At 52.5% G+C, this 69,846-nt stretch overlaps 1 protein-coding gene across 3 annotated transcripts; it reads left to right on the forward strand.

The window, feature by feature from the left end:
* Positions 1-333: 333 nt before the first annotated feature.
* On the forward strand, positions 334-49,745 carry SLC9A1 (solute carrier family 9 member A1). Of its 3 annotated transcripts, XM_027109554.1 has the most exons (12): positions 338-1,478; positions 36,475-36,935; positions 39,987-40,237; positions 41,144-41,361; positions 42,252-42,454; positions 44,363-44,452; positions 44,927-44,997; positions 45,115-45,288; positions 45,525-45,639; positions 45,792-45,893; positions 47,208-47,280; positions 47,898-49,745. In XM_027109554.1, exons 1-12 carry the CDS (start codon positions 1,127-1,129, stop codon positions 48,233-48,235), a joined length of 2,448 nt encoding a protein of 815 aa, XP_026965355.1. In that variant the 5' UTR covers positions 338-1,126; the 3' UTR covers positions 48,236-49,745. The 3 variants fall into 3 exon arrangements, with proteins under 3 accessions (XP_026965356.1, XP_026965354.1, XP_026965355.1); XM_027109553.1 differs by lacking the exon at positions 47,898-49,745 and having other exon boundaries at positions 335-1,478; positions 47,208-47,891; XM_027109555.1 differs by lacking the exons at positions 42,252-42,454; positions 47,898-49,745 and having other exon boundaries at positions 334-1,478; positions 44,949-44,997; positions 47,208-47,891.
* The last annotated feature ends 20,101 nt before the right edge of the window (positions 49,746-69,846 follow it).

Below are 69,846 nucleotides of genomic sequence, written 5' to 3' on the forward strand. Positions count from 1 at the left end.
TTTGCTCAAGATCACATGGTAACTAAATGTATAAGATAATAATACATCCTTCACAAGATTATTGGGGAGTCTCCAAGAGACTGTGGATGTGGATGTGGATGTGGATATGAAGGCTTTTTGTAAATAGTAGAGCATTTTACTCATGTTAGTCAGAATCTCTGTAGATTCCAGACTTTTTTTTTTGCCATCCCTGACTCTCCCTCCTCTTTCGACGCGATACTTCCTTTCCTCGGAGACAGGGGTCGCTGCGTTGAGCGGGCGCTGACAGGTCCTTCTAGCCCGCTGCACCGGCTGCTCGCTGGTGCCTATAAGTGGCAGCGCCGGGCGCGGAGAAGCAGCAGTCCGCTGCCGCCGGGGCTGGGGCCGGGGCTGCAACTGGAAGTGGAGCTGGACGCGGAGGACCAGAAGCTGGGCCAGGGCGCAGCGCAGCACCGCGCCGGGGCCGCAACCCGGGGCGTTTCGCTGCTGGCCCACCGCGAGCCGCCCTCAGCGCGCGCCAAGGCGCCCTCTCGCCAGGCCGCCTGCCTCCGCCTTCCGCCTCCCTCCATTTCCCCGGAATCTCAGCCCGGCGCGCCTGCACCCGGTCCTTCTTTGGGTGGGGAAACTCCCTGCCGCTTTCTGGCTTCACTTCCTTGCAGCCTGGGCTCTCAGCCCCCTCTCTTCTTCTCCTGGACTGGGTCTCACCCCCTTCGATCCCCTTCCTTTAGCTCAGGCTCCCTGCCCCTTACCTTAGCCGAGTCCCAGCTCATCAGTCACTTTCCGCAGCCGAGGGTCCCCACCCTCCCTTTTCCTTTTCCTTGCCTGGGATCCAACCCATCCTGTCCTTTCCTCTGTCCCTAGGGTGCAGTCTCTCCCCTCCCCCACCCCCTTTCCCAGGCCTGGAGTTCCAGACCTTTTTGGTCTTCTCTTACGGTCCTGAGTCCTTGTCCCTCTTCCCCAGTTTGGAGTTCTAGATCGTGAACCCAGCCTTCCTCCACTTCCAGAGGACTGCTTCCACAAAAACACATCTCTAAAACATGAACTTTGCTTAGAGACTCCCCCAGTCTCTCTTCCCCGCTGCTGACCCCCTGCCACCTATGTCCCAGGTCTTATTCTCACTCTGCTAAGGGTCGAGGGTGGCAGCAGGATGCTTCTCTGGTCTGGTGTCTGTGGCCTCTCTCCGCCTCGAATCTTCCCTTCGCTGCTTGTGGCAGTAGCCTTGGTGGGGCTGCTACCCGTTCTTAGAAGCCATGGCCTCCAGCCCAGCCCTACTGCCAGCACCATCAGAGGCTCAGAGCCGCCACGGGAACGCTCCATTGGGGAGGTCACCACCGCCCCGCCGGAGCTCGCCCCCGAGAGCCGCCCTGTTAACCATTCCTTCACTGAACACAGCCTGAAATCTCGAAAGGTCTTTCCAGTCCTGGGCATCGACTACACACACGTGCGCACACCCTTCGAAATCTCCCTCTGGATCCTGCTGGCCTGCCTTATGAAGATAGGTAAGTGCAGTTCGCCCCCGACGCTTCCGCTGCCACCAAACTAATGAGCTTCTTGAACCATCCTTACCACTTGAGGCTGCCCAGGAATAAAGGTCTGGACTACTGCTGTAAAGTAGGCAGCCTACTATCCCATCATCGTGGTCCTTCTCAAACTGGAGCTCCGTGGCCTCTGTGGTCTGAGGCCTCCTAAGATTGGAGCCAGCGTTGTTCATGGGAGAGAGCAGGACCAGAGGATGGGATGCTTCAGGTACTAGGTACCTTCAGCGAGGCTTCCAGGCCTGGCAAGTCTCCTCTGGCTGGGACAGACCCCGAGGGGAGCCAGGCACCCAGCTGTGTGAGACAGGAGTGTCTTCAGCAAGTGGCACAGTCCACTCTGTCCACAGCGACCAGTGTAATTACATGCTTCATGGGAGGGTGTTCCAGGATGGAGGCTGTTTCTACTTGGTTTGTCTAAGGAGTTTGAGTGTAGTGGGGGACCTGTGTGCTGGAGACTTACAGGTGTGGGGGAAGATGAGGCATCCCCATATCCTCACCTTCCTTCATCCCCAGAGTGTTATCTGACAGCTTTGCCTGCCCAGGCTGGTCAGGAGCCCCTGAGTCAGTTTCCTGCCTGGAAATGCCATTCCTTATACAGTTTATGGGACGGGGGCCTTGGGAATTCCTAAAGTCTGGTTTGGGGGTGGAGGGAGAGTGGAGGAGGGTCAGGCTTGGTTTGGCCCCAGCTCATCTCCAGGTTGCACCCAGCTGTGTCTCAAGGTGCTGTCATGTTGGCCTGCCTGCTGCTCATCCAAGAGAGAGAGGGACAGGTGGAGGAGCTCAGCATGTTCTGATCTGAAGAGACTTTGAAACGTGCTTTTTGGGAGAAGGAAGCAGAAAAGTTGTTCCCTTCCGGAGGATTATCACCCTGCTAGGCCCGAGCACTCTGTTCTGCTGGCTGATTGATGGAGCTCACCAGAGCCTGCATAGCCTAGAAGCCCCTTGAGGTGGTGTCCGGGGGGCAGGGGGTAGGGGGGTTTGAAAGCTGCCTTTGCTTTTCTAGCCCCCAGCTAGCTGTGGAAGGCACGGGGGCCTGGAACTCTGCTGGTTTGGGTTTGGAGAGTTTGTGACTCTTGGCAGGAAGCCTTGCAGCTTTCCCAAGGACATGCAGGAGCTCAGTGGCGATGCCAGGCTGGTATGAGGCAGGCTCTGGGACATGCTGCAGGAGGGCACTCGTGCTTCTGTTTTGATCCAGGAGCTGGCTTCCTGATACGGGGCTTTGGTGCTGTGACGGTAGCAGGCCTGCACATGGAGCTGGGCCACCAGCACCTATCCCCTGATGGCAGCCAGCTTCCCGGAAAAAAAATCGAGGCCTGGGCAAGGGGAGCCATGTGTACTGATTCTGACAAATACATGACCTTGAACAAGCTGGGGCCTTTTTCTGCAGGTCTCGCCCACCTGTGAAACTGGCAAGTGTCTCAATTGAATCGTGAAACCCTGTGTCTTAATTTGTTGGTAAGAAGCTGAAGTGACTGATGTGTCATTTGCCTGTGTGAGACCAGGAAGAGGCCTCATAAGCACTATTTATACATTGCCCTTCTCTCTCCAACCCCCTCACCTGGCGTTGTGTTAGGGCGTTCGAGGCTAGTGCACACACTGTGGGTCTCAGTGCCTTCTGGTGGGTCGACAGCATGACCACGAAGACCCTGCTCTGGAGAGTCAGGAGTGTGTCTCTGCAGGCCTGATTACCTCTAATCCTGATGGGGTCAGGCTTGGCCTGCTTCGTCCCCGCCAGAACTGTGCCCGGGACCCTGGGCAGCTGGCAGAGGTGGTACCATGACAAGGGTATCAGTCTAGAAGTTAGGAAACTTGGCCTCTTATACCACCTCCCTCTGTGACCTTGGGCCAGTCATGCCTCTCCACTTGTCAGTTGATCTTTGTGGCCTCTTGCAGGTCTGACATTTCTGCCATTCCACTGACTTGGGTAACCCTGGCAAGTCACTCACCCTTGGGCCACAGTTTTCTCATCGTAAAGTGAGGAGGCTGGATATGATCTCCGAGGGCATTTGTAGTTCCAAGAGACTGTGTCTCTGGCTTGATAGGGCAATTTTCTGCCTCTGAAAACAGGAGTGCCCTAGCATCTGGCCATCCTGGGAAGAGGGTAGAGAGAAAGATGGCCAAAAGATCTTAAGGGTCCCAGTTCAGGTGGCAAAAAGTGAAAGCCCATTTTTCCCTTTACCTTGCAGTGTTTTTGTTTTGTTTTGTTTTTTTGTTTTGGCTACGCCGCCTGCGGGACCTCAGTTCCCCAACCAGGGATTGAACCTGGGCTGTGGCAGTTGAAAGCCCCGAATCCTAACCACTAGGCCACCGGGGAGCTTCCCCTTTGCAGTGTTGGATTGAGGTTGGCACCACTCTGCCACACACCCTCTCTGAGCCTCAGTTTCCTCAAATATAAAAAGGGGGAAACAATAGTATCTAGCTATAATGCTGCTGGCGTGATGATGACATAAATCAACGCATGTAAAGCTGGCTTTGTACCTATAGGAAGCGCTCAGTGAGTTGCAGCTGCTCCTGTTGGTATTTTAACCACCTAAGGTAAATGCATCCCTGCCTCAGCGCCTCCTACAGTCTTCCTCTGAGGCTGGAGGATTACAAATCTCTCAACCTAGGCTGCCACCAGCAGTCCCTCCCTAAGGTTTCAGGAAGGACTGAAAGTCAGTCCTACTGACTTTGTTCTTCCTTCCCTTAAGCTGCCTCCAGAGCAGGTCCTGTGGGGAGGGGACATGGCACCAACAGACTTGGGGGATGGGGTGTGTGCCGAGGCCATGCTCCCTCTGTACTATCAGTTACCCAGGAGCCTAGGAGTTCATTTTGGGGTCTTATCTATTCTCTCAGACCCCAGCATGGGTAGGAGCCATGTTGGAGGCCTCATTCTGTCATCTGGGGCAGCTGCTTCCCTTGCAAGTTACCCCTCCTTTAAAAATAGAAGGTGCTGTGCGCAGTTCTCACTCCTGTCCTAATCGTTGAGCAGAGCCTCAGGTAGATACTGTCGGAGATGCCTGTGGGAAGGGTGGGGTTAGAGCTGAAGTTCTAGAGTAGATGCTAATGGATTCTTTTCTAAGTGACTCAGTGGGTCACATTAGACAAGTCACTTCCCATCTCTGGGCCTTTTTTCTCTCTCTGACAGCCAGGGATTCTTGCCTTTTCCTTGGTGAGGAGGGGCTCGTGAGTTGGGGTTAGACTATTGGGAGAACTCTGAGAATGACTCCAAGCCTTAGGTAGGCCCATTCCCCTCCCCCACCTCCGCCTCCCATTGTGGTTTGGACCTGGCATGAATTCCGCGTTGTCCCTGTTTACCTGGCTCCCAGTCCAGTGCCTGTTTCAAGGGAGAACCTCACTGTAACCCAGCTCACCACTGGCACCCCGTGCGTTTGTTTACCCATATCCCGGACCCGGAACTCCTGGCAGCCTATGAAGCAGGTATTCATCAGAGACCAAAAAACCTTCCTTTGCCCCTTCACATCTTATAGCTTTTTCTGGTTTTGGTGTTTGCAAGGAGTGTTCTGCCAATTCCTCCTTAGAGCAAGCCCGTAAGGAGGGGAGATGGGGATCGTTATTGCCCACTTCACGTGCGTGGATATCAGTCCCAGCAACTGGTTTCCTGTGTAAGACTAGAACTTCCCTCTCTCCCTTCTCAGAAGGAGAGAGGAACAACTTAAAGGTCACCTTGAAACTGTCTCTAGAAGCCCAGATGGAACTCTCCAAAAAGAAAAAGGTGACCTTTTCCTCTTTGGGAAAACAGCTGAGTGACTTCAGGATAGTGGGAGGGGAGGTCATCTGGGGACTGGGAAGAAGCTTCAGGTAGGACATGTGTGTCCTGAGGCTCCAGGACACTTAGAGGGCCTCTGTTGGTCATATCGCCTGGACTTCCTTCAGCTGAACACCCATGAGGTGCACCCTGCCTCTCCTTCCCGCCCCACCTAGCCCCTCCAGCTCTGGTGGGAAGGACACATGTTGTCACAAAAGCCTGGGCTCTGCCCCTGCCCCTCGGTACCTGTGTGACCAGGCCCCTGGTTTCTCTGAACCTGACTTGCCTCATCGGGAAGGTAAGGATGCCATCTCTGCCTTCCAGGATCGATGTAGAGACCAGACGTGGGAATGCTAGCGCAGAGCCCAACGTGCTGTGGCAGCTTTCGGGGCCTGTTCAGATTCCTCCACTTTGGGCGGTCTTCCCAGCCCACTCCAGCCCACAGCCGTTGCTTTCATTTCTCCCCTAAAACCATATCCCTTATTGTTTATCCACAACTTTGGCATTAGGCCTAGCCTGCCCTGTGACATCTCTTCTGTTGGGGGGGGGGTTGTGTGTTTTAGTAAGAATTACCATTTATTGAGTATCTACAGAGTGGTGTCAGGCACTTTATAAAAGTAATCTCATTTGATTCCTACTATCATCCTATGAGATAAAGGCTCTCTGTCTCACGGATGAGGAAACAGCCCAAAGGGGTTATCTGCTGTGGTGCTGCATTGCCATTTATCTTCTGTTTGCGCCTTGGCACAGTCTCCTCTCAGGGTGCAGCTGCATCTCCTGCCCCTCACGTCCTCCTCAGCAGATGCCCTTGCCCCTGCACGGGGTGGGTGCCCAGCTCACTGCACCTGCCTTCCGGGATTTTAGGACTCCCTCTGGGGGCTGACACTTGTTGATGGTGGAAGCCCTCTCCCTGCCCTGAGAAAGCTGTAGGGGTTCTGTGCCGGCTTTGGGCCCATCCTCTGTCCCTGTGAGTCCATATATGTGTACCTGAATCCCGCAGCCAGGCTGGGCCTATCCCTTATCCTCTGCTAGTGACCCTGCCTGCTGTCTCTTTGCTCTCTCAGTGGTCTGACTGAGCTTGTTTCTTCCCTGCTTGGGCAGGGGAATGCCACTTAAAGAGTAGTTTCCTTTGCCCAGCAGGGGATGGCTAACCTTGTGATTACCATCTCCTGCTTCTGGGCTGGAAGGGTACTGGGCTGCTTTTGGTTACCCTTGGGGCCCAGCAGGATCCCCTGAGAGGCAGCCTCTGTGCTGGAAGCAGATGGCACAACTCTCTTTAGCCCTGTAAGGCAAGTGGAGTTTAGTAGTAATTCTCATTAGTATTGTAACTTGTTTCCAAAGCACTTGCGTGTACAGTATTTAATTCCGATCTTCTCAATGGTCCTGTGGGTTAGAATAGCAGGTGGTATTGATGTAACCATTTTACATCTAAGGAAACCGAGCCCCAGGTTGTGACCTGCCTGAGGTCACTTAGCAAGTAAGTGGCAAAGGACACAATCCCTGGTTTTCTAACCCAAGGCCGTGTCCTCTTTCCTGCCTGGCCAGGTCGTTGTGAAGATCAAGGGCGACCAGAGGTTCCAAGGGTCTTTAACTAGAGTAAATGACCAGGCACATCCACGTTGGTAACTTGAGTGGTTGACAGGAGAGACACTGTTTCCTCCTGGAGGAGCAAGGGGCTAAAGGAGCATGGTGGTTTGGGCTGGTCTGGAGCCCAGGCCAGCTTAACTCCAAGTTCTTAACCCCTCAAGCATGCCTGTATTTGTATGAAGAAAGTGTGTGAGAGTGTGAAGGCTGACTCAGCCTTGGGACCTGTCATTCTCACAGTCTGTGGAGCAGCAGACTTTTGAAATGGAAACTTTTCCTTTCCCTTGATGTGTTGTAGATCCTCTGGGAGGAGAAAGGAGAGGCAGAGAAGTGAATTACAACAGAACACATGCTGAATGGGGCAGGAGAGGGAAGGGGTCAAGAGACCCTGAGATATGGTATGGTGCTAGGTTTTTGCTGCCTAGCTGTGTGACCTTAGGCAAGGCACTACTTCTCTGAGCCCTCGTTTCCTAATTTGTAATATTTATGTTAAATATTTGTTAACTATATTAGCTGTCACTTATTCAGCTCCTGTTTCAGAGGCTGTGTCAGGTACTCGCACAGCTAGAAAACAGTGGGGTTGCAGCCCAGATCTGTCTGACTTTGGAGCTCTTGTTCTTTTCATCATCATGCCCTGATTCCCTTTCGGTTCAAAAGTTTTATTTTTCCCAAGATCATTTTGAACAGGGAAGGATTAAAGGCATTTCAAGTCTTGGCTGCTCTCTGTGGATCATTTCTTGGGTTGGGGGGGAAACCAGTGACCCAGCCCCCCCACTCCAAGTCTTACTGTGAAGCAAATAGCCCTTCTCAGAGGTGGTGGCATTCAGAAACACAGGAGGGACAGGGCATTGGAGCTCAGTAGCCCTGGGCTCCCTTCGGGAATGCCAGCCTGTCCACAGCTGGCGGGCCTGCCTCCCTCCCTCCCTCCCTCCCTCCTGCTGTCACCCTCCCCCACCTGCCCCCCCTTTCCTTCCGTGGTGGGGAGAGAAGGCTCACTAAGCAAACCCAGGACCTGGGTTATTCCTGAGTCATGCATTGCCTGTGTGGACCTCCTGCTGCAGCACTCGCTCCCCCTGTAAACGTCTGAGTCAGACACGTCTCCCCAAGATTGTCTGCACACACTGTGCTGGGGCCCAACCATCTCTTTAGATGCCAACAAACATCAACTGATACTTAAGGCAGGCCGTGATTATATGTGGGTTTTTTTTTTTTTCGGTACGCGGGCCTCTCACTGTCGTGGCCTCTCCCGTTGTGGAGCACAGGCTCCGGACGCGCAGGCTCAGTGGCCATGGCTCACGGGCCCAGCCGCTCCGCGGCATGTGGGATCTTCCCGGACCGGGGCACGAACCCGTGTCCCCTGCATCGGCAGGCGGACTGTCAACCACTGCGCTACCAGGGAAGCCCTATGTGGGTATTTTTAATCTTACAGGCTAATCTAATTTTAACTGAACTAAGTTTTGAGTTGGGCCGGGATCAGTGGGCTGCCCCCCTTCCCTGGAATCGTGCTGACTTCATTTCCTTCCCCTGAAAGCTCTTTCAACATGCGGGGCCAGTTTTGGGGTCTGTTAGGTCATACATGACCCCTGAGTTCTGACACTGACTTGCTGAGAACCTGGAGTTTCCCCAAATTACCCAGGCAAGTTCTTTCCTGAAAACATATAGCCTTAAGCAGCTCTGAGTGAGATTCAGGATGAGAATTCCTATTCCTTCCCAAGTCCCCTTCCCGGTCCCTTGGGGGACACTTACCCCTAAGCCCAGACTGGCCCTTCCACAGCGCTGGGCCTATCTGAGACCAGGCCACTGAAAAGCGGAGAGGTGACATCACAGCTGTGTCAGGCAGAATCTATGAGCTCACCAAAATAATAAGTAGCTAACACTTACGTAGCACTTGCTGTGTGCCAGGCAGACTCACAGAGGCTCTGGCTTTGGGCTGGCCAGCCAGGACTGAGAGCAGCTAATCAATTCATCTGTCCGAGGTGGGGTCGTAGAGGCAGGTCAGCTGAAACCAGCCAGCGGGCTCTGAGCTTGTGGCACATCGGGGAACCAAGAAGAGTGAGACCCAGGCCTGGCTCACCAGGAGCTTCCAGTCTGTTTGGAGAAAATGGTCCATCTGTGCTGAGGTCTCGGCAGACTCCTGGCAGAGGCAGAGTTCGGAGGGAACAAGCAGTCCCCGAGGGCACAGGTGGTTAGGGAAGGCTTCTCGGAAGAGGTGGAATTTGAGCCAGTCTTGAAGATGGAGAGGAATTAGGCAAGCAGGCAGGACAGGGAGAGCTGTTCTTAGGACAGGACTCCTACAAGAATGGAAGCCCCTTGAGTGCAGAGCCTTTGTTTGCTTTCTTCTCTGTGCCTGGCACAGGGGGAGGGCTCCTAAATACTTGGGGGACAAATAAGTGCATGACTGACTTCCGTGTAGAGATAGTGTCCACGTGAAGCCTTTGAGGAAGACAAGAAACCAGCTTGACACAGAGTGATGCTCTCGGCGTCAGCCAGCACCTGTGTAAGTGCTGCTGCCACAGCCGCCTTCCTCCCCCTCTGCCTCCCTCGGCCTGGCTCTAATGGAAGGTCTTCTAGGGCATCCTCTCTGGGCTGGCTGGGGTCTCTCTGGGAAAGTCTGCATCTGTTTGGTTTACCCTCAATTTGTATAAGTAAAAGCAAGATACCAGAGCTTCGTCAGGGAACTGCCGAGAGCCCTAATTGAATTAAGCTTTCCCTAGGAAGATTCATCGAGTCATCAACCGCACTGTGACTGTGAATTAATGAGACCAGTGCCGTAAACCATGCAAAAAGGCAGTCTTGCAAATTTATAGTTGTACCTAGACACGTTGACTTATGTCTTCTCTTTGTTTTTGTGTGTGTGTTGGGAGTGGGCTGGGGCCAGAATCTCCTTTCTGTGGCAGGTTTATTTTTATAATATGAATAAATAAAACATGTTCAACAGTAGAGAGGGGTATTAAGGTAAAAAGTAAAAGTTTTCCTCCTCACTTCTCTGACTACCTCCACTGTCGTACTCCCCAGAGGTTACCACTGTTAACTTTCTCCTGCATCTTTTCTGTGCATATATGAGTGTGAGAGTGTGAGGGCAGATTTTAGTTTTTAATCTTTTTTTTTTTTTTTTTGTGGCTGCGAGGCTTGCAGGATCTTAGTTCCCTGACCAGGGATTGAACCCATGCCCTCAGCAGTGAAGGCGTGGAGTCCTAACCACTGGATCGCCAGGGAATTCCGGATTTTGTTGTTTTTTAATCTTAACATCTTTATTGGAGTATAATTTACAATGGTGTGTTAGTTTCTGCTTCATAACAAAGTGAATCAGCTATACATATACATATATCCCCATATCCCCTCCCTCTGTGTCTCCCTCCCACCCTCCCTATCCCACCCCTCTAGGTGATCACAAAGCACTGAGCTGATCTCCTTGTGCTATGTGGCTTCTTCCCATTAGCTATCTGTTTTACGTTTGGTAGTGTATGTAGTCCATGCCACTCTCTCACTTCGTCCCAGCTTACCCCTCCCCCTCTCCGTGTCCTCAAGTCCATTCTCTACGTCTGCGTCTTTATTGCTGTCCTGCCCCTAGGTTCGTGAGAACCATATTTTTTTTTTTTAGATTTCATATATATGTGTTAGCATATGGTATTTTTCTCTTTCTGACTTACTTCAGGCTGTATGACAGACTCTAGGTCCATCCACCTCCCTACAAATAACTCAATTTCGTTTCTTTTTATGGCTGAGTAATATTCCATTGTATATATGTACCACATCTTCTTTATCCATTCATCAGTTGATGGACACTTAGGTTGCTTCCATGTTCTGGCTATTGTAACCGGATTTAGTTTTTATAAAGCCACCTGTGTAAGGAAAAGAGCTCCAGGCTGGGAATCAGGGACCTGGATCCTAGTCCTAGCTCTGCCTCTTTCTTGAATATTGTCATTTTGCCTCCCCGGGTCTTGGTTTCCCTGTCTGTTGATTTCAGTTGTTGAAAGGCTCTCCGGGACTTTCCAGCAGGAAAGGCAGTGGTCCCAGAGGAGCCCCTCCTCTGGTGAGGCCTGGGCAGCCTGAGACCCTCGGAAGGAGATCTCCACAGCCCCATCCTTTGGGGGAATGGGCCACTGCTATCATGAGCACTGGCTTCAAAGCACAGAATTCTCAAGTTCATGGTAATGGTCATCTCCAACTCTAGCTCAGGGTTATGGGGTTAAATGAATGGGTCGGCAGAGAGCCAGCTCACTTGCAGGGGAAATAAGACAACACACAGGGGAGAAAGCACAGGTGGGAAGTTGTGTGGCTCTGGCTAGGATGCAGAGGGGCTCAGAGAGGAGGGGGAGAGACAAGGGAAGGCTCCCTGAAGGAGGTGATCTTGAGCAGTGGGCCAGGTGGAGAAGAGGAACATCTCTCAGGGGGACTTGCTGTTAGAAGGGATCCTGGCTTAGGTGGGAGAATGGACTTGGGGACCTGCTGTTCTTCTAGGATCTAGATCTAGGTTTCTGAGATTCTTTCTGAGTTCTTGATGGAGTTCAGGGGACCCATGGACCATCCTCCTCCAAATATCTGCAGACATTTGTGTGTTTGTATCAGAGGAAGAAAGCCCATAGTAGCCATAGATTCTCAGCAGGATTTGTGCCCCCACCCCCCGGCCAAAGGTTAAGAGCTTTGGCCCTTGTCCTGTGGGAATCTGAAGAAGGGTAAAGGGCTTTCCTTGGACGAAGTGGTACTTACCTCTGGGATGAGAGGGGTTTGCCCGGGGAACTGCAGAACTCCTTCTAGGCAAGCGGAATGAATCCAGTCAGAATGAACAAGCTGTGTCCCAGGAGAAGAGGAGGGAAGATGATTCTGTAAAGCAGAGAAAAACTTTTCCGGATTGGGGATCAAAGCAGATGAAGCAGGCTTCCCCTGCCCAGTGTAGACAGGGCAAGTACTGGGTTCATTCTGCCCCCTGGTTCTGGTGGGTTTCCAAGGTGAGCTCAGCTGACACCCTGGGAGGTAACTCAGTCCTCCTGCCCTTTTTCCTAAAGTGGCCAGGGCCCAGACCGTCCTCTGAGACTCTGTTACGGGAAGCAGCTACCTTGGAGGCAGCAGAAACAAGGCATTGCCTTTTAAGGGGACAGGCTTTGAGGGCACAATACTAGGCAGCCCCGATTGGCCTCTGCTGTTTCTTGGATAGAGGACCCCCATCTCCTGCTCTGACTCTGTTTCCAGGAGTGAAAGTAGACAATATTATTCTACCTGTAGAATATTAGAGGTAGAAAGAACCTTATCATAGCCTGTGGCCCCAGGGCCCAAAGGAGAGACGGAGATGTTTTGATCCAGTCCTCTCATCTCCCCATTAAGGCTGAGAGAGGATGTGCCCATATTCACAAGTGAATTAACGGCAGGGCAGGGAGGGCTTTCCCTGCTCTGTTAACTAACTCAGGGGTCTCTAGGCAGTAAGAGCTGGACCAAGAGGAGGGACTGTGGTCTTTGGCCTTGATGTAGGTATCTAAGCATTGGTACCTCTCTAGCGGGCCCTAAAAGCCTAAGGGACGGCAGCTTCGTGCTGGACTGTGCATCAGAAGAGCTGTTCCTGGCCGAGAAGCCACTTGGCTTTGGTCATACAGGTCTTTGCAGGAGAACCAAGTGCAAGCCTTGGGACCCAGAAGCTTCTGCCCTCACCCATCAAATTCTTCAGGCTTTTGTACTCCTTCACAAGCCAATATTGAGCCTGGGTTCTCTGCTTTGTATAGCATCTTTGCCCTCAAACCAGGGAATGAGATCTTATCTCCTGGGGCCAGGGCCCACAGGAATCTGGATGCCGTACCAGGTAGGCAGGATGCCAGTGTGGAGGCAGGGCCAGCTCACCTCACTGAGCCCAGCCCAAGACTCAGATTACAGCTCAGTGGGGGAGGGGAGCTGGCACCCTACCACACCCTTCTGGGCCTGCCTGGCTGGTGGAACAAACAAAGATGCCCAAGAACTGCTTCTCTCAAGGAGCTCAAGGACTGGTCTGAGAAGTTCAGTATAGTTGCAGGGGAGTCAGGCAGTAGAAAGTGGGTGCGAGTCGAGGTGAAGATGGAAGTTTTTGAGGGTTTAGAGAAGGCAGAAAGACCTTCCTGCTTGGGAGGATCAGGGAGGCTTTATGGAGGTGACTGGTGAACTAGGTCTTAAAGAATAGGTAGGATTTAGATGAGATGCTCGAGTGAAACAGGGCTCACTGGGCACAGCCAGAAGCTTCTACTTGAGGCAGGACCTTTGGATTGCAGAGGAGTGTCCCAGAGCAGTTTCCTTTGGAAACATGGTGGTTAGGAACACAGGCTTTGCAACTTGACAGACCTGGGTTCAAATCTAAGCTCTACCACTGTAGCACCTTGACTATGGGCAAGTCATTTTACCCTGTTTGTGTCTCATTTTGATCATCCCCAGCATGGGGTAACACCTGGCAGGGATGTTGGGAGGACTCAGGGAGAGCACCCTTGTAAGATACATGGCACAGGCTTGACACATTCTGAACATATGATAAATGGTGGCACTTAGGAGTCCTTCTAGGATCAGGAGGAGAAATACCAGCTTGTTTTCTGTGAGTCTTGAATCTCCCAGCAACTGAAAAATCACTCAGCAAGATTTACTGATGCCCTGCTGGGCATCCAGTGCTGTGCTAAACACAGGGGGCAGGTGGCTCCAGGTAAATAAAATTTATTATTATTTTTAAAATAAATTTATTTTATTTATTTATTTTGGCTGTGTTGGGTCTTCGTTGCTGCGTGTGGGCTTTTCTCTAGTTGCGGCGAGCGGGGGCTACTCTTCGTGGTGGTTCGCGGGCTTCTCATTGCGGTGGCTTCTCTTGTTGCAGAGCACGGGCTCTAGGCGTGTGGGCTTCAGTAGTTGTGGCATGCGGGCTCAGTAGTTGTGGCTCATGGGCTCTAGAGCACAGGCTCAGTAGTTGTGGCGCACAGGCTTAGTTGCTCCGCGGCATGTGGGATCTTCCCGGACCAGGGCTTGAACCTGTGTCCTCTGCACTGGCAGGCGGGTTCTTAACCACTGCACCACCAGGGAAGCCCCCAGATGAGGATTTTTAAAATAGGCCCAGCTGTGATGAGGTGCCAGGTGATCTGTGCCAGCGTTAAGGGCAGAAGATTCTGCCACTTCATAACCACCCCACCCTGTGAGCCTCAGTCTTCCCAGTCAAATGCGGTAATGTCTGTAAAGCCCCGAGCACATCATAAGCTCTCAGAAATGGGAGTCACCACTGTCCTGTAACATCAAAGGAAAAGGAGGGAATTCCCTGGCAGTCCAGTGGTTGGAACTCCACACTCTCACTGCCAAGGGTGCGGGTTCAATCCCTCGTTGGGGAACTAAGATCCCACAAGCTGCGCAGCACAGCCAAAAATAAATAAATAAAAAGTAATAAAAAAAAGGAAGATGAGATGAGAGTGAAGACTAGCAGTGGAGGATGGTTTTAGGTAAGGGGGCTGGAGGACATTGGGGTAGGGCTGAATGTCACCAGGAATGGGGTGGGCATATAATGAGACTGTGAGTTGAAGTGTCTGAGTTTGGCCTTCAGCTGGAAGAGGGGGAGACACACCCTCAGTAAACACTGATTTGCGCGTGATAAATGCTGTGCTGAAGATGGAAAGGTGAATAAATATAATCCCAGCCTCATGGGAGCAGCTGACATGGAAACTGGCACTTGCCGTGTGCTGTGAACTGCCACAGCAGGGGCCCACAGGACTGTGGGTGCACGGGAGGAGTTGGGTGGTGGGCGGCTCGGGAAGGCTTCCCAGAGCTTGAAGGTTAAGCAGGAGTTTGCTCATTTCACACGGAGGGAGGAGCTGGAGAAAGACGAGATGTGGATAATGCAGAGCATAGATAGTGCAGAGCCGTTGAGTTTTGCTTTTGAAGCCCATCGGGGCGTTCTGCATCCCCTCCACCTCACTCACCCCCAAATGCACTTAACCCACGTGCCTGGCCGGGCAGAGAAGCTGAGCTTCCCTGTGGGACAGTGAACACCAGGGATGGGTGTCCTCATATGCAGGTGATAAGGAGGAAGCTACCATTGAGTGAGACCTGCTGAGTGCCTGGCCTTGTACTGAGGGCTCCGCACAGCGCATCACTGTCTGAGTGTCACGACAACCCCGAAGGGTGCGAGTCCTGGTATTTGCCTTTATCCAGCTTACAGCCACCTCGGGAAAGTGGAAGAGGGAATAATTAAGTGCTTGATGATTGCTGTGCCACTGCCTCAAAGCCCAGGAGGACTTCAGAGAGGGGAGAAATGTGGCTGGAATGAGCAGGGAGCAGGGGCCTTTGCGCAGGTGCCTTCACTAGACCCTCATAAGGGGAGGGCAGGTGGCAGGTCAAGTGAGGGTTGCAGCACCTGCTGCAGGTGTGACTGGGCAGCTGAGAGGAGGCCCAGCCAGCTGGGGGGAAAGTCTGGGCTGGGGTTCACTGAGAAATAAGATTGGGTAGGTGGGCTGGGCTGGATTCCCAGGCGTCTAGAACTCCAGCCAGAGGGGTATAGAGTCGGCCAGGCCTCTCAGGCCGGTGGCCAGATGGCTCCACGGATCGAACGCTTTCCTCTTCCCTCCATTTCCACTTCTGCTCTCCCTATCTAAGCCACAGGCATCTCTAACCCGGATGACTCCAGTGGCCTCCTGGCCCCACTCCCCTCTGCCTGTAATCAGCTCTCCACAGAGCAGCCAGTGGGGTCGTTTAGAAACGTGACTCACAATGTGGTGTTCCCCTGCTAAAACCTTTCAGTTGCTTCCTGATGAACCTGGGATAAAATCCAGGAGAGGTGTGGCCTATTCCTCTCTCTCCTTCACTCCCTGCTGCTCTCTTCCCACCACTCACACCAACCTTCCTGGGTTCCTCAAACACACCAAGCCCTGCCATACCCCTTCCCCTTCCGTAGGGCCGTGGCACTTGCTTTCCCCAACCTGGAAGCCTGCCTGGAGATGGCCGCAGGCCGGCTGCCTTATTCATGCTCTGGGTCAGATGCTGTCTCTTCAGAGAGGCCTCCGTGGCCACCTAGTCTAATAGGTAGCCCACGCCTCACCACCCTCCGCCCCAGCCCACGTCAGACAGTCTTCTGGGTGCTGAGGACACAGCCGGGAGCAAGATGAGGAGGCTCCCGATGTCAGGGGGCTCACAGGCCAGTGTGGGGCGTTGCACAGTGGACACAACGTCAGGCAGTGATAAGTGTCCGGAAGAAAATAAATATGAGAAAGATGTGCTACTTTGGATGATCAGCGAAGACCTCTCTAAGGAGCTGGCTTTTGAGCTGAGCCAATGACAAGAAGGCGCCCACCTTGCAAAGATCAGGGCCCCTGAGGAGAGCATCTTTGAGGAAGCTGGGGTGGAATAAGAGGGAGGTGCAGTGTGAGGACGGAGAGGAAGGCGGGGGCCAGACCCTGCTTGGCCCGTGGGCCTTGGGTTAGGCATCGGATTGGATTCTAGGTGCGTGCAGTGCCACTGAGCTGGGGAGGGATGTGCAGAGCAGCCTAGGGGTCAAGAGACGGCTCCCAGGGTCGACTCTGGCTTTGGGCCACAGCGAGCCAAGCAAAGCAGGACCCTGGCCCAGGGCTACTCAGCCAGGTCTGTGAGAGCAACAAGAGCGAAGCTTCCCAACAGGCATCTCTGGCCAGGCCAGGAGCGGGATGGAGAGCCGTGCCCAGGGAGGAGTGGATAGGGAGTGGAGCAGAGCAGGAGGGGGGCGGCGCGAGCATGTGGCGAGGGGAGGGGCTGAGTGAGGTGCCAGGCTCTGCTGGACTCCTGCCCCTCCCCTGCCCAGCCCCAGCACCTCTAGGCAGGATGTCACCAGACCTGTCATGTGGGAGGCGTGGCACTGCCGAGCGCCAGGGCCCTGACATGCCTCTTACCACCTGAACCTTACGGTCCCATGTGGCCTAGGGAGTTATCAGGCCCAGAAAGGGCAGGCCTGGAATCAGATAATTGGACTTGATTGTTGGGAGGGATGCTAGAGACGGAGTTAGGAGTCCAGGAGGTGTAATTGAAAAAGATAAGGGCGTTGGAGGTTAAAAGGCCTGGACTCGAATCCAGGCTCCTGTCCTTGCAGCTGTGTGGTGACTGAGGGCAGAGATGTGGAGGTTCGGTGACAGTGCCGTGCAGAGCACCGAGCAGCGGCGAGGCCTCCTCATCTAGCAGAGGAGGAAGCAGAAGGCCAGAGAGGAAATGACTTGCCCACAGGCCACAGGGGGCGGTGGCAGAGCTGGGCTAGTGCAGGTCTTCAGCTCCTGGTCCGGAGCTCTTCTGTGATGGAGTGAGTGGCCCTTCCCTCCTTCCTTCCTTCACTGTTCCTCTGGAACAGTCCTCTGGCCCTTCTGCAGGTGTGAGGTGGCTGGCCCTGGGCATCCCACCTTCTCCTCAGCTTGCGTCTGAGCACCTACTACGCAATGGCAGGGCTGTGTGGGAGACAGACGTGTAAACAGCTTAAATACAAGGCAGGCTGAAGTGACACAGGGAGGCGGCACAGTGCAGCGTGGGCCCTGGTGGCAGACGGTCTCAGTTCTGGCGCCGTCACTTAGAATGTAGTGGTGATGAGGCCCGCACCGAAGTTGGGCCAGATCAGAAGGGCTTCTGATTCACTGCAGAGCAGCGAGGACTGTAGTGTAGTGGCGGGAACTGCGGAGGTTTAGGAGGGAGGTGTGACCATGACTGACTGGCTTGTGTTTAGGACAGAGGCTCTCCTGGCAGGTGGAGAATGAACTGGATGAACTTTTCCCCAGTGTTCTTGGCTCTGGGAATTTTCCACCTCCTCCCTCCCTGGATAATTATGCTTCCTAAGAAACTGATCAGATGGGAAGCTGCAGGAAGTGATTTGGGACAAGGATTGTGTAGGAGTTGGGGAGAGAGTGGAGAGGATGTAGCCGGAGAGGGAGATCCATGCCAAGCAGCAGGAGGTGGCTCCCTTTCGAGGGGGAGGGGAACCTGGGCAGGCTGGAAGTTTAAAGCAGAATGTGGTGGCTCCGGGGAAGCCAAGTTCCTCAGAGCTCCTCTGTTCCTGGTCCCTGGTGGGGAAGAAGGGTGAGATCGACTGGCAGGGTCTGGCTTTTCTGGGTCAACAGGAGCTTGGGGTCCTAATGGGAGAATGTGAGGCAGTGAAGCCTCGCGGCTGGAGCACTGGGCTGGGTATCAGAGCCAAGCCCAGGCCCGGCACTGCTGCTTAGCTATCCTTACACATCTGAAATTCCATCACTGTGGGCCAGGGCCTGTTATGGTAAGTGGGTGTGTACCAGGCACCCCCTTCTGGCACAGAGCACTCCTCGCATCCCAGCTCCCAGTGGGCCCAAGACTTTAGCTGTGGGTGTGGCCTCTGCTCCTTTTTGGCCTCACCGGTTAAAGCGCAGCCCTCAGTGTGCCGAGCCTTCCGGGGAGCCAGGCTCCATCCACCTGGTGTGAGCAGGTGACTGAACCACAGGGATAACAGTGAAGAGCCAGATGGCCGTAGACGGTCTTGAACCCAGGGTTCAAGGCTGCCTTTGCAGTGACACAGGGACCCATTGGGAGATTCAGGGCATCCTTCGGGGCAGTCAGGGGTCAGTATAGCCTGGCGGCTTAAGGTCTTCAGAATCTAACAAACCTGGCTTTGAATCCCAGCTCTACTACCGGCCAGCTGTGTAACCTTGGGCTGAGTACCTGACCCATCAGCATCATTTTTATCTGGAAATAATTCTCGCCTGCATGTTGTTGTTGTTTAAAATTTTATTTTGTTTTATTTATTTATTTATTGGCTGCGTTAGGTCTTCGTTGCTGTGTGCAGGGTTTCTCTAGTTGTGGCTCGCGGGGGCTACTCTTCGTTGCAGCGCATGGGCTTCTCATTGCAGTGGCTTCTCTTGTTGCGGAGCACGGGCTCTAGGCTCATGGGCTTCAGTAGTTGTGACTCACTGGCTCTAGAGCGCAGGCTCAGCAGTTGTGGCGCACAGGCTTAGTTGCTGTGCGGCATGTGTGGTCTTCCCAGACCAGGGATCGAACCTACGTCCCCTGCATTGGCAGGCAGATTCTTAACCGCTGTGCCACCAGGGAAGTACCTCGCCTGCATGTTTTTTTTAAACCTTTTTCCCTCTGTTCATTTAATCGAGGAATAACGTACATACGCGCAGTAGAGTACGCTGATCTTAAAGTGCACATATAGCTCGCTGATTATTTACAAATGTTCACATCCAGATGGAGATAAAGGACACCTGTGTACCCCACCAGAGTCCCCTCTGCCCTTCCCAATCTATACCCCAACTCTCCCCTGTGGGAACCACCATTTTGTCTTCCGTCATTGTCACTTGGCTGTACCTGTTCTTCAACTCCATAGACACCCACAGTCAGACACAGGTACTCTCGTTTCTGGCTTCTTTTGCTCAGCATTTCTGGGAGGTTTCCCTTTATCTTTGCATGTCCCAGAGGTTTGTTCTTTCCATAGCTTTGTGGCATCGCCTCGTGTGAGTAAGCCGCAGTTGGTTCATTCTCCTGTTGGTGGGCATTTGGGTTGGTTCCCTTTTTTGACAATTATGAATAAAGCTGCTATGAATATTCTTATCCTCCATAGGGTTTTTGAAAATTCAGTGAGATAATCAATTACAGTAACATGTTTAATGCTGAGTTTTGACTTAGAGCTGCTGCCCAGAAAATTCCCCCCAGATTTTTGTTGTTGTCGTTTGTAAAAAGGAAAAAAAAAAAAAAAAAAAAACAACCAACAAACACTACATAAGTATTTAAAGAAAAAAATGCAAATCATACCTTTCACCCCAGCTGCTCCTCAGAGCTGATCAGTCTTCACAGTTCAGTGTGTCTGCCTGGACTTTTCCCTACAGTTGTATGAAGTTCTTTTTAATGAAAACGGCTTCACAATAATAATCACGCTGTCCGTCATCTTTTGCAACTTACTTTTTTCATTAAATCTGATCTTTTGAAAGAGTCCCCTTCTCTGTGTCAGTGGAGCAGCTTTGAGAGAGACAGGCTAAGTGAGCTCCTGAACCGGTCTCTCGGGCCTTTCACCCTGGCCTGGCTGGACTGCCTTCAGCTTTCCTCAATGTGGAGCCCAGGGTGCAAGTTCTGACTCTGTTGCGCCCTATCTGGATGTGTTCTTGGGCTTAAATGCCCTGAGCTTTGGCTTTTTCATCTTTAACCTGGGAGAACCCATACTTGCCTCTGAAGCATGCCATGAGGTTTAAATGAGATGAAGTATGCGAAAGTACAAAGCAAAATGGAAAGTGATGCGTGTGAGCTGGTTATTATGTAAACCTGGGGGCTGTCAGAGCTAGAGGAGGCCTCTGAGAATCTAACTCAGCCCACCATCTGAGGAAGCAGTGGCTTCGGGAAGGTCACAGAGCCCGCAAGTGATGGAGCCAGACCTGAACCAAGGGAGGCGTAGGAGCTACAGCTTCACAGAGCACCGCACTTCACCCCCGCCTGCCGCCGCCGCCCCCCTGCCCACCGTTCCCACTCTCTCTGGACCAGAGCTTGGCTCTAACCGGTCCACCTCCTATCTGTGGGGACTCCCTGCTAGGCAGGAAGGGTGCTCTCCCCCTGGTTACTGACTGAGGCCACTGGGGACTAGATCTTCCAGGCACTGATCTGTCCCCACCCTCCCCTGGTCCAAGAAAGCAGAGAAGCAGGGAGGTGGGGCAGAGGAGCGGGGACTTGGATGGATAGGAGATGCAGCCCTGGTCTAGGACCCCCAAACCTGGGGCTGTGTGAGTCCCCCAGCCCCATGGAGCTCACTTCCTCCTCCTAAGAAACCAAGTTAGCACCGCTGCCCCTGTCCTCAGGTAGACAAAGGCCTGGATCTGAGTAGTCGCTCAGACAGCTTCCAGCTCAGTGTTCAGGTCTCCTGAGGCTTCACCCTCACAACTTCTACGAGAGGGTAGAGGGGGGTCGTCCAGGCCTGTGAGATTACAGCCTAGGCTGAGGTCAAGAATCCGGAAACAAAACCCTGACCAGCATGGGCTGGGCCTTTGCCTCACTACCCACCCCTTCCCGGGAAGAATTTGGCATGATAAGATTTGCACGGTACCAGCCCAGGAGGGCCCCACTTTCCTCAGTGTTTAGCCACTGCATGTGGTGCTAGGCACACAGCGGCGGAAATGGCTCCTGTGCTCTGGCTCCCATCCGTCTAGGAGCCGCAGCTCATTATGAAAGCACCAGGGCAGTGATATCAGGGAGCTCGCAAGGCCCTGCCTGGGAGTGCCTTGTTGGTCCAGGGTGGGGCTTGGGGAGGGGCTCTGAGCCCTGGTATCTGCTTTCAGGGTGAGGTTGTGGAGCGACATGTGTTCTAGAGGCTGTGAGTGGTGACGTCACAGGAGTCCTGCTCAAAGAATAGGGGGCACCACCACCTGGTGCTTGAGCCTTACCTCACGGGCCCTTTGCCTTCAGCAACACAGTGGGGCTCACCTGACCCTGTGAGGTGGGTGGAAGTGTCCCCATTTATAAATGAGGACCCTGTGGTCTGGAGAGGTTAACTAGCTTACCCAGGGTCACACGCACCAGAAAGTGGAAGAACTGAGTGACCTTGAATCCTGGGAAGCCAGAGTGAAAGACCCATTGGAGGTTCCCTGGTCCCCTCCGCTCACACGGGAGCAAACCTGAGACCCATAGTTAGGACGGTGTGGGGACTGGCATTCAGGGACAGTGTTCTTTCCTTTTCACTGATAACAACAATAGTTATTCCATACTGAGGCCCCCAGCCTGGTCCTTGGAACATTCTGAGACAGTTCTAGTTAGGTCCATCCTTCAGAGAATTGAGAAAATGGTATCCAGATCATTTTCCCTGTGGCTCAGATGAGGAACCTGGCTGAGAAACGCCCTGGAGGATGAGTACCTGTCAGCTCTGGAGTCAGCTTCCTGGGCTGGAGTCCTGTTTGGCCCTGCCACTTACCGGCTAGGAGGCCTTGGGCAAGTAACCTAGCCTCTCTGAGCCTCAGGTTCCTCATCTGTGATGTGGGTATGATAGGGCCTCCCGCACTGGGTAGTTGTGAGGACTAAGGAGCCCTCAGTGAGGCTGTCATCGTTAACATCCCCATCGCAAGCGGAAGCTGGCCACCGAGCTAGCTGATTAGAACTGGGGCTCCAGCCGGAGTTCCAGGCCCTCCGTGTCCTGCCCTGCAGGGGTTACTTTCCTGGCTTCTGCTGCCACAGGTATCCCCACTTCTCTACCATGTGAAAGATCGTACGATGGGCCCTGCCCAGGGGGAAGCAGGTGTTCAGGGAGACTTTCTTTACTCCTTCCTGGGCACGGGGCACTGCCTTCTATGGGGCGGGCTGGTGGCAGGCAAGTAGGCGGGTGGGCAGCCTCTCAGCCTGCCTGGGACCTCGCCCCTCCATGCCTGGCTCTTCACTGATGGGCTCCCAGCCTCCGGCCAGGCTCTCCCCGCACAATCTGAGCCGGACTCTGGAACCTGTGCCCTGAGGACGAGAGTGATAGACAGTAGGAAGCTGTTACAGGTCGTTTCCTACTGAGCAGCCTGGCTTGAGGGCAGAGCTTGTCTTCGGGGATCAGGTGGTCCTGGGATCAAATACAGCGAGCAAGTTGTGTTGCTTGCTGTGTGCAAGTTCTGTAGGCTCTGAGCCTCAGTTTCTCCTCCGAAAATGGAAACACTGCCTATCTCATGGCGTTACTAAGGCGAAATGAGAAAGCACAGGCTTGGTGTGACTCTCCCTTCCTATGCTGGTGGGCAGCTGGAGGGCTACGCTGTGCCCCTTGAGGCAGTGCGCACAGGCCCCACCCAGGCCTGGGAGGTACCTCTGCAAGAGTTCTATTCCTCTTCACTAGGGTACCAGATGGCTCCTGGTTCTGCAAGCAAAGCACACGCAGAACCAGGGCACGTGGGTTCTGCTAGGGGTTACCTAGAGGGAATCAGAGGTTTAGAGTGGGTGGGTGGCTTACCTCCAAGGTCACACAGCAAGGGAGTGACAGAGCTGGAAGTAAACTGAGGCTTCTGCTCCCAGCCATCAGGACAGAAAGCCAGGGCTCAGAGATGGAGGCAGCCGAGCTGAGCTGTGGCTCTGGAGTCAAAAAGACCAGCTGTAGGGCCTGGGCTAAGTGCCTTCACCTCTCTCTGCCTCCGTTTTCTTAGCTGCAGAATGAGGATGACAATACCTGTATCAGAAAACTTTCAGGAGAACCATGTAGTTAATGTGTACAAAGCGTCACAGTGAAGTGCTAGAAAAAAGGTGGTTCTTTGAAAAAGGTGGGAGTAGCATGAGGGGTGGTATTGTGTCCCAAGTGAGGACTGGCTTTGGAATATTGAGTCCTGGGTGTGAATCCTGGCTCTGCCACCACTTTGCAGTGTGGCCTTGGCCAAGTCCCTGCCTGTCTCTGGGCTTCATTCTTTGCATCTGTGAAGTGGAGGGATCAGATTGAAATGGTCTGGGGACGCCTTGCCTCTTCTAACCTCCTGTGGCTTTTTGCTGCCCATCTTCTTCGCCAGGAGAGGTCCAACTTCCCTTTGATGTTTCTGGAGCCCCAGGCCTTCCTGGCACCAGGACCAAGGCCTGCAGCCGGCTGTGTCCTCATCTCTGCAGTGTCCTCTAAAGGGCAGCCTCCTCTGAGCATGCTCAGCTCTCCCATCTCCTCCGCATATCTCCTGGCTCCCAGAGGCCTGAGGTGGCAAACTGTCCCCAGTGGACAGGGAGAGGAGGCGGGGAGAGGCCCGCCAATGCTCCCTCTGTGTCCGCCCCCCCGCCCCCAACGCTTCGCAACGCTCGGCCAACTGGGCTGTTTTCAGGAGAAGTGTGTGGAGACTTTCAGGGCAGACCCGAGATGGATGCCTCGGGCACCTGCTTAGGGGGAAGCTCTAGCAGCTTAACCGCAGGGACTCTGCTGCCGAGGTTTCAGGGAACCTGCATCTGCAGGGCCCCAGCCACATCCACAGCTCTCAAGATCTGTACTCAGGTACCCTGGGAGAAAGCTTTACAGGTCTTATAGGGGACGAGAAGCAGGTTCAGTGGGGCTTCTGCCTCTCTTCAGCGTCCCCTCTGTCTTTTCTCAGCACCTCTAGAAACTCCTGCCAGCCAGACTCAGCCTGGAACCAGTGATGGCAGGGACAGGGCACCAAGCTCTGCCTCAGAAGGTGCCCTGGTCTCCTGACAGCTGCGTCCCTGGCAGCCGTGCTCTGGTGCCAGCGGGCCCTCTCTGGCCTGGGACTGGGGAGACAGCGATGGGACCACGCCCTTTGCTGAGCACTTTCTTTGGCAGCCCTTTGCTCCAGATACATCACCTCCTCGGACCCTCAGGACAGCCCTTTGACATAGAAATGATTATGAGCCCCACTTTTCAGATGAAGAAATGGAGACTCAGTGGTTGAGTGCCTGCTAGTAGGTGGCAGAGCCAGGAAACCAGGCTGCTGGGTTCTCAAGACCAGCCTCCCTGCCTCCTCTGGTAACCGAGTTTGAGTTGAAACTTGGGACAGAATTCTGAGGCGACACCCCAGTGTGTTTTTTCAGTGTCTCCCTTCCCAGCCATCTCGCTCCCAGCCTGCACCTGGACTGCCTCCCCTGGCCCAGCCCTCCTACAAGCCCGGGACCAGCCCCTCTGCCTCAGTCCTCCAGAGAGCTGGCTGCCGGGCCCCCAAGGGAAGCTGCCTCTAGTGCAGACTGCCGCCTGACCGGGGTTCCTCCTCTCACTAGGGCCTGGCTGCCTGGCTGGGCCAAGGCTTCAGAGTGAGTCTCTACTCCCGCGGAGGGCCCAGCACCTCTGGTGTCACCATATTCCTGCTGTGCTCTTGTGGAAGCCAAGCCAGGTGGCAGCCACGCTGGGCCACACAATAGGCTGAGCCCTGGAGGGCAGACATGCCCTGCTCCCCAGGAGCAGAGAGGCCCCTTGCCATCCCACCCCTCCCTCCAAGATGTGTCCTTCTCCCTCTGCATCTTCCTTGAAAGCGGAGTCGTCACGGTGATTGCCGCAGCTCTCTGGGTGTTTGTTTTATTTTCCTCTCAGTCTTTTTACTTCCATTCCCTCCTCTTTCTCACAGCCACCCTGTGCCACGGTATTGCTTTATCCCCATGCTAGAGGGGAAGGAAGTGGGGTTCAGGGCAGTACCGTGATTTGCCATAGATCACCGAGAAGTTCAAGTTTAGAACAGAAGCCAGCTCCCTTGTTGGCAGACCAGGACTCTGTACACTGCCCCATGCTGCTTGTGCAGTCTTGCTCTGCATGAAGACTGTTCTGAGCCCAGACATCATGCTTGTTGGCATGGACAGAGACGGTATTACAGAGCCCCAGCTTTGTCCACGAGCGGGGCTCATCGGTCAGATGTCAGAGCTGGAAAGGCTCTCAGCATGCCTCTGAGGATGGGGAAGCTGAGGCCAGAGAAAGGCAAGGGCTTGTTCAAAGCACCTAGTGAGGTGGTGGCAGGATCTAGACTGGAATCCGGATCTCCTGAGCCCCACCCTGAGCTTGGCTCAGGCCCTTTTCCTCTCCCAGTGTTGCTTCCTGGTCTCTGCAGGCATTTGGAGGTGAGATGGAGGCTGGGCTGGTCCACCTGCTGGAATCTGCAGGAAGCAGTGCCGGCTGCCCCTGGATCCTAGACTTGATGGCTAGGCAGTTGGAGAGCTCTGCTCCACCCCAGGGTGCTGAGCCTGGGGGCAGCACCGTCTCCCTGACTCCCTCCCCAGGGTGCTTGCAGGCAGGACTTTTTCACCTCCTCTGTCAGAGCCCTCCAGCAGTTCTGCCTGGTTCATTCACCAGGTTGACCCAGAATTCTCTCTCCAGGCTGCTTAAGGCCTTTTCACAGTCTGGCCCTGGGTGAGCCCTGCACTGGGTCAGTGGTCTCAGCTTTGTGACCTGGCTCTGCTGTTACCCGTGATCCTGGCTGCATGTCTGGATCTCTCTGAACTTCTGTTTCCTCATCTGTTGTCTACTGCCCTGGATTTTAGTGAGGACCAGAGAAAAGGCTGCTTTATGACCATCTGAGTGATGGTTTCCTTCTCAGCCTTCACTGTCATTTACGCCCAGTAGAAGTCCTCTGCCTACACCACACTCGTTCTGCCTGTCCTGCCTTTTCGGACGCTGGGGCTTTGCTTGGAAGGCCTTCCCCGTGTCTCCCTAACCCCAGCCCTTCCTTCAGACTCAGGCCAGTTCAGCTAGTGTTTAGTGCACACAAGCTTAGTGCCAAACACTGGAGATTAGGTTAAATTAGGACAGGAATTCTGCCCTCAAATAGTCATGCAGACTCAACAAACAAGTTTTATCCTTGCCCTGTGCCAGGCTCTGTGCTAAGTGCTGGAGAGTCAGCGGTGAGTAAGACAGGGTCCCTGCCCTTGAGCAATCTGGACGGGAGACGGCCAACCAGCCACACGGTGTGAGCAGACTCTTTGGGTCTGCTCGGTGCTCCCATGTCTGGGTCTCATGTGGTCCTCACAACAACCTTGTTAGGTCACTGAGGCAGGAGACGATCATCGACTAAGCAAATACTGATTGCAAGCCTACCGTGTGCCAGGCACAGCTCTAGGTGCTAGGGACACGACAGCAACTGGACAGTCTGCCTTGATGGAGTTTGCATTCTGGGTCAGGGGAACCGTCAGTGAGCACAAACAGGAAGTGATAAGTGCTCTTAAGAATGATAAAGCAGGGTAGGCGGATAGGAGGGTACGGGAAGGCCTCCCTGAGGAGGGACCCGTAAGAAGGGAGGGAATCTGCCGTCCACGTCCACGTATTCAGTGTAGAACGTTTCAGGCAGAGGAGCCAACAAATGCAAAGGCCCTGGGGTGGAATCATATTTGCATCCAGGGAAAAGCAAGGAGGCCAGTAGCTCCAGAAGGGAGTGAGTGGAGCCAGATCCGGTGTTTGCCACTGGACTGGGTTATGGGTTGTGAGAGAAAGAAAGGAGTCAGGATGATTCCAGCGTTTGGGGCCTGAGCAACTGAGCGATGCTGGGGAGACGGGGACCGTGGGAGGAGGAGCAGGTTTGGGGGTGGGGAAGTGAGAGTTCAGCTCCTGTGCCCTTGCTACTCTGCAGGTCCACCCTGTGCACACCCAGACACACCAGCCTCAGGGTCACCCCACGCCCATCCCACCGGAAGCCTCCCCATCTTCTCAGGCTCACTCCAAGCTCTGTCCTCTGAGAGTCATTTTCTTTCATCAGTGTCTTTCTGGCCTTTCTGAGTGGTCACCAAAACCTAGCTGAGGGTTGCCAGGCACCCCTTCTTCGTCACCACCCCCAGATGCTGTGAAGCGCATAGTAGACTCTGTAGCCAATTGAGCTGGGAGGGGTAGAAGGGGCCCCGGATGCCTCCCCAGCGCGCTGTTCCCTCCTCCCCGCCCAGCCAGCACCACCTAAGTCCTGTTCTCTCTCTGCAGCTCCCCCTCCCTCCTCTGCGGCAGCTGAAAATGGGGCGCCAGGACTTGCTTTCTGCGCAGCTGTTGTCCTGGAAATGGTAGAATTTCTCTTTGTCTTGCTTTCCTACGGCCACCTCTCTGTACTCCACCTCTCTATATCTGAGTACGATGATATCGTGAGCAAGTTCAAGTTATATCTAATGAATTTAGTTCATTGTTGTGCTTCTAAGCTAAGTGACTTTCAGCTGGGACATTAAGAACAGCAGGTATTTGGTATACTCAATTTCAGTTTTCTCTTAAATTTGGATTTTGCAAACACTACACACTACCTCCACCAAAAGGAAAAGAAAAACCCAGCTTTCCCAGGGCTCTAAGGTTTCTGGAAATAGAACCTCTATTATTGAACCTCTTGTTTCTTCCCCACCGCAGGTGTGGGCAGACTGGTGCTTGGAGCTCCTGCTGCTGTCTGTAAGTCCTGAGAGCAGTCTGGCAGGAGCCACGACAGGGCTGGGGATGGGCAGGGAGGGCAGAGCCCGAGCTAGGGAGTGGCACACCTGGGGCACCAGGAAAGGAAGGGGATGGTGGCTTGAAACCAGACTGAGGCCAGGTTCTTTCCCAGCTCAAGCACTCTGTGCTTTCCTCTCCTCCACACTCTGTGGTTGAAACCTGGGGAGCGCAGAAAGGCCTCCTTTGAAAGGGATGTGATTTAGATTTTTCTGATGCCAGTGGTACCACAGGATCAGGAGAAAGCAGAAGCCGAGGCCCTCTGGTCTCACTGCCAGCCGCAGAGGTGAGGCCTCCCTGGAACTCTTAGTGGAGGATCTCAGAGTATAAGGAAGCAGGCTTCAGCCTAATGCCATCGTGGAGGGACCATCCAATACATGATGGCGCAGGCAAGGCCGTACACACAGTGAGGTTGCTTCACAGGGGGCAGGGCTGGGGGGCTGGGGGCGTGGGGTCAGCCTGGGTCTGAAACACTGCTCAGTAACCCTGGCTCTCTGACCCTGGGGCACGTAAGTGGTCATCCCTCTGACCTTCTCTTTACCCACCTTAAAATGGGGACAATAATAGTACCTACTGCAGTAGGGTTGTTGAGAGAATTGAACAAGATGCTGCAGTGAAGTGTTTAGCCCAGTCTCTGCCCCACAGAAGCAGTCACAGCACAGTGTGTAGCTTACACCATTTACACAAAAATTTTAAACTTATAGATACAGAAAAGCTTCGAAGTTTATATATCAGTCTGTTTCGGGGGTTGGGGGGTCGTAGAACGGGTGTAGGAAACGGAGAATCACTGGTGGATTATTCTCCTTTGACTTAACTCATATACTTTTGGAAAAAAGTTTTAAATGACCATGATTTCATTTAAATCACCAAAGTAATATATTTCCATTTTGAAAAAAATCAGAAGAAACCAGTGTGTATCCCATGGTCCCCCGCCAGGGACCCAAACCAGCCACGAGAGTCTTTGGAGCCTGAGGTCCTACCCACCCCCCTGAGCTGCTGCCCTTTCTGGCTGCGCGGAGACCTCTGCTGCCTGCCGTTGCCTGCTGGAGCTCTGTATCATGTCAACACGCACAGGCTGTTTACTGCCTGTCCCTGTCCCTGTCCCTACCTCCCCGCCCCTCCGTGAGTCATCCTCCACCTCACCGCATGGGGACTCCATCCAGCATCTATCCTGTGGGGGGTGGGGAGAATCTGCGGGAGTGAAATTCATTCAGCAAATGTTTATGGAGAGCTTGGGTGATTGGGGAGGCTGGACTAGGTACCTAGAGTTGCTGTTCCAGCTCAGGGTGAGGTGAGGGGGAGTAGGGGATACTGAAATGGGACTTGAGACCCAGGGAGAAGTCTGGTGGGAGTGAAAGGCAGGGCAGGAATAGAACCTGGCTCAAGGGCCAGACCTGAAGGTCAGGGGCCCCTCTGAGGCCCGCAGCATCAGCTCGGGCCCCTTGACTTGGGTCCTCGCATGCCTGCCTCCTCCAGCTGTGTGCCAGCACCTTCCTCACTTCCAGGCTGGCTGGAGGCCTCAGGGTCCTTGGAAGGCTTTTGAGACGCCCTCTCTGTGCATTTGTTCACTCTTCCCCCATCAGCCCCCTGCCCTCCAGACCCAACTTCAATTCCACATCCTTTAGGAAGCTTCCATCTTTCCCTGAACCCACTCATCCTGAGCATTATTTTCATGGGGCTCAGGATATTTGGAAAGCCACCTCAGATCCATTCGACAAGATTAGTGCCAGCCCCGCGTGCTGGGCTGCCAAGTCGACTAAAATACCAGCTGCAGAGCTCTCACTCCTCAGTTTGCAGGAGCACCTGACTCAGCCTGGGGGTTCAGGGAAGGCTTCCCAGAGGAGGTGACACCTGCGCTGGGTTTTGAAAGGTGGGTAGAAGTTCAAGGTGAAGGATTTCCCTCTGTGTGCACAGAGATGGGGTTTGGGGACTTCTAGCAACTGGAGGACAGGGGTTGATAGGGATGGGAGGTTAAGTGCTAAGGGTTAACGAACCTGGAATCCTGATCACAGCTTCTCCTGCCAGGTCTCCGAGAGGGCCCGGCAAGTCACAGCATCACTCTGCTTACTGCTTTCGAGTCTCCTTGTCCCCCCTGCCCTCCGGCCCATGTGGCATTTCTGTCCTTACCTCCCCTTTATCAATCATCTCTGAAGTTTGTCTGCCACGTCACAATGTACAGGTGCTTCTGTATCCAGTCCCTTGATTCTCACTTGTCTACACCTGAGGAAACTGAGGTCGTCTGTGGTGATTTGCCCAAGCCTCCTGGTTACTAAAGGGCAGAGCTGGGCCCCAAACCCAGGTTTTGACCTCCTGGCTTAGTCGTCTTTTCCCCGTGCCTCAGGTGGCCCAGCGTATGCTGTTGTGTTCTCAGCTAGCTTATTAGCTAATTTCCCACCCAGACTCGATGTTCCCAGAGGGTGGGACCCTGTCTCCCTGAGATGTGGATTGAAACAGGCAAGAGATAGAGGTACCATTTGGAAGAATGATGGGAAAAGGCACAGAGAGAGACAGACTCCACCAGCATGGGGAAGAGTTCTTCTCCAGGTACTTGGAACAGATTTATTTTTGGCTGTTTTGCAGGGGAGGCATATTGCAGACTTGAATTCTCTTCCTGTTGGTGCTCACACATTTAGTTTTCATTGATGCAGCCTGGCACAAAGAACTGGCAATTAGGAGACCTGGGTTCTAATTCTGACTCTGCCACTTCCCAGGTAGGTAGCCTTGGGCAAGTCACTTCACCTCTCTGAGCCTCAGTTTCTTCATCCGTCAAATGGGGGTCAGGATATGAGATGAAATGAGAGGAGCTATGGAAAAGCCTTGCATCAGACACTCTAAGTGTCCAGTAAGTGTTTTTCTCCTTCTCTGTGCTGGAGATTGTATCTTAAAGTGAATCATGATCAAATATAGTCTTACTGAGTGGGCACTGTTGGTTTACATTTTTTTAAAATTGTCGCTCATTGGGTGACTCCTGTGGGCCAGGAGCTCTAAATAAATGATCTCAGTGACACAGCCACCTTGGTCACTGGGTGACCAGGTCAGGCATCACCCCAGCAACAGAGGAGGAACCAAGACTCAGAGAGAAATGTAACAGTTATTGTGCTAAGTGTTTGACATACGCCATCTCATTTAATCTTTTCAGCAACACTCATATTTGGATATTGGCAAAGGCTTGGCGAAGTCAAGCCTTCCTATTTGTCTTTTTCTTTCCTTGTTTTTCATTCATTCATTACCCATGCATCCATTTGCTACGTGCAGGGTACTTATGCTGGGGTCTTTAAAGGATACAGACCCTAGAAGGCCTTTTTTCCTGCTTCTCTCTCTGGTAAACTTCAAAGCCCAATTCAGATGGTCCCTGCTCTGGGAGCATCACCTACTCTTGAAATTTCAGAGCCCCCTTCCTTTTTCCCACACTTCACATCTGAAAGTCAGTTTTATCTCAATTCACAAATAGTTACTATGCCTACTCTATGCTGGCAGCTGGAGACCCAGCTGACTCTAGAAAGTTCCCACCCTTAGGGAGCTTAACACCTAAGTGATGGACAGGTGCGCACCAGCAGGTCATGATAACGTAGAGTGATTCATGCTATACCTGGGTTTTGAAGATTCTAATAATAATAGCACTCACCGCTTTTTGCCAGCATTGAGTGCTAGCATTGTTTGGCATCCTTTGCCCTGATTATGTCCTCTTGTGCTCCAGAAACCTTCTGAAATAGGCTTTTACACAGATGGGGAGACTGAGGTTAGGAGATGTAACTTGCTCAAGGCCACCAAGCTAGTCAGTGGCTACGCCCTGATTGGAACCAAGGGCAGAGGGGCGAGCGCCACACATCTTTGTCTCTGCCGGTCTGGCTGCAAACCTACTGAGGCGCCGCCAACTGCATCTGGTTTATCTTTCTCCCTGAGGACGTCAGTCCTCAGAGCTGACGTTGATGGTGGGAAGAATCAACACGTAGAGGAATCTGACTCAAGAACAATCAGAGCCCCTCCTACCCCAAAGAACCCTCCGGCCCCAGTGGAGACCGGAGCTGAATACAGACCAGGCAGGCAGGGGCTGACAATTCCCTCCTCCTACCCTAGGAGTTCAGGAGAAGACTGACCCCTTCTGGCTGAGTTAACTGGGGAGTGAGGCGGCAGGCTTAAAAGATGGGAAAGATTCCTCAAGGTCTTTCCTCGGCCTCTAGAGTGGAAGAGGAGCAGTGGTGCGACTTCCCTGGAGAAGAGCTCCTGGGAAGAAACACCTCTGGCACCCTGGGAACCACTCTGGGGCTCTTCAGTCCTGGGTTCTGACGCTCCCCTTAGAAACAAAATAAGAATAAAACCAGGGATAACGTAGGGAGTGGCTAAGAACAGAGACTGGAGCCAGACTGCCTGGATTTGAATCAGTTACCAGCCACTTGACTTTGAGCAAGTTGCTTCACCTTTCTGTGCCTCAGTTTCCTCATCTCTAAAATGAGGGGATGGTAATTGTGACTTCCCAGAGCTTGGTGAGGTGCAAGTAAGTTAGACGTGTCAACACATTGCTATAAACCATAGAGTGCCAGGCTTTCCTTGGGAGGTATTACCTTTCATTACTGTAGTTGAGACTGGTTGCTGGGGCAGTTGAAGAGGGAGTTAAACGGAATTGTTGTGCAACCAGGAACCCCTTGGGACCTGGCCGAGTTGCAGCCCCAGAGCAGTCCTCAGGCCTGGAACTAGGGCAGCAGAGCCCATCGCGTGCCCCTGGGTCCCTGGTGACCCGGCACTGGTGGGCCAAGGAGGCCCCTCTTCCCGGCACTCTCCTCTGACCGCCAGGGCAGGGGAAAGATTCGGGAAGTGGGACTGGGGTGTCTGGTCACCCCGGCAACCAAGGGTGATGTGGGAGAGCCTCGTCTGCCTGCTCCACTGCGCCAGTCTCAGCAGATGGGGACAGTCTGAGGAGCTGTAAATAAAATGTTCTCATGGTGGAGAGCAGAGAGGCTGCAGAGGACCAGGAGCCCCGCATCAATATGAAGTTTAGTCCAGTGCCTGTTCCGTTCACGTGTGTGTGTCAGAGAGAGAGTATGTGCGTGTGTCTGTGTAAGAAGGAGAAGAGGGTGGGTGAATGTGTGTGTTTGTCAGAGTATGTGTGTCAGAGAGAGCAAGAATATGGGTGATTGTGTGCATGTGTGTGCGTAAGAAAGCGAGTGTGTGTGTCAGAGAGAGAGAGAGAGAGAGTGTGTGAGTATGTATGTATGTGTGTGTGTGTGTTCCCACAGTGCCCCCACTTGCCCAACTGCCACCTACACTGGACAGAGTGAGAAACACGTCTCCCCTCCCCCAGCCTCTTCACATCAAAGGGAGGCCAGCCCCAACCTGTGTCGGGGGGTTTGCCCCATGGCGGGGATGTTGAATTCCACACCTTCTCCTCCTGTCCTTGCCCTGGGAGGCCTGGGTGCTCCTGAAGGAGGCCGTGTGGCTTGAGCGATCACTGGACTTGGAGCCTCACGGGTTCTCGTGGTGGGACTGGTCGTGACCACTGACAGGTCACCGCTTCCCTTTGAGTCTCAGTTTCCCCAACCGTGTAATGGAGGATTTGGATGGTCTCCAAGGTCTGTTTCACCTCTCACGGAGCTGGATCTGATTCTAACTGCCCCTGCCCCACCCCCGATTCCATCCTGGTGACATCACCACTGCCACGAGTTCGAGCCTTGGAAGTTTTGCCTCATTTCTTGGCATCTTGGGGTCTTGCCTCAGTGCTGGGCCTTTGTGAGGGGACCAGGCACCCAACTGTCCCCCCTTTCACCTCACTCAGTGTCAGCAAGCTTCCTGCGCTTTGAGGGGACTCTTCAGGGTGGAGTCAGGGCCTTGGGAGAGGGACACGCCAGAACAGGCCCTCAGGCCCCCTTCCACCGTGCTGATGACAGAATCTAGCCCCCCACCCCCACCCCGAAGCTGCTTTCCAGTAATGTGCCGCCTACCCACAGGCCAGGAGCCAGAGTGGATCCCAGACCTTCCTCCCCAGCCTGGGAGAGGCAGGGCCAACACAGGAAGGCCTGGGAGGATCTGCTCCCGGAGCAGGGCTCCAGCCCCAGGTACTCTGGGGGCTGGCTTATTTGAAGAAAGTAAGACGCTCTGAGCTAGAGTCAAGCTCCTCCATTCGACTCTGGGGAGGCTGCTGAATTCTGCCGGAGCCCCAGCTTTCTCTTCTGCAAAATGGGGACAGTAGCTATCCCACAGGGCTGTTGTGAGGACTAAAGAGGTGACATGTGCCATGCTGCCTGCTCAGGGCCTGGCTCCTGATGCACCTTTAGGAGGAATGAACATTCTTCATGTTATTGTTCTTGGCTTGTTTCTCTCTCTCTCACACACACACACACACACACAGCCCCCCACCCCCACCCTGGGGCTGTGCCTTATTTGTCTCTGGGTCTCCGTGCACTGCCCGGCACTTCCTGGGGCCAGGAAAGCTCTGGATTGGATGATGGCAGAGAGGGCGGTGAGGCAGTTTCAAAGCCTAACATGCTAGGTGGAGGTGGAAGCTGTCCTCCACCTGCCCTGGGCTGTCTCTTTAGACTCTGCCTCCTCCTGAGGCAGCCGTTGGTGCTCAGCTCCCAGGGGTGGGGGGTAGGGGTGTGGGGGCCAGCTGGCCGGGTTTGGCTTCCCCAAACTCACATGCTGTCCTGTCTCCCCAAGGATATGGTGTCACCCACACATGGTGGGGGGGCGGGTAGAGGTACAGGAATGGTGTTCTGGAGAGGCAAACTAGACTACGCAAAGTTCTGCAGGCAAAAGAGGATGTAGCTCATTTGCAAGGAATTCGTCAAGGTTGAAACATAAGAATAAACAGTGGAGGGACTTCCCTGGCAGTCCAGTGGTTAGGACTCGGTGCTTTCACTGCCGTGGGCCCAGGTTCGATCCCTGGTCAGGGAACTAAGATCCCGCAAGCTGCACAGCATGGCCAAAAAAAAAAAAATTGACAGTGGGGAGCGGGGAGCATGAGACCTCAGCAAGACCAGATGATGGAGGCAGTGCTGAAAGTTTGGACTTTAACCTTTTAGCAAGTGATCAAGGGAGACTCAGACTCAACCTGACCTACCCTTCCCAGTGTACCAGCCAGGTGAACACTGAGGGTTACTGAAGGGCCCTCAAAGACGGGGACGGGGGAGGGGGCCTTTTTAGCTAAGAGGTGACTTTTGGTCAGGTCTGTTTTCACGTCTCCTGGCCTAGGGTGGAGATGCGTTTTTTCCAACATGTTTTGAGTATCTCCTGGGTGCTGGGCGCTGTGACAAGGTTCTGGGCTGGATAGTGTACTGAGTCTTGAATTGTAGCTGTACTGGCGCCACCCAGATCAGTACCTGAGAGCAGGAGGGCTTTGGGCATGGGGAGGGATGTTCCTCTTCCTTCCCAAGGATCTCAGGGATGAAGAGAGCAGAGACCTGGCCAAACAGGTTATCGGGAATCATGTGGGTCCTGGCCAAGCCCTTTGCATTTTCAGATCAGTAGATACTTGTTGAGTGCCTACTGTGTCCCCAGCCCTGGAGATATAATCATAAACAGGTATGGAATCTGCCTGCACAGAACTTACAGGCTAAGGAGGGGAGGAGAGCAAGAGCCTTCACCTTGAGCAAAGTGTCAAGCAGACCCTCTTAACCAAGAGGACCTTGGGGGTTATGTGCCCGACATGCAGCTAGATGCCCAGGTCTTCTCCACCCACCTCCTCACCCAAAACAAACCAAAAACCCATGGCCAAACCCATAGCATTGAGAGGTGCCCTCTCTGAAAGGGATTTTTGCTACCTCCCAGCTCTGGGTTTGGAACCAAGGGGGCCCGCTGCAGAGAGTGGCCTGCTGCTACTGCTGGTCAGGACCTGGCTTGGGGAGATAGTTGATGGGTCTCAAGCAGAGGGGCATTTTATGCCTTAATGGGGAGGAAGGAGGGGTCGACTTAAAGAACTGCGGAATTTGATGGGAGCTTCTGAGTCAGACCTGCGTTCTGTCCTGGTTCTGCTACTGATTTGCTGTGTGATCTTGGGCAAGTCCCTTCCCTTCTGAGCTTCAGTTGCCCTGTCTTTAAAGTGGGTGGAATTGGGCTAGAAACAGGGTGGCAAACAGGTTTTGTCTCACATGCAAAAGTGATGTATTGCCGTCGGCCTCCTGAGCAGCTCTCTGGGCTCAGCAGGAAAGTACGCGAGTCTGGGGTGGGAAGTTGCTGCGTGCGTTCTGCACGTTTGCAGGCCCCTGGCAGTATGATTCCCCAGGTTCCTTCCTGCACTGATACTCTTTGACTCCTCTGTGCTTCTTCCTATCTCCTGTGTCACTTCCCTACCAACCATTGTCTGCGTTTTGCTTAAATACCTCCATGATGAGGAACTGGCTGTCTTCCCTCAGACAGAATTGTTGGATTGTTAGGCCTGGTCTTGAGCTCACATCTGTCTCCCTGAACTTGTCCCTGGAAAGTGACTTGGGTTCAGGTGTAGGTAATGCCCTTAGGATTGCAGATAGAAGTTGTGAGTGGGGACGGCACCAGAAGAGAACTCCTGCCCTGACCTGGGCAGACAGGGTGGTCAGGGAGCTTGGAGCCTCCGTAATCAGTGTATAATTTCTGCTTTCTGGAGGCATACAGAGCTGCTTCTTTATACTACTTTGTGACAGTGACAGAGATAGCATCTGTATAACCTTTGCAAAAAGCACTTTAACAACATCATCACTTAGTTTATACAGCAACCCTCTGAGGCTGGTATCATCAGCTCTGTTTTACAGGCGAGGAAGCTGAGGCTCAGGAAGTTAACAGAGCGGCCTTCTGAAACCAAGCCTGTGCCCCTCTCAGCAGCTGCCCTCCTCGTCCCCAACCCCATCCCCAGCCTTCTGTTCTCCTTGCTCCCCGCAAGCCCATGCCTCCCGTTCTCTTACCCTCTGCAGGTTTCCACGTGATCCCCACCATCTCGAGCATTGTCCCGGAGAGCTGCCTACTGATCGTGGTGGGGCTGCTGGTGGGGGGCCTGATCAAGGGCGTGGGCGAGACGCCCCCCTTCCTGCAGTCAGACGTCTTCTTCCTCTTCCTGCTGCCGCCTATCATCCTGGATGCGGGCTACTTCCTGCCCCTGCGGCAGTTCACAGAGAACCTGGGCACCATCCTGATCTTCGCCGTGGTGGGCACGCTGTGGAATGCCTTCTTCCTGGGCGGCCTCATGTACGCCGTGTGCCTGGTGGGCGGCGAGCAGATCAACAACATCGGCCTCCTGGAAAACCTGCTCTTCGGCAGCATCATTTCAGCCGTGGACCCCGTGGCCGTGCTGGCCGTCTTCGAGGAAATTCACATCAATGAGCTGCTGCACATCCTTGTCTTCGGGGAGTCCCTGCTCAATGACGCCGTCACTGTGGTGAGGGGGCAGGGACCACACCCACGTGCACACAAGACGCAGATCCGAATTCAGGTCCAGAGTGAATCCCACATCCACCCGCTAATGATAGTAATAAGATAGCAAATGTCCCTTCCTGCTTGCTGTGTGCGGACATCATGATGGGCACTGGACGTGGATTATCTCATTTCATCCTCATGACCACCTTAGGAGGTGCTTATTATTCTCACTTTACAAAGGAGGAATCAGGCTCAAAGAAGTTAAATAACTCGCTAGAATATGATAGAACCAAAATTAGAAGCCAGGTCTGTCTGACCCCAGGACCTGAGCTCTTGGCCTTACCAGGTCATATGCTCTGTCCCTGATGGATTGTGGTGTGATCCTGGTTGAATTACTTGTCCTCTTTGTACCTCAGTTTACCCTTTATAGACCGTTTAGTCTCTGAGGGGCATTTCGGCTTTCATGGTAGCTGTGTCTTAAGTTAGAGTTTAATTTGCGCAGAGTTCGAGGGCAGCAATTGTGGAAGGGGACCTTGCCTCTAAAACCTACAGAAGGTGACAAGTGGGTTGGTTTGGGTTGGCCACTTCCTTACTGTGTGAGCTTAGGCAAGTGACTGTACCTCTCTGGGCCTCACCTTTGACAGCTGCAAAGTGGCAGAGTAGTTAGTGCTTTCCTTCCGGGTCTAGCGAGGACAGACACCCCCTACTGCAGGGTCTGCACGTGGCAAGGCTGTATATGTTTGCACATACCCTTCCTCCCAGTCGGCTTCCTCAGGAAACAGATACGTGTATGTGCACACTCACGTTGTGTTGTGGAAACACCTACACCCCCCTCCTAGCTGGACCCCTCAGAGAGCAGCTGCCCGCACAGGAAAACACAAGGACACGTGTGCACGCTCGCACACACACTCCCACTTCCCCCCCAGCCCCTCAGGAAGCCGCACCTGAAAGAAGCAACAGACGGTGGTGGTCGGCTGCTGACAGCCTGGGCTTCCTCTCCCTCTTCCTTCCCCGCCACCCTCATCAGCTCCTCGTGAGGCTGGTGGAGCAGCAGCCTGACCTGAGCAGGCTGGCGTCTGTCCTGTCTCTTCTTGCCCAGGGTTACCACACCAGCCTGTTGCCCCATCTGTAACAGGGATTGCAGTGCTTAGCCTGTCATCCTCCCGGGGTTCTGACAGGAGTCACACTCACTGATGTCTGCAAAATCAGTGAGTGCCAGAGACGAAGCCCTCCCCAGAGGATCTGGGTGTTGGGGTTCAGGTTGGCACTACTGGGGAGCAGCAGGGCGTGGTTGCAAGAGTGGATACCTCAGTCCAGCCACCTTGGGCCACGGCCACGCCTCCCCAAGACGGTGGCAGCGTTGGTGGTAATCGCTGGTGTTCACTGAGTACTTCCTGTCGGAATATGTATTGTCTCATCTAATCTGCACAGAAACTCCATGAGCTTAGCATGGTAATTTTCCCCAGTTTTCCAGGTGAGGAAACTGAGGCACTGAGAGACTAAGGAACTCGTCCAAGGTCATATTAGCTGATAAATGATGTAACTGGGGTTCAGATCTACACAGTCTGAGTCCAGAGTCCAAACGCTTACCAGTATGCTACTCTGCTTCTCTAGTCCCAGTGACAGTGGTACCAGGCCAGAAAGGAGGACCTTGCCCTCTATACATGCCCCATTGGCCCAGGTGGTGCACTTTAGGGGCCCATGAATTTCCTCAGGCCAGGAGTAAGTTTAGGTAGCCCAGGGCTGAGAATGCACTGCTGTCCTTCACCGGAGCCCTGCCCTGTCTCCCAGACAGCTGTGTCCTGGCAGCACCGGGGACTGGCCAGTGCTTGGCATCTCCCCTTCCTGCCTAGCCCCAGTCAGGCCCTTTCTAGAGCTCTGGGCATGGGTGTGAGTGCCCCATTTTCCAGACAGTAGAGCTGAAGGCTGCCCCAAGCTGAGTGACCTCAGGCCTTTGCCCTGGAGCAAAGGTGCCCTGCTTCCAGGTGTGGCCCAGGTACTGGGGGCTTCGGAGGGTTCTGTCTCAGGGACCCTCAGGTCCTCTTCCCCACTCCCTCAGCGTCCCCCGGGCCTGGACACTCCCCAGCTGGTTTCTAGGTAGAGCTGTTTCGGAGCAGGCCAAGCAGCCAGCACCTGAGAGGGGGCAGAACCTCCAAGCTGAATGCCCGGGGAGGCCCCATCCACGGCTGTCAGGGAACACGCTCTAGGCCCGGTTCTGCTGCTCCTGGGCTGGGGGCCGTCTGGCAAGTTGCTTCACTCCTCTGAGCCTAAGTTTAGCAAAGGAACAAGCATCCTTAGCCTGCCTACCTCTTCAGGCTGTAGTGTGTCGAGCAGCATGACCATAATCAAAGCGCTTTACTGTGTATGAAGTGCCGCTTGAGGTCTGATGGTAGTGATACAATGACCGTTTATTTCCCCCGCCCGGAGGTGGGGAAGCCATGGAGAGCCTCTCGTCCCACAGTGCCTGAACCTGGTGGTTCATTGCAACCACCCGTTGAGCAGAGATTTCTGGGCCCCACTTCCAGACAGTCCAAGTCGGGTATGTATGGCCTGGCCGTGTATATTTTCAGAGAACTTCAGCGGTTAAGTCCTGTCCTAGTTCATTATCTGAACTCCCCCTGCTTTGTGCCGAAGGAAAAACCGAAATCCAGGCAAGGATATGAGAGGCGGACTTGGTGCAGTAGCAGCTAATACTGTGATAGGCACTTGGCCTTCATCGACGAATTTAATCTCACAATAGCCCTGTAAAGTCGGGACTATTACCCCTATTTTCTGGTCAGGAAAACTAAAGCACAGGGAGATTGAGTAATTTGCCTCACGTGTACAACTGGGGAACGGCAGAGCCAGAATTTCAACCCGGGTGGTTTGACCGCAGAGCTGTGCTCTTCACCTGTGCAGCATGTTGCAGGCCCGAAGACCCTCTGGCCCCGAGGACGGTGGTTTGGGCACCTGGTTGGTGCTAGGGTTTCTCTGCTACCACATGGCCGTGGTCAGCGGAGGGGATAGGATCACCCTGGGTGGACCCCAGGGAGCCGTGGGGCATCCTGCCGACCAACCTGCGCACTCTTCCTAGGTCCTGTATCACCTCTTTGAGGAGTTTGCCAACTACGACCGCGTGGGCATCGTGGACATCGTCCTCGGCTTCCTGAGCTTCTTTGTGGTGTCCCTGGGCGGGGTGTTTGTGGGCGTGGTCTACGGGGTCATCGCAGCCTTCACCTCCCGGTTCACCTCCCACATCCGCGTCATCGAGCCGCTCTTCGTCTTCCTCTACAGCTACATGGCCTACCTGTCAGCCGAGCTCTTCCACCTGTCGGGCATCATGGCGTGAGTCTGGGCGTGGTGTGGGGGGCTGCCAACTCAGATTCCCCAGGCTGGTAGGGTCAAAGGGAGCTACCCAGCGCCCATCGCCCAGATCCAGACTCCAGGTCCCGGGGCTGCCCCTGAAGCACTGAGTTTAAGGTTCTGGAAAGTCTCAGCCCAGCTATTTCTTCCCCTCGTTTGTCGCAAAGGGAACCCCTTGGTGGTAGCCGGACACAGTCACTCGCGCTTGCTGCTGCCCTCAGCAGCCCCAGCAAGGAGGCTCCAGGCTTCCCTTGAAGTGAGGGTCCTGGAGGTCCTGAGGCCCCAGACAGGTCTTGAAGCCAGGGGAGTGTGGAGGGGCAGTGAGGTGCAAAGGTGCTCACAGTAGGGAAGGCCACTGGAAGTGTGGGGCACTGGGGGTGACCGCGAGGAGGCTGGGCCAGCAGGAATGGGGCCCAGGTGTGGGCACCAGGCTGGGAGGCCTCGGGCTGCTGCTCGGAAGAGAGCTCCCCGTGGGGACCCCCACAGGTTAAAGGGACGCCACACTCGGGGGGATAAACCTGAGGTCGCAGACCTGACTTCTGTAAGGTGGAGTGGCAGCGTGGCCTCGGGGAGAAGGAACAGGCCTAGGAGCTGGGCAGCCCTTCGTTTGCGTCTCAGCTCTGCCACTCGCTGGCCGTGTGGCCGTGGGCAGGCGACTTTATTTCTACAAGTCTCAGATCTCTCGTCTAGAAAACACAAGAATATGCCTGTGTCTACAGGGTTGGGTGAGAGGATTGAGTGAGAACAGGTGTGCGAAGCCCTCAGGGGCGTCTGACTCGTAAGGGGAGCTCAGGAGACGGGCACCTGTCCGCCTCCCTGGCTGTGGAGGCGCTTTGGGAGGGTGCAGCTTGACTCTGAACCCTGAACCCCGCGCTTCCCTGACCCCAGACTCATTGCCTCGGGAGTGGTGATGCGCCCCTACGTGGAGGCCAACATCTCCCACAAGTCCCACACGACCATCAAGTATTTCCTGAAGATGTGGAGCAGCGTCAGCGAGACCCTCATCTTCATCTTCCTCGGCGTCTCCACCGTGGCCGGCTCCCACCACTGGAACTGGACCTTTGTCATCAGCACCCTGCTCTTCTGCCTCATCGCCCGAGTGCTGGGTGAGGTCCCGGGCCCGAGCCAGGGGAGGTGTGTGTGCGTGCTGGGGGTGGGTGCTGTGTGTGTGTCTGTGTGTGTGTGAGAAGTGCGCTGGGTGGAGGGGCTGGGGTTGGCTCCTGGCTGGGCTTCCCCACTCCTGCTGTCTGCAGTGCTGAGGCCATGATGGGCCTTTGAGGGGAGAGGGACGTGCTTGAGGTGCATCCGTGATCTCTGGGGAGACAGTCATGGTGTGCCAGTGGAGGCCCACAGAGCCAGGTCTGTGAGTGTCTGGACTTTAGCACTTTCAAAGCTGCCTGCAGTTCCTTCCAACCTCTGCTGCTAGCCGGGGGTGCGCACGGGGACCAGGCCTTAGGCCCTTGGCTGCTGCTTCACCTGCCAGACACACATTACCTCAGTGATGGCACGGCTTCCCCGCTCTGGATCTCACCTCCTCTCTGAGGTTAGGTCTGGCCGTCGCATTTACTTGCTGCACTGTCTTAAAACCCCTTTAATCCTCCAGAAATTCTGGTTCTGTGGGTTGAGATTGGACTCTGAACTCTGCATTTTTAAATAACTTTTTATTACGGAAGATTTCAAACACACAAAGTAGATCCGTCCTATTTAATAGGTGTCAACTTGTGGCCGTCTCTTTTCCCATCCCCCCCTGACCTCCAGCCACTGGAGGCCTCTGTAATGTCTCTAAAATATATCCAGGTTGAGGGCCCCCCTTAAATTGAAGATCCACCCAGCTCTTGGATTGAGGGATCTGGAGCATGTTGGGCCGAGGGACCCGAGAAACGAGTGAGCCGGGTGGGCTTACTAGTGGAGGCTTCCTCCAGACAGAGAAGTCTCTCTGCTGCAGAAGCCAGGAGGGTCTGGGACAGCCTGACCCCTCTCTTCCCCTCTCCGGCAGGCGTGCTGGGCCTGACCTGGTTCATCAACAAGTTCCGCATCGTGAAACTGACCCCCAAGGACCAGTTCATCATTGCCTACGGGGGCCTGCGAGGGGCCATCGCCTTCTCCCTGGGCTACCTCCTGGACAAGAAGCACTTTCCCATGTGTGACCTGTTCCTCACGGCCATCATCACCGTCATCTTCTTCACCGTCTTTGTGCAGGTGCTGGACAGGGTGGAGCAGCCCTGCCTGGGGACCCTGACTCTAGCAGGAAAGAGGAAGCACGTGACCCAAGAGGGGGCCCATGGGTTCTAGTCCCAGCTCCACTGATAACTAGTGCAGTTATCACAGGGACAAGCCACTCCCCCTTTCTGGGCCCCAGTGTCCTAAATTGTAAAGGGAGAGTTGTGATCATGCGTCATTGAAAAGTGACCAATCAGAATGTAAAGTAACCAGACTGCTGCCTAGTTTAGTTAGGAATCCAGATAGCATTAAGAGGAGTGGGTCCAGTCAGCAGGCCCATGATGCTCATTGTAGGGGCTTAAGGAAGTGGTTTAATGTCTTAGGATCTTAGTTGCTGCATCTGTAAAATGGGAATAATAGCGCAACATGGGGAACTGGAAAGGTCCCTGAGCTGGCCAGCAGGAGGTCTGGAGTTAGCCAGAGCTCTGCTGTTATCACTGTGACCCCGGGAAGGACTCTCCTCCCATCTCTGGGTCTCAGATCCCCATCTGTGAAGTGAGGGGACTGAACTGGATGATTCTGAAGAATCCTTCCAGCCTGCTGGCCGTGATTCCTGTGCATTTAAACAACCCAGACTTAGCTGAGAGCCTCATCGCCCTCAGAGTCCCCAAGGAAGCCCAGCCTGAGATGATGTAAATTGCTTTTCCTTATCTGACCTGTGACCTTGGGCAAGTGAGAAACACCCTGTCTGGGCCTCTGTTTCTCTACCATCCCCTCCATCTTTCCTGGACACTAATCCTGGCCAGGCCCTAGATGGGAAACATCATTGCCTTCTCGGGGAAAAAACAGTACAGAGGAAACTTCCTCGGGCTGGACTTGTTTTTTCTGTCCTTTAAAAGCAGAGGGGACTGCCTCTTTTGTCATCTTGCCCTGCTTCCACCTTGACTTTGCAGTTGTATATGCTAATGGTTTACCAAGCCCTTTTTTTAAAATATAAATTTATTTATTTATTTTTGGCTGCATTGGGTCTTAGTTGCTGCGTGCGGGCTTTTCTCTAGTTGCAGCTAGTGGGGGCTACTCTTCGTTGTGGTGCGCGGGCTCTCATTGTGGTGGCTTCTGTTGTTAGGGAGCACGGGCTCTGGGCACACGGGCTTCAGTAGTGGCTTGCGGGCTCTAGAGCGCAGGCTCTGTAGTTGTGGCACACGGGCTTAGTTGCTCCGTGGCATGTGGGATCTTCCCAGACCAGGGCTCGAACCCGTGTCCCCTGCATGGGCAGGCGGATTCTCAACCACTGCACCACCAGGGAAGCCCTACCAAGCCCATTTTTAATGAAAGCAGCTTTGAGGTAGGGACCTCCCTGCCTGAGTTTGAATCCAGCTTTACTACTTCTGTGAGACCTTAGGAAGTTACTTAACCTCTTTGAGTCTCAGTTTTCTCATCTGTAAAATGAGGATAATGAATGGGCTTCCCTCTTAGGGTCATTGTGGGTATTGAAGTGCTAATCCTAGTAAAACACAATTGGTCCTGGCACATGGCAAGTGTGCAGTTAAATTAGTTGCTGCTGCTCTTCCTAGGTCCTCCTGGGTGGCAGTCCTGCAAGGGGGGCGGAGCAGAGGTGGTCCTCCCTGTTAGCCAGGCCTGACTTCCCTGGGGTGACAGAATGCATCTGTGGTGGAGCTCACACTTGAACCCAGGCCCTCTGACCCCTGACCTGGGCTAGATGCCTTGTGTGTGAGTCACTTGGCTGGATGGGCTGTGAAACCGCTGGCTGTGTCTTTGGAAAGAAGCGGGCCTTAAGGACCTGCTTTCTGTAAGTGCTGCTGGGAGGTTGGGAGATCGGGGACCTCAGAGCAGAGGGCAGACTCAAGGAGCCTGGGGTGGGGTACCTCTGTGGCCTCCCTGCCAGAGTAGCAGAGCTACAGTGCCTGACACCCACCTGCCCTCCAGGGCATGACCATTCGGCCCCTGGTAGACCTCCTGGCTGTGAAGAAAAAGCAAGAAACGAAGCGCTCTATCAACGAGGAGATCCACACTCAGGTACTGGAAGCTGGGCCTGGGCCCCGTGTTGCAGGAGGAGGCTCCGGCAGCTGGGGAGCAGCTAGGCCTCGCGTCCATGCCCTCAGTCAGCCCCTCCTCCCTCATCCCAGTGCCCGGGTGGTCCTTCAGCCTCCTGAGGTCACCAGGTCACACCATAGGGGGGTGTGGTACGAGCAGCCTAGAACTTGAGGAAGGGGCGTCACGCAGTCTCTGCCTCTGCAGAAACCTATCCCAGGCGTCGGCACAAGTGGGTTCAGAGAAGCGGTCTCAGCCGGGCCCCAGTGGCCAGAGGGCTTGAGGTTTCCCTGGGGTTCAGGATGAGTGAGGTATAGGTGCCACCTCCTGGCTGGTCCTGGAACTATAGGGCTGGGCTGAGCAGAGCTGCACTAGGGTGGAAGGGGGGCGCCCATTCAGAAGTCTTGGTAGGGGAGGAGCCCAGTAGTAAGGCTTGACCTGGCCCTGGGCCCGTTTCAGTTCCTGGACCACCTTCTGACAGGCATCGAGGACATCTGTGGCCACTACGGCCACCACCACTGGAAGGACAAGTAGGTGGCAGGCCTTGTGGGCAGGAGGGTGGGAGGGGCAGGTAAGGGTCTCCCGGGGCCTGGGCATCAACCCATCCCAGGAGGTGGCTTCATCCATGTCCTCCCTCCTCCCACCAGGCTCAATCGGTTTAATAAGAAGTATGTGAAGAAGTGTCTGATAGCTGGCGAGCGCTCCAAGGAGCCCCAGCTTATCGCTTTCTACCACAAGATGGAGATGAAGCAGGCTATCGAGCTGGTGGAAAGTGGGGGCATGGGCAAGATCCCCTCTGCCGTCTCCACCGTCTCCATGCAGTGAGTGCTAGTGGCCAACCCTGGCAGCCTCTGCAGGCGCACTGACCCCTCGACGCGCACCTGGAGCAGGCCCCCTGGGGCATCCTACCGGGGTGGGCGGGAGAGCTGCAGGGCCACACTGAGGACCAGAGGCTTGGCCCACCCCCCACCCCGGCCATCCCGGGGAGACCCTTCTTGCCCAGCCCAGCAGGCCCCAGGGTCCCAGGAGTTTTCTCATCTGTGCCCCGTTATCCCAGGAACATCCACCCCAAGTCCCTGCCTGCCGAGCGCATCCTGCCAGCACTGTCCAAGGACAAGGAAGAGGAGATCCGCAAAATCCTGAGGAATAACTTGCAGAAGACCAGGCAGCGGGTGAGGAGCTGCTCCCCACCCAGCCCCCCTACAGTAGAGGAGCCCCTCCGCCCCCTCTCTGCTCCAGCCCTGCGCCACACGCCCAGAGCCGCCCAGCCCCTCCAGGCCCAGCTTCTGGGGCCTGCCCTGCCTGACAACTGTTCCTCCCACAGCTGCGGTCCTACAACAGACACACGCTGGTGGCAGACCCCTACGAGGAGGCCTGGAACCAGATGCTGCTCCAGAGACAGAAGGCCCGGCAACTGGAGCAGAAGGTGTGTCTGGGACTGGAGCTGGTTCCCACCTTTCTCCGGGAGCCTGGATTCTTCCTCTTCCTGCACCGCCACCACCAGGCCCTTTTGGAGATAGCCACTCGGATCTGGTTTTTCGGCCTCCTCCACTTGTTTCAAAGGCTGAGCCCCAGGGCGGGTTCCAGAAAGCTGCCTTCTCTCCCTCTTCCCCACTCAGAGCAGCAAAGAGGCCCCCTTCCCCATTGTGTCCTCAGGCATCAGAGCTAGAAGAGTCTATCCATGTGCTCTAACCCCTCATTTTCTAGTGAGAAAACTAAGGCTCAGGGGAAAGGGACCTGTCCAAAGTCACAAAGCAAGGCACACACGCCTTCATTCATTTGTTCAGAAAGCATTTGTGGAGCGGTTCCTAAGTGCCAAGCAGCAGAGCACCCTCTGTGAATCCGGTGGTGAACTGGCCCAGTCCCTCCCTTACGGAGCTTCTCACGCAGTAGCCCGTGCAGGACAGGAAGTGCAAGGGGCCCCGAGCACCTTGAACAAGGAAGTGGTCAGCGTATGCTTAGGATTAAGAGCCACAGGGGAGGGAGTGTGGCAGAGGGAGGTCCAGGCGGAAGGAAGAAGCTGGGCATAAGCTGCTGACCACGGACTGAGGGGGCTCAGCTTTCCAGGAAGCTTGTTAATGGTGTTAGGGTTTGGGCTTTATTCCAAGGGCGTGGAGAGTCACGAAGGAGGGTTCTAAGCAAGGGAACGACATGGGGAGCAGTGGGGGTGGCCCGGCTCAGGGCAGTGGCGGGGGGAGGGAAGGAGCAGGTAGCTTCAAGGAGGAAGGAGGTGGAAGCAGCAAGACTTGGTCACCAGACTGAGGTGGGACTGAGGGAAGAGGAGAAGGCGTCAGGGGTCGCGTCTAGCCTTCCACTGGGGTAGTCGGGAGTGGTGGCTGGGAGAGGGGGCACCAAGGAGGGGACAGCTTTTGAAGGAGGATGAGAAGCTGAGTTCAGTGCCAGCGTGTTGCATTGAGATACCTGGGGGCCATCCAGGGCCCAGGTTGACACTCCTGAGTTGACTCTCTGGGTCTGTACCTCAGGGGTAGGTGTGGGCTGGAGCTAGAGTCTGGGCAAGTGTCACCGTGGGAGAGGCGGGGCAGCGAGGGGGGTGTTCAAGGCCACCCCGGAGGTTGCAGAGCTTGACAAGAGGCTGGGCCAAGCCCTCAGGACCTAGCACTGGCCCGGGCAGAGAGGGAGCGGGCACCCCAGACACACCAAAGGAGGGTGTGGCCACTGGCCTTGGGTGCCGTCCAGAGGGGCCACCCATGCTCACCCCTGTCTGCCCTTCCTCTGTCAGATCAACAACTACCTGACGGTGCCGGCCCACAAGCTGGACTCGCCCACCATGTCGCGGGCCCGCATTGGCTCAGGTAAGGCAGGGCGTAGGGTGCTGGGCGAGGGGCCTCAAGGCTGGGCACACAGTGCCACCATCTCGAGGATGAGGCTCCAACAGGAATGGGCCTCAGAGAGCCCGCGGGGAGGACGGGCTGCTCCCTCCCTGACCTCCCAAGCTCCTCCTACATCGGGTAGAGTTGGGGGTTCACCAAAGGGGGCAGAAGAGTGGCCCTGCTGTCCTCCCCAGGGACAGAGCGCTCCACGTGGGGCTCATGCTGAGGAGCTGGGTGCCTGGCAGGGAGGCTGGAGGCGGCTGCGCCGTTGGGATCACCAGCATGTGGGGAAAACAAGGGCAGGCCTTCCAGGACCCGGTGACTCAGGAGGGAGCCTGAATTCTTGGTCTGAGGAGGGACTCCTATGGGAGCCCCAGGGCTGAGGAGGGGAACACAGTCCTACCTCTAGACCCCAGTCCGAGGGGAGGAAAAGCAATCTGCCGTGTTGACAAGGGCCTGGAAAGGCCCCTGTGGAGTGATTTGAAGCGCGCCAGGATTGCTGAGGTTCTGTAGGAGTTGCTGGCACGGGCTGAGGTGGGGCGCACGCTGGGCAGGGCTCAGGGGCACAAGCCAGCTTGTGCCTGGCTCTCTGTCCCCAGACCCGCTGGCCTATGAGCCGAAGGCCGACTTGCCTGTGATCACCATCGACCCAGCTTCCCCGCAGTCACCTGAGTCTGTGGACCTGGTGAACGAGGAGCTGAAGGGCAAGGTCTTGGGGCTGAACCGGGATCCAGGAAGGGTGGCCAAGGAGGACCACGAGGACGACAGGGGCATCATGATGCGGACCAAGGAGCTCTCGTCCCCGGGCACCGACGACGTCTTCACCCCTGCGTCAAGTGACAGCCCCAGCTCCCAGAGGATGCAGCGCTGCCTCAGTGACCCAGGCCCCCATCCTGAGCCTGGGGAGGGAGAGCCTTTCATCCCCAAGGGCCAGTAGCACTGGGGCCAGCGGGCGATGCCCGTCCCACCACAGACTCTCCCACCAGAGCAGGGGTCTGCTGGCGGGGCTCCCCTCGTCCTTCCCGACCTGGATTGGCCCTGCCCCTCCCCCTGTCGCATGGCAGCTGGGCCCACAGCCCCCACCGCAGCACGGCTCCCCCTGCCTCCTGGGAAGCGCCCTCCCTCCCACCAGAACTGCCTTCCCAGTCCTTTGGCAGACCTGCTGGGCTGAGGCAAACCCTGCCCTTCCTGATCCAAGCTCTCTCCCATACCCAGACCAGGGCCTCTGAGTTTCCCAGACCTCGGAAGGCCCCCTCCCAATCTGTCACCCTCCTCACTGAAGTCAATCTTAGTTTCTAACCAAAGAGCCTCTGGCTCAGCCTTGGTCCTTCCTGGAAAGGGAAGGAGCCGGGGCCTCTGTTGTCCCTCCATTAACAGCGTTAAGACTAGGGGACCAGGCATCTGACTGGGGGAGGGATCAGTGACCCATGGCTGTCCCACCCTCCTCCCGCCAGCTGTGTCACCCTGGCCAGCCACCTGACCTGTCCTTACTCAGAGCTGCAGGCTGAGGGCATCTCTGAGCTCTGTCTGGAGCTGAGGCGCTTTGGACGATGATATGACTCAGCTCTCCAAACTGTGCTCCAGCTGGGACCACTGGGCCCTTCAGGGGCTTCTGTCAGGGGCACCAGAGAGTGCTGCCTTTTTATCTGTTTTGTTTGTTCACACTTCCATGTAAGATTCTATTTGCACAGAGGGCATTCCTGTTTTTAAAACATTTTTGAAAACCTCTAGCTGAACAGAGCTCCAGCCATCCTACTCTGGAGCATTACCCATCCTCATTTGTGCCTGTCTGCCCAACACTCTCCCCCAAAACAGTCCTCTGTCCCCAGGGCTCTGATTTCAGAAATGACCTCACCCGCTCACATACCCACCCTAATCATGATTTTCTCTAACTCACAGATGCCAGGCCTCCTGGCACCTTCTTTCTCTTGGGCCTGACCCTCAGTTCCCGCTGGCCTGTTTTCTCTCATCCCTCTCCCCTCCCCCACTGGCCCCTGGAACCTCTCTTATAAGCACTGCACCCAGCTTGCTGTGGAGCCCCGTCCTCAGGGTAGGGGCCTCCCCTGAGCATCTCCCACCGGCCAGGGCTGGTGGGTGGGCTGAGTCCTGGGTCCCCAGAGGCCTTTGCTCACAGGCACACACTCCTACTCCCACTGCCACCATGGGCCAGGCCCAGGCCTACTGGTGTCTGTCCTTCTCCCAAGGGTACTCCTTTCCCCAGGATTGTGCAATAGTCAGAGCGTCCCCCTTCCCAATGGACTGGGCAGTGGGTGCTCATCTGTCCCCCCTCCTCTCCATGTAAGTGCTGTTTGGGGCAGGAGTCACCATGCAAGGGTGACGTTGACAACCATGTTCAAAGCCACCACAGCTGCTGCCGCTCTGCCGCCTGTACAGAAGAAACCGAATCTTTTTCATATTCTAATAAATCCGTGTGAGTTTTTGATAGAGTCGAGGGCTGCTCCCTGGGGACCAGGGACCTGTGGGAGGAGGGTGGCCCAGAGCCCCCAAGGACTTGGCTCAATGGCTGGCACAGAGAAACACTTAATCCATGTCAGGGGCTGGTGTGGTTATTACTGTGGGTCCGGCACCAGGAATACAGCTGTGAGCAAAGCAAAACGCTCCTTCAGCCTCTGGGGAAGAGCAACATTAATCAGTGGTATCAGGAAAACCCGTGTGTGTGTGTGTGTGTGTGTGTGTGTGTGTGTGTGTGTGTGTGTGTGTGTGTGGGTGTGTGTGTGTGTGTGTGTGTGTGTGTGTGTGTGTGTGTGTGTGTGTGTGTGTGTGTGTGTGTGTGTGTGTGACAGTGAGGGGAGGAAGGGGTGACGAGGAGGACTTTCCTGAGTGATGGATAGAACTACAGGATGAACTGAAGTTAACCAGGTGAAGAAGGTTTCAGAGAGTGCCCATATGTTCTAATTGGGAGCTGTATGTGGGAACACCCTAGGATCTGAGGAAAGGCTGATGTGGCTGGGTCAGAGAGTGACAGGAGGGGAGGCGAAGATGGGACCTTGTAGCCCATGGTCAAGATTTTGATTTATACTAAGGGCAATGGAGAGGCTCTCCGCTGCAAAGTGGGGACAGTAACCCCTGGGTGAAAGGTGCTCAGGAGTGAAATGGGCTCAGCACCAGTGCCCAGTGGGCTGAGATCCGCTGAGGTTGGATCCCTGAGGTGCATTTTCAGGAGCTGACCGCCAGAGGGCAGTGAGGCCTTGGTACATACCCCCGGCACCCTTGGAACCTGCTTTGTGGAGGAAAGCATTTCCTTTGCCCAGACTGGGACCTGTGAACAGAGCTGGTTTGATCCATAAAACCTGAAGTGGTCCATGCCAAAAGGACCATACAGAGGGACCACACCATCCATTTCTGTATCAGTGTCCCAGGTAGAAACGGATGGTACACTCAAAGGGTTACTGAAGAGCCTTCGACTAAGGAAGTCTTTACAGAGGTATGGGCAGGGTTAAGGGAACCTACCAGGGATGGGACCCAGGGGGTTCACATTACAGGAAGCCGTTACAACTCCTAGACCTGAAGAGCAAAAGGAGGGAGTTGTTACTATGGGGGCGGGGAGGGGAATGCCCTGCCATGGCTGCAGCCATGGGGAGCAGAACACAGCCTCTGCCAGACGGAGCCAGGGGATAAATATTCTGACTTTGATCCTGCTGGTGCCTCCCTTTGGGTCAGACCCATCTGCAAGCCCAAAGCAGAGGCACCTGAGTGACTTCACTGAGTGTAGTCCACAGAGGTCAGCCTTCCAGGAATGGAACAAGGGCAGAGTGGATTTAGAGGGGAGACAGGGTATCCAAGCAAAGAAATTCCTTACCCCCCCTCCCCCCACCATTCACTCTTGTCCTTGTTAAACTCATGTTCCTATTGCTTAATGGTTACAGAATTTGTTTGGGGGTAATGAAAGAGTTTTGAAAATAGATCATGGTGATGATTGCACAAATGCCACTGATTGTTCACTTTAAAATGGCTTGTTTTATGTTATGTGAATTTCACCTCAATACTTAAAAAAAATTAAGGGGTAAAGAAAGCTCATCCCTAACAGGGAAAAAACAGTCTCATCAGCCACCATGTCCTTGTCATACTCACCACGTCCTTGTCATCCTTCAGTCACACTCACCTGGAGCCTAACTTAGTCATCATCAAGGCTCTTCCAATCAGACAGCAGAGTGGGGAGAAACCTGCCCCAGCCCCGCGTCGGTAGCTGGTCACAAGGTCTGAGTTAGCAGTCACGCCTTCTTCCACCCCTTCCGTGCTCCTCTCACGAGCTGCCAGCACTTTGGCTAATCTGGTTCTTTACCAGGTGTGTGTGTGTGTGTGTGTGTGTGTGTGTGTGTGTGTGTGTGTGTGTCCTAAGTCTTTATTCCTATGCGATTCAGGTTCTTATTGGTCTGTGGTCTATTGGGTTGCCGTTTTCCACTGTTGTTATTAGACACGGGAGATCTGAGAGGTACCCAGGGAATCCTCTGGATTCTAGACGTGGGCTTCCTGCCTGCCCTCCACTTCCCAGATTCATCACTCTGTCTGGTACAGTTGATGCCCACTCTGCCTTTTAGTTAAGCAACATACAGAGCTCAAAATGAGCAGAAGGAAGACTCTACTTCCAATTTCAAGGAACCACATCTGTGTTGCCTGGAGAAAGTATTCCTCCCTTGGACACTAAGGACTCCAGACCCACTGAACACAAAGTTGAGCGATGGACAGCAAAAAGTCCTCCAGGAGGTTAATTGGAATAATAGTGAGAGGAGCCACCTCCACTTCCACCCCTTGGTCCCTGGGCCTCTGCATTCTGGCTGTGAGAGAGGTGGAGCCACTGATTTTATACTGCATCCTACACGTCAATAACCTAACCTTGAAGGTTGCTGTCTCCCAGCTGGCGCTGAAGGTTTCTCTATCCAGTCAGCTGCTTTTGAGCGATGGGGCACATTGTGCGTCCAGTGCGTTCCATGGGTGAGACCATTGCTATGTGCCCTTCACCATAAAATGAAAATAGGCAATGTGTGGGATAGCATAGTGATGAATAAGCAAGTCCAAAAATGATGAGGCTGGCAGAAGCACTGCAGGCAGGGAAGCCAAGTCCGGAGCAGGAATACATATTCATTACCATGAGGTCATAGATCCCTTACAAAGGAAGGGGACAATCAACCTACCAATAGGTAAGTAGCCGGTCCCCCTAAGGCAGTGGTTCTCAGATTTTTTAGGTCTCAGGATCCCTTTACACTCTTCAAAATTATTGAAAAACTATACTCTTAAAAATTGCAAAGGGTTTTTGTTTATACGGTTTATATTTATTTTACTGGATTAGAAATTAAAGCTTTATTTATTTAAAACTAATAAACCTATTACATAGCAACATAAATATAACATTCTAATGAAAAATAAGTTTCAAAACAAAAATTGTGAGAAGAGTGGCATCATTTGACATGTTTGCAAATCTGTTTAGAGTCTGGTTTAATAAAAGAGAGCTAGATTCTCAGATCTGCTTTAGCATTCAGTCTGTTGTACACACGTCGTGTAGCCTCTGGAAAATTCCACCGTACACTCATGAAAGAATGACAGTGAAAAAGGCAAATATCGTCTTAGTATTAACAAAGTAGATTTGACCTCATAGAACCCCTGGAAGAGTCTTGGGGACCCCCAGGGCTTCCTGGTCCACACTTTGAGAACCATTGCCCAAGGGAATAGTGCCATACAGGGAACTCAGCTTGGTCTTCGCTGCTGGCAGCTTGGGCACTCAACAGTGCCAACTGCCCAATCAGATTTGGTGAGGGAAATCTGTTGAGTCTATGTGTACTAGCTTTATACGGGTGCTGTAATAAATTAACCACAAACTTAGTGGCTTAAAACAACACAAATTTATTATCTTACATTTTGGGAGGTCAGAAGACTGAAAGGAGTTTCACTGGGCTAAAATCAAGGTGTCAGCAAGGCTGCGGTCCTTCCTGGAATCTCTGGAGGAGAATCTGTTTTCTTGCCTTTTCCAGCTTCTAGAGGCTGCCTGCATTCCTTGGCTTGCTGCCTCTTTACATTCTCAAATCCAGCCACGGCCAGTAGAATCTTTCTCACCTCACACCACCCTGACTCTGACTCTGCCTCCTGCTTCCACATTTAAAGACCCTTGTAATGACACCGGGTCCACCCAGGTAATTCAGGATAATCTCCCTATTTTTAAGGTCAGCTGATTAGCAACCTTAATTCTATCTGCTACCTTAATTTACCCTTTGCCATATAAACTATATTCACAGGTCCCTAGGATTAGGACATGGACATCTCTGGGAGGTCATTATTCGTCTACCACACTATGAATAGCCCCTTTCCCTGCCATCATGGCCACTCTGTATGTGGGCCCATTGAACAAGAACCAGGGCAGATGGGGAAAGAATTTGACATCAACAGGATAGGTCATCTTGTCCACCTGCTCACTGAGACCCTCCCTCACAATGGATGCCCTCTCAGGACATTTGTGTGGGTTAAAAATAACTTCAACACCTGTGCCCATTTCAAGCAATTCATCCATATGTCTTTCCCTTAGACCTCTTAACTCTTCATCACCAATCTCCCAATCTTCTTATTTTCAAGTCCCTGACCAGCTAGTCAACTTGTGAGCCACTGCTCATGAATCAGAGTAGATCTGTACCTCTGGTCATCTCTCCTTCCATGCAAAATGAACAATCAGTATAACAAGAAGTTCTGCCCATAGAGGATACCTCTTCATCGCTGTCCTTTAGAGACACTCTGAGTGTGGCTTTAATGTGGCAGTTATCCATTTGTGGCTGGCGCTCACATACCATGCAGACTCATTTGGAAACCATGTCTGCCTTTTCCTCCATGATAACTTGCCATCGCAACTTCCCGACCTTTGGGTTGAGAGAGAAGCGGTGAAGCACTACGAGGACCTCCCACGGGGATTTGAGCCACCCGTTCCTGCAATTTCCTTGTGCCTTCTGGGCTTGCTCAGACCTGATCTCACATATACTATTTAATAATAGAATGTTTTGCCATGCATGTCCAATCTGATGATTAGATGGATCAGAAAATGTCCAGTTCCGGGCTTCCCTGGTGGCGCAGTTGTTGAGAGTCTGCCTGCCGACGCAGGGGACATGGGTTCGTGCCCCGGTCCGGGAAGATCCCACATGCCGCGGAGCGGCTGGACCCGTGAGCCATGGCCGCTGAGCCTGCGCGTCCGGAGCCTGTGCTCTGCTATGGGAGAGGCCACAACAGTGAGAGGCCTGCGTACCGCAAAACAAAAACAAACAAACAAACAAAAATGTCCAGTTCCGGTTGCATGGGTCACTTGGTGTCCCACAGTCAAGCATTCAGGCTTTATCATGCCCAGCTGTGAGCCAGGAGCTGTTTTTAAGTGGAGAAGAGCTATTGGCAGAAGAGGGCATGAATGAATCCAAAACCCTAAGGGTCTGTAACTGTACTGCCACTCTCCTACTGGAGCTTGTCCCTACAGCATATTTTTCTGCCATAAACTTCTAAATCGTAAAGCTCACGTGACAGGGCAGCTTGCTCTGCAGTCTGGACCTGCCGTAGAGTCTTATCTTGCTGCAGGCCTCACTCAAAACTTGCAGTATTATAGGTTTTTCCAGTAAATGGGTAGAACAGCATGACCAAATGTAGTCTATATTGCCTCAAAAATCCAGAGTCCCATCAAATGTTTGGCCTCTCTCTTTGCTGTAGGCAGTATCAGGTTCAGTAACTTGTCTCTCATTTTGGAGGAGATACCCTGACGTACCCCAGACGACTGGCTACCCTAGAAACATCACTGACAAGGCATTCCTCTGAATTTTTATGGGATTTATCACCCTTCCTTTGGCATACATATGTTCTACGAAGAATCTAAAGTGCTTGCAATTTCCTGCTCACTAGGCCCAATTACCATAATGTCATCAATATAAGGGACCAGCATGTTTGGAACCATGTCAAGATGATCCGTATCCCTTTGGACTCTATTATGGCAGAAATCAGGAGAGTAAACAAAGCCCTGAGGTAGTGGAGTGAAGACACACTGCTGTCCCTGCTACACAAAGGCAAACTAAGTCTGACGATCTTTACTTAGTGGAATAGAAAAGTAAGAATTTGGGGTCAAAGATGTACACGAGGGCAAGAGTTGTGTTGATCCGTTCCAGTAAAGATTTCATGTCTGGAATCACAGTTACAATTGGCATCCCACCTAGTTAACTATAGTAATTACAGTAATCTATAATTAATTACAGTAATCTATAGTCTTTCCTCAACACCCAACTGGTTTTTGCACCAGCCAAATAGGTATGTTAAACTGAGTCTTAATAGGAATGACCCCCTGACATATCTCAGACCCTTGATGGTGGTGCTAATTTCTAGAATTCCCTTAGGGATGTAGTGTTGCCTTTGGTTTGCTGTTTTGATGGTGGGGACGTTGCCGTTCAAGGGCTTCCATTTGACCCTTCCACGCCTAAGTGCTCTTCTACCGTGAGTCAGGAAATCAGTGGTGGGATTCTGCCAGTTAATTTACAGACACAGGATGGGTCTGTGGTCACATTGAGCTCACTCAGGCTAAAAACGAATTGAAAGCCTTGAACTCATGACTCAGTGCAAGGGTGGATATTCAAAAAGCCTCCAGAAGGGCTTCCCTGGTGGCGCAGTGGTTGGGAGTCCGCCTGCCGATGCAGGGGACACACGGGTTCGTGCCCCGGTCTGGGAAGATCCCACGTGCCGCGGAGCGGCTGGGCCCGTGAGCCATGGCCGCTGAGCCTGCGCGTCCGGAGCCTGTGCTCCGCAACAGGAGAGGCCACAACAGGGAGAGGCCCGCGTACCGCAAAAAAAAAAAAAAAAAAGCCTCCAGAATGACTCTGAAGGAATCTTTGATTCTGGTAGTCACAGAGCAGATACAGCAGAGGACCAAGCCCAGGCCTTGATGGTCAGGGCCCCAGGGTTGCAGAGCCAGTTAAATGCGGAACCCTACCAAGTCTCTTATGCTAATGGAAAGGCACTGGTTAAGAAAGAATGGGAAACCCAGGCATGGGATGGGGACATTTGGTCAGAACTTGGAACCCCCAACACCTCCTGAATCTTCCTCGCTGGTGAAGGCAGCACCCCTACCCGGCCCCGAGCCCCCACCCCCCGCCTTCAGTCTGAGGAAACCAGCCTTCCTAGCATAAATATCCTGCAGGGACCTCACTTGGGGCAGTTTCCTCACAAGGAATGCTGATTTCCTCAGGATGCACTCCATCACCTCTCATTGCCTCTAGGACCATAATGAGAATTCTTTCCCATTTAGTCCAGTTCAAGGCTTTCAATCTGTTTTTTTTTTCTTTGTGTGTGTTTCCAAGGGCAATCAAATGTAGAGTCAGAAGGCCACTCCAGTCTTTGTAATCACTTCTGTCACCATAGTGACTAAGTGTCATAGCTACTTGATCTCCCAACATCTTACCAGTTCATGTCACGCCACCACTGGTCATAAAGGCAGTAACTGTGATGCCGCAGATAGCCATCGTCCATTACCCCCCTCAAGGAGGCTGTTCACACACTAATCAAGATGTGTGAGCAACCCAATCCCAGAATCCCAGCCAAGAATCTGTTTCCTGAGGCTATTCTGGTACCAATTATTGTAGCAGTCAGGGCACTGGATGGAAACAGATGGCACATTTAAAGGGGTAATTGAAAAGGGTTTGATGAAAGGATTATTTCAAAGTAGTGGGCACAGTTAAAGGAACCAAGAAAGGCTGGTGAGGTGCTCAGGGGCTAGCAGCGGCAGGAAGCTTCACCACCCAGGGAGCAAGGGATGGTCCCAGAACCTGATGAGAGCTGCAGTCTTAGGAAATGTCAGCCTCTGTTGACCAGTGCAGAATGGAGAAAAGTGAAGAGTGGATCGGTACTGGCACATGGAGAACGCCAGACATGATGCATCATTTTACGGATAAGGAAACTAAGCCTTAGCTGCCCTCGTGCAATTCAGCAAATAGGCTCAGTGCAGGGTGTGTGTTGGTGAGGAGAGACGGAAGCACAGAGCCCCATCCTGGAAGAACTGGCAGCCTGGTGAGGCAGACACACTCAGCCTCATTTCCTTGTCTGTAGCAAAGGATTCATAATTACTGCCCACGTCATAAACTCAGTAAAAGGACCATGCCAGTGAGAGCCAGGAAAGCAATTTTCCATCAAGGAATATTTTTTGAGGACCCATTGTATGCTGTTCTCTGTGCTCAGGGAGAGAATGGGGGGGGGGTGTGGAAGGGGACACTTGTAGATAGTTGAAGCCCACCTTCTTAGCGTCCAGGGTGTCCCAGAGAGTGATATAAGGAAGAAAGACCAAGGAAATTGAACCCAGGAGAGGCAGTCCCTGAGTCCAAGGTGGAAAGTCTGGGAGCTGCAGAGAAAGAGAAGGGGGCAGCCTTGGTCAAGCACCTCTGGAGCTGTTTCTCCTTCCACATCCCCAAGGAGCCCCTGGTACCAGCCTGCATCGTGGAAGGCGAAGGGGGAGGTCAGGGGTGGCTCTGAAACAAGGTGGCAGGTCATAAGGGAAGACTGTGTTCTGATGTGATCTACGTCTGCTGGGCTGGGTGTGTGCCCTGGAGGACACATCACCCAGACTCACTGTTTCAGCAGCCCACCAGCCCTGGGTCCACTGGCTGGCTTTCCAGACCCACCCTCCAACCCCCAAGGTCCCTTTTGCTTAACCTGTTCCACTGGTTCTACTTCACTGTAGTGTCTGAATTTGGGCATAAACTGCGTGATGTTAGATGTGTATTAGTTTCAGCTCTGCTCCAGGGAGCAGACAATTGCTCTGATTGGGAATTCACACTGAGAGAGAAGAGGGTTGGAAGTTATCAGCTCTCATTTAGCCAGAAGGGCCATTCTCCAGTCCTGACCACTACCAGAGCTTCAGCTTATTTTAATTCCCATTGACCCCAGAAGCCGTGCCAGTTGGCACACTGAATATTAGAAATGGGTCTCACAGAGGGGGAGGGATAAATTGGGAGCTTAGGATTGACATATACCCACTACTGTATTTAAAACAGATAACCGACAAGGACTTACTGTATAGCACAGGGAACTGCTCAATATTCTGTAATAACCTAAATGGGAAAATAATTTGAAAAAGAACAGATATATGTATATGTATAACTGAATCACTTTGCTGTACACCTGAAACTAACACAACATTATAAATCAATGTAGTCCCATATAAAATAAAAAATATTTTTAAGTCATATTTACACTATACTGTAGTCTGTTAAGTGTGCAATAGCACTGTCTACAAAAACAATATACATACATTTATTGCTAAAAAATAAAATAAATTAAAAATTTTTTTAATTATAGAAATGGGTCTCATTGATAAAAATAGTGGTGTCAAGATATATGGATTGGCTGGAGTATCATATAAACACTCCACTGCCCTTGCCTGAACAGGGAATAAAAATCCAGCTACCACGGGCTTCCCTAGTGGCACAGTGGTTGAGAGTCCGCCTGCCAATGCAGGGGACACGGGTTCGTGCCCTGGTCCGGGAAGATCCCACATGCCGCGGAGCTGCTGGGCCCGTGAGCCATGGCCGCGGAGCCTGCGTGTCCGGAGCCTGTGCTCTGCAACGGGAGAGGCCACAAGAGTGAGAGGCCCACGTACCGCAAAAAAAAAAAAACAAAAAAAAAACACATGTTTATTATCTCATGATTTCTGTGGGTTAGGAGTCTGGGCACATCTTAGGTGTGTGCTCTGTTTCAGAATCTCTCACAAGGCTGCAATTTTTGGCCAGGGCTAGGTATTATCTGAAGGCTCAACTGGGGAAAGTCCACTTGTAGGTTCACACGGTTGTTTGCAGAATCCAGTCCCTCAAAAGTTGTTGGACTCTGGGCTTCAGTTCTCAGCTGGCTCTTAACCTGAGGTCACCATCTGTTTCTTGCCACACGGACCTCTCCAACACAGCCACTTGCTTCATCAGAGGGTACAAGCCAAGAAGGCAATAGGGAGAGTCTAGGGAGAGTCTGCCAGCCAGCCAGAAGTAACAATCTTATGTAACCTAATCATGGAAGTGACAGTCCATGATTCCATATTCTATTGTTTAGGAGCAAATCACATGTCTTTCCCACACTCAAGGGGAGCAGATTACACAAAGACTTGATACCAGAAGTGGGTCATCTTAGAGTCTGCTCATCACATGAGTAAAGGAATTGAATCGGCAGTCAAATATCCTCCTACAGAGAAAATCCCAGGCCTCCATGCTAAGTTCTGCCAAGTATTAAAGTAACAATTCCAATTTTACATACATCTTTGTTCTCATTTCCAATTATTCCCTTAGAACAGGGAAATTAGTGGGGCAAGGCTCTTGATAAATGCTGCTGAATTTTTTTCCAGGAATGTTGTACTAATTTACATTATTACTATTTTCCCATATCTATTTTTTCCCAATATTTTATTTTGAAAAATTTCAAATGCATGGAAAAGTTGAAGAAACTGTACAATGAACGCACATATACTCACTGCCTGGATTCTACAATTGTTAACATTTTGCTGTCTTTGCTTCATCATGTATTTGTCCATCAATGCATCTTACTTTGTCTATTTTAATTGTGGTAGAATACATATAACACAAAGTTTGCCATTTTAAGCACTTTTAAGTGTACAGTTCTGTGTCATTAAGTACATTCACATTGTGTGACCATCATCCCCATCCATCTCCACATTTTTTTCATCTTGCAAAACTGAAACTCTGTACCCATTAAATAATAACTCCCCATTCCCCTCCACCTCCAGCCCCTGGCAACCACCAATCTTTCTGTCTCTATGAATCTGACTACTCTAAGCACCTCATATGCGTGGAATCATAGAGGGTTTTGTCCTTTTGTGACTTGCTTATTTCACTTAGCAAAATTTCTTCAAGGTTCATTCATGTTGTACCGTGTGTCAGAATTTCCTTCCCTTTTAAGGTTGAATAATATTCCTTTATGTGTCTATACCACATTTTGTTTATCTAACTGTTAATGGACACTTGGATCACTTCCACATTTTGACTATTGTAAATAACAACACATCTTATATTTAATGCATTTAAGAGTAATTTGCAGGTGTCAGTACACTTCATTCCTAAACACTCCAGCATGAATAGCATTGACTAGAGTTCAATATTTGTTTGCAGTTCTTTTTTTCTTTTTCTTATAGAAATATAGTTGATGTACAATATTATATGTTACAAGTGTACAGTATAATGATTCACAATTTTTAAAGGTTATACTCCATTTATAGCTATTATAAAATACTGGCTATATTCCCTGTTTAGCTTTTTTTTAGGGTTTTCTGTTACTTTTATTTTACTTTTTAAATTTAATTTTATTTATTTACTTTTTATACAGCAGGTTCTTATTAGTTACCTATTTATTTTGTACATATTAGTGTATATATGTCAATCCCAATCTTCTAATTCCCCCCCTCCAATTTTCCCCCGTTGGTGACCATACGTTTGTTCTGTCTCTCTATTTCTGCCTTGCAAACTGGTTCATCTGCACCATTTTTCTAGATTCCGCATATATGTGTTAATATAAGATATTTGTTTTTCTCTTTCTGACTTGCTTCACTCTGTATGACAGATTCTAGATCCATCCACATCTCTACAAATGACCCAATTTTGTTCCTTTTTATGGCTGAGTCATATTCCATCGTATATATGCACCACAGCTTCTTTATCCATTCCCTCTGTAGCTTATTTTACTTATTTAGTAATTTTTTGGCTGTGCCATGTGGCTTGTGGGATCTTAGTTCCCTGATCAGGGATTGAACCCCGGGCCCTGGGCTGTGAAAGCACCAAGTCCTAACAACTGGACCACCAGGGAATTCCTGCTTGTAGCTTATTTTATACACAATAGTTTGTACCTCTTAATCCCCTACCCTTATTATGCATCTATCCTGATCCCTCTCCCCACTGGTAACCACTAATTTGTTCTCTATATCTGTGAGTCTGTTTCTTTTCTGTTATATTCACTTGTCTGTTGTATTTTTTACATTCCACATATAAGTGATATCATACATTATTTGTCTTTCTCTGTCTGACTTATTTCACTTAGCATAATACCCTCCAAGTCCATCCATGTTGCTGCAAATGGCAAAATTTCATTCTTTTTTATGGCTGAGTAGTATTCTGTTGTATATACACCACATCTTCTTTATCCGGTCATCTTTTGGTGGACACTTAGGTTGCTTCCATATCCTGGGAGTTGTAAATAATGCTGCTATGAACATTGGGGTGCATGTATTTTTTCGAATTAGTGTTTTTGCTTCTTTCGGATATATACCCAGAAGTGGAGTTGGTGGTTCATCTAGTAGTTCCATTTTTAGTTTTTTGAGAAACCTCCACACTGTCTTCCACAGTGGCTGCACCAAATTACATTCCCACCAACAGTGTACAGGGTTCCCTTTTCTCCACATCCTCAGCAACATTTGTTATTTGTGTTCTTTTTGAGGATCGCCATTCTGACAGGTGTGAGGTGATATCTCACTGTGGTTTTGATTTGCATTTCCCTGATGATTACTGACGCTGAGCAGTTTTTCATGTGCCTTTTGGCCATCTGCATGACCTCCTTGGGAAAACGTCTATTCAGGTCTTCTGCCCCCTTTTTTACTTTTTTTTTTTTTTTTTGCAGTAAGCGGGCCTCTCACCGTTGTGGCCTCTCCCGTTGCAGAGCACAGGCTCCGGAAGCGCAGGCTCAGTGGCCATGGCTCACGGGCCCAGCCACTCCGTGGCATGTGGGATCTTCTCAGACCGGGGCACGAACCCGTGTCCCCTGCATCGGCAGGCGGACTGTCAACCACTGCACCACCAGGGAAGCCCTGGAATAATTTTTTTAACCATAGATTTGTTGTGCTTGTTCTAGAACTTCATATAAATGGAATCATACACTATGTGTTCTTCCGTGTCTGGCTTCTTTCCCTCAGCCTGTTTCTAAGATTCATCCATGTTGCTGCCATCTAGCAATAGTCCCTTCTACCTTACTGGTTAGTATTCTATTGTAAGTATACAGTCAAATCTATTGTCCTGTTGATAACACTTGGGCTGTTTACAATTTGGGCTTGTCAATAAAGCTGCTATGAATCTTGTTGTCCAAATCTTTTTGTGGGCATATATTTTCATGTCTCTTTAGTAAATGCCTACAAGTGGACTTGCCAGTCACAGGGTATGTATTTAGTTTTATAAGAAACTGCCAGATTTTTCCCCAAAGTGACGGAGCCATTTTATCCTCTCACCAACACTACACGAGCATTCCAGGTGCTCCACATCCTCAGTGTCTCTTGGGACTGTCTTTTCATTGTTAGCCATTCTGTTAGGTTTTGCAGTGGTATCTCATTGTGGCTTTAATTTACATTCCCTTGACAACTAATGATGTTAAACGTCTTGTCTTATGCTTATTGGCCAAGTTCATATCTTTCTTTGTGGCGTATCTGTTCAAATCTTTTGCCCATTTTAAAACTGGGTATTTGTCTTTTTATCATTGAGTTTTAGAAACTCTATATTTTCTGGAATCAAATCATTTGTCAAGATATGGGTTTTGTGAATATTTTCTTCCACTCCGTGGCTTGTCTATTCATTTTATTAAAGATGACTTTTGTGATGAAGTCTAATTTACTGTTTTTTGATGGTTATTGTTTTCTGTGTCCAGTCTAAGAAACTTTTTCTTACCTACGGATTGTAAAATTTTTCTCCTATTTTTTCTTTTAGAAATCTTACGGTTTTACAAATTTATTTATTTATTTTTGGCTGCATTGGGTCCTCGTTGCTGTGCACGAACCTTCTCTAGTTGCAGCAAGCGGGGGCTACTTTTCCTTGCGGTGCACAGGCTTCTCATTGTGGTGGCTTCTCTTGTTGCGGAGCACGAGCTCTAGGCATGCAGGCTTCAGTAGTTGTGGCACGCGGGCTCAGTAGCTGTGGCTCGCGGGCTCTAGAGCACAGGCTCAGTAGTTGTGGTGCACGGGCTTGGTTCCTCCTTGGCATGTGAGATCTTCCCGGACCAGGTTTCGAACCCGTGTCCCTGGCATTGGCAGGCGGATTCTTAACCACTGCGCCACCAGGGAAGCCCAACCTTTTGGTTTTAGTTCTACATTTAATTTCAACAATAATTCATAAGATTTAGGTACTTTTTCCCCTTTCATAGGGGAAGAAACTATGCCACAGAAAGACTAAGTATCTCGCACGTGGGCACACACACATACACACCCTTAGCAAGTAATTGTGCTGGGGCTGGAATCCAAGAGGTCAGACGCCAGACACAAACTCTGACACACCTCTATGGACCACTTTTGAAAGGTGCTACTGGGGAGAGAGGGAAATCAACCAAACTATTCTCTAGGGCCAGAGGCCCCTGTCCTTCCCAACGGGAAGAGAGAGCTGGGCACTAGGGGCTGGAGAAGAGGAGAGGGGAGGAGAGGCTGGAAGGACTCAGGGTTCCCAGTTGCCCTAGGAGGGGCTGGGCTGTCTGACCAGGCTCCCTCTTGACTGTCCTGGTCTAGACCCCACCGCCCTCCACAGGGCCCACCAAGGGGCATCTGAGCCTGTTGGTCCTCCTGGGGCAGTGGTTCTCAATGGCACTTCCGGTTGCACGTTCCTTATGCCTTTAGCCAGCACCACCGCTGGAGGATTCATTCATGATTCAAGGCTTCATTCATGAAGAATCTCAACCCCGCGTGTATTATCTCCATGTAGGGTAGAAATCCTCCATTTACTTTTTTTTAAAAATAAATTTATTTATTTATTTTTAGCGGAGTTGGGTCTTCGTTTCTGTGCGAGTGTTTTCTCTAGTTGCGGCGAGCGGGGGACCACTCTTCATTGTGGTGCGCGGGCCTCTCACTATCGCGGCCTCTCTTGTTGCGGAGCACAGGCTCCAGACGCGCAGGCTCAGTAGTTGTGGCTCACGGGCCCAGTTGCTCCGCGGCATGTGGGATTTTCCCAGACCAGGGCTCGAACCCGTGTCCCCTGCATTGGCAGGCAGATTCTCAACCACTGCGCCACCAGGGAAGCCCCCTCCATTTACTTTTACCACTGGGACTGGAGGAACAAGGAGGTGTCCAGATGATCGCACCCCACCCCGGGCTGTCTCCAGGTTCCTCCTTGTCTCTGCTTTATGGCAGCCTGCATTTCCTCTCCACAGTCAAGGTCAACACCCAGCCAACACCGTAATCCACCTCATTACCTGTTTTCTCAGTGGCCAGTGACAGTCTCAGCTTCCACTTCAGAAGAATCACTTTTGTATCTCTTGATGGACCCAGTTCTCCTCCTGGGTACTGAGTATGTACCGCTCCAACCTCCCCGTGCTGGCTCCCAGACCCACGTGTATGACTCCAGGAGAACTAGCATCCTATGTTGATACTGGTTCAGAACACTCCACCATCTTCAGGCCAGCAGGTCTCATGTGGAGGTGTCTCTCAGCTCATATCACAAATGAGCCTGCAGTGGGACATTTCCCCATGCTTCAAGGCCACCTAGTCCTGCGTGGGGGCACAAGGAAAGACCACTGAACCTCATGGGCACTGGCCTGCTGTTGTATGCCTTTGGTCTTCACAGAAACATGAGCTTCTTTGTAGTGGGCCATGCTGTCTTAGACAAGGCCCAACGCTGCCATTCAGTAAGTTTAAGAATGGAGGTGCAGGGCTTCCCTGGTGGCACAGTGGTTGAGCGTCCGCCTGCCGATGCAGGGGACACGGGTTCATGCCTCGGTCCAGGAAGATCCCACATGCCGCGGAGCGGCTGGGCCCGTGAGCCGTGGCCACTGAGCCTGCGCGTCCAGAGCCTGTGCTCCGCAATGGGAGAGGCCACAACAGTGAGAGGCCCATGTACTGTGAAAAAAAAAAAAAAAAAAAAAAAGAATGGAGGTGCAGGAGGATGGGGAAGCACATCCAACTCTACAATAAGGTTCTATTGCAGGAGGACAAATTGCTGCTCCTCCACTGATGAGGTTCTTGACCAGCTGTGGCTTACGGAGACTCTCAGAACCCAGGGTGTCACCATGTAACAATTTGTCCTCTTCTTGGGAAACAGATGAAATTAACAAACTATGACTATTAAGCAAGTAACACCATAAGATAAATTATACATATTGCAACAAGGGGAAAGAGAACATGTAATGTTTGCAAAATTCTTAAGGGAGTTTGTCCTTGTCCTAGAAAAAAAAAGTGCTGGCTTGCAGTTTAACATTTCTATCAGAAAGTTGAAGCTCTTCGTGCCTCAGAGAAGGCAAGAAAGTCATGCTGAGATGTCACCTCTGAAGCTGCCTGGAATGAGTAAGAGTCACAATCTAGTTGTGACTAGTTCTGTCCCCAGGGAATAGTGGCCAAATGTTGCTAGCATTTTCTTGGGTCAGGATAACAGGACAGGAAAAGGCCATGACTTGTCTCTTTTGTCCTAAAATTTCTCACTGCAATTAGAAGTATCAAAGGTAAGGCCTAGTGGATGTTGCAATATTTTCTCTAATTTTGTCCAGGTCCTAAAATCAGAGAAGGGAAGAGAATGACACCCACAGGCGTCCCCTGAATGTTGAGCCTCCATTCAAGGGTGCCCCTTGGTGGACAGTCACCTGGGACAATCGTTCTCTCGCAATCCGGGCCCATCCTGAGAGTCCAACCACAGGGTACCTCCTTATCACCAGTCCTCTGATCCCCCTCCCTCCAAATCCCTGCCCCCCTGGCAAGACCAGCCACTGCCCTGAACTGACATAGAGCCTGACCTCAAGCCGCCTCTCCTTCCAGGCAAAACGGACAACGAAATGTACTGCTAGAGACCCTGAAAAGGTTTCTCGTCTCTGTCGCCGTCGGAAACGGGCAGCAGTGCCGCAGCAATCGATTTCCGGCTGGGCTGGCGGCTGTGGAACCATCTGTCAGCAGCCTGTGGAGAGACCTCAGGATTGTCTGAGAAATGACCTCGAAGGCTCATCCTGGGTTGCCTGGCAACTAGCAAGCTGGGACCAGTGGCTCTGGGTCCCTGAAGGAGGGGCTGTGCCTGAGCTCAGCCTTTCCTGGGATGATGATGAGGTGGGGCACAGGTGCCCAAGGCCTCCAGGCTGGCTTTCCCAGATAGCTGACGCTTAAGGTCAGATGCTTAGCATTCATTCCCCTCACGCCATCACCCCAAGGTCCTTCTCACGCTCGCCTGTGAAAGGGAGAACAAGGTGGGGACCAGGGCCCCTCTGTCCCATGGTGTCTCCAGTCTCACCAGGGACCTGCTGTCTGTGGGCGCTCTGCCCGTGAGTCCCATCTTCACCGAGTATTCGGCCAAGTGTCCCCCGAGCTCTTTACATGGCACAGGATCGAGTTTTCAACCCTTGGGCAACTGGGCCTGGGGGACCTGCGTCTGAGGTGTGGGCGGAGGGAGGGGCAGCTGGAAGCTGGGGAAGGGCCTCCAGGGAGTTAGCTGCCTGCTTAGTGCTCGCCTGGGCTTTAGGACGTGCCTGGGCCCGGTCTCTCTCCCTGTGTGCCTTCTCCCTTTGGTGACAGATGCTGCTGGGCACACCTGACTTTGTGGCAAAGTCAGACAGCACGCAGCTCTCGTCACATGGTCCCCAGGTACCTCATGTCAGGCTTTGAGTCTCCCCTGGGGCCCACCAGCTTATGAAAGGCATGAGCTGTTTCTCAGAAGGAGAACAGTGGCTGGCAAAGGGGGAAACGGCTTTGCACCAAAATCCAGGCTCCTGAGCTGAGATTTGCCTCCTGGGGCTTGTCCTGGGCTCCTTAAGGGCATCTCAATATGCCAGAGACACTCAGGGACTCAGACGACCCCAGCTTTGGAGCAACTGCCATGTGTGAGGGCAGGAGTGTGGAGATGGCTGATCCTCCACATTATGCAGCCACCCCTACCCCCCACCGCAACAGAGCTGTGTCCTCGACCTCAGAGAGGGCTGCACAGCCCCTTGCCTCGGGGGATAGATGCAGATTACCTGAGGCTCCTGACTCCTGACCTCTGTCCACAAGCCCCCTTCCAACCCAGAGTCCTCTGTTATTTTTAGGCCCCTGAGTTCTACTTACCTTTAGTTCTACCCAAAGGATCAGAATGGACTTCTGATTTTCTTAGGATTTGCAAGAGGAAACAGAATGACACGTCATGTTCTCAGACTTGAGTGTACATCAGAACCCTCTGGGTGGGCATCTTGCTTTAAATAGAATTGCCCAGGCCCTAACTCTGGAAAGTCTAACTTGGCAGAGCTGATGTGGGACTCTGGAATACAGATTTTTTCGTTGTTTTTTTTTTGCGGTACGCGGGGACCTCTCACTGTTGTGGCCTCTCCCATTGTGGAGCACAGGCTCCAGACGCGCAGGCTCAGCGGCCATGGCTCACGGACACAGCCGCTCCACAGCATGCGGGGTCTTCCCAGACCGGGGCACGAACCCGTGTCCCCTGCATCGGCAGGCGGACTCTCAACCACTGCACCACCAGGGAAGCCCTGGAATACACATTTTAACCGAGTTCCACACCCATGATTCTGATTCAGGTAGTCTGCCATGTACCTGGTGGGGTGTCTCAGGGACAGGCAAGCCTGGGTCCAAATCCAAGTTCTGTTCCTGAATCAGTCTGGATTCACTGCATCGGTGAGGGGTAGATACCCAAAACAACAGGAGCCTAAACAAAAGGGAAGTTAGAAGTTTCCATCTCTCATGTGAATGTCCAGGAATGTCCTGGATTCAGGCTGGTATGGTGGTTCCACAATCATTAAGAACCTAAACTTTTCTATCTTGTTGGTCCCAAATCCTCCACATTCAGCTTTGCTTCGTGGTCCAAAATGGCTGCTCCAGCTCCAGCCATCATGCCTGCATTTCATCTAGTAGGAGAAAAGAAAAGGGGAAGAGAATGGCACAGTCTTGTTTAAGGGCAATTCCTGGACGTTAAACAACAACTTCTACTTACATTCCATTAGCCAGAGCTTAGTTAAATGGCTAGATCTGTCGTAAGGTAGATCAGGAAATATAGATATTTGTTTGTAAACAGTGATTTAAGGCACAGAGTGTGTAAAGTAGCTGAAACAGAGAGGAAAGGGTGGTGGGAGAGGAAGATAAAACCAGTCTACTAACCCCAGTCATATACTTATGAATGCCAGTAACTGTTCTAAGCACTTTGTGTGTAACCATGAATTCAATTCTTCCAACAATCTTGTGACATAGGTCCTACTATTCCTTGTTTGTCAGAATGAAGTCATACACTCACCCCCAAACTGCACCAGTTGAAAGATTAGCCTTGCCAACTACTTCCTGAGTGACTCTGATCAAGTTCTTTGCTGGCAAAACAGAATAGGTAAGCCATACTCAGCTCAGACCAGACACAATTTACCCCCCGAGACCTGGATACATTGTGTCCCCCAAACCTTGACCATGTCAGACTTCTGCCAGCCAGAAAGAAAGGGTATGTGCTGCCGTAATGTCTATAAGCCAGGTGTCAGCAGAGGAGCCCCGTGAGACTGAGGTAAGTTTCACTCAAACCCCATCCCGTGGTCATGCTAGGGGTCGCTAGCTCTGGCTTCTTGCTAAATTATGTCTGTGGGTATTTGGAGCCTGGAGGTGCAGTTCCTGGGCTCTGGGACCTCCAGGAGTGTTTGCTGTTGGCACAGTGCTGGGCACAAAGTAGTTGCTCCCTAAACGCTTGTTGAATAGTAACAACAATAACCATCATTTAATGAGTGCTTATCACGCACCAGGCACTATGTTCAGGGCTTTACCTATATTATGCCATTTAACACTGACAACTGTCAAGATCTTCATTTTACTGATGAAGAAACTGAGACTCACAAAGACAAGGTACTTGCCAAAGTTCTCACACCTGGTAAATAGTAGAGCTATTTACTCTATGTATGTGAAGCCACACATTTTTTAACCACAATGCTTGGATGTCTACAGCTCTCAAATAGCCACCCCTCTCTACCCACACGTACCATGAAAGTCCCAGGAGCCTGGGGTCTAGGCTGATGTTCTGTGCACTGACACAAACAAGAAGAATGAGTTTTGTCTGGGCTTCCAAGGATTCAAACTACTGCGGGACACTCCTGTCGGTCTCCTCAATTTCCCCTGCTCCTAACCCACCACCTGAGTGATCCTGCTGCCCAACATGGAGGCCGCTTTCACTGTGGAGAGAGGAAAGGAGGACAGGCCTTTTATCCACAGGGGACTTGGAAACAATTTCCAGAAAAGCAGCAGAGTACGTGGTTGAAATGCTGGACTCTAGCCTGTCACTCCTCAGCTTTGTGACCTGGTGAGGATTAAATGGGTTAATATGTCACAGAAAGCACTGAGAAAGGGGCCAGCACACTCTCTATCAACAGTCTCTAAGAATTAGCCATCATTATGCCTATTTCAGCGAAAGATGGTACCAGCAGAAGCCAACCACCCGGAGAGGGCTGTTTGTCCCCTCTTCTTCCTTTTTCTGCATAATAAAGTTGGTTTTTAAATAACAAGTGATACATGGTCAACTGGTAGAAACTGTAAAAATTCAGATTGAAAAAAAATCACCTACAATCCCACTCTCCAAAGATCATCTTTCTATTCTTGTATTGAACTTATATCACAGTGATTTGGTGCTATTTGTTTTTTCCCCAGAGGGCGAC

The sequence above is a fragment of the Aethalodelphis obliquidens genome, unplaced genomic scaffold (genome assembly GCF_003676395.1).
Source record: "Aethalodelphis obliquidens isolate GAN/ISIS:26980383/991018 unplaced genomic scaffold, ASM367639v1 scaffold9, whole genome shotgun sequence".
In the NCBI taxonomy this organism is placed as follows: Eukaryota; Metazoa; Chordata; class Mammalia; order Artiodactyla; family Delphinidae; genus Aethalodelphis; species Aethalodelphis obliquidens.

What these genes read in the sequence shown, in the direction of transcription:
- SLC9A1 (XM_027109553.1), top strand. Translation starts at nt 1,127, where the DNA reads ATGCTTCTCTGGTCTGGTGTCTGTGGCCTCTCTCCGCCTCGAATCTTC. An exon ending in TCTTCACCGTCTTTGTGCAG is followed by an intron (nt 42,455 to 44,362) that starts GTGCTGGACAGG and finishes CCTGCCCTCCAG; the next exon opens with GGCATGACCATTCGGCCCCT. An exon ending in TGCAGAAGACCAGGCAGCGG is followed by an intron (nt 45,640 to 45,791) that starts GTGAGGAGCTGC and finishes TTCCTCCCACAG; the next exon opens with CTGCGGTCCTACAACAGACA.